The sequence below is a fragment of the Aegilops tauschii genome, chromosome 2 (assembly GCF_002575655.3).
Source record: "Aegilops tauschii subsp. strangulata cultivar AL8/78 chromosome 2, Aet v6.0, whole genome shotgun sequence".
Classification (NCBI taxonomy): domain Eukaryota; kingdom Viridiplantae; phylum Streptophyta; class Magnoliopsida; order Poales; family Poaceae; genus Aegilops; species Aegilops tauschii.
In genome coordinates this window covers 7,329,209-7,401,297 of record NC_053036.3, presented here as the reverse complement: position 1 = coordinate 7,401,297, position 72,089 = coordinate 7,329,209, and the positions used below count along the sequence as shown (strand labels likewise).

General features: G+C 45.1%; 2 protein-coding genes across 2 annotated transcripts; one reads left to right on the top strand and one right to left on the bottom strand.

Annotated features, from left to right (window-relative positions):
- The first annotated feature begins 28,853 nt into the window (after positions 1–28,853).
- LOC109745258 (uncharacterized) lies at positions 28,854–64,668 on the top strand. The gene is made up of 6 exons (XM_073507675.1): positions 28,854–29,573; positions 34,102–34,271; positions 50,261–50,390; positions 50,462–50,530; positions 64,077–64,149; positions 64,282–64,668. The coding sequence occupies exons 3-6, from the start codon at positions 50,357–50,359 to the stop codon at positions 64,472–64,474; spliced, it is 369 nt and encodes a 122-aa protein (XP_073363776.1). The 5' UTR covers positions 28,854–29,573; positions 34,102–34,271; positions 50,261–50,356; the 3' UTR covers positions 64,475–64,668.
- LOC120974827 (bidirectional sugar transporter SWEET4-like) lies at positions 31,027–50,252 on the bottom strand. The gene is made up of 4 exons (XM_040401286.2): positions 48,721–50,252; positions 44,651–45,032; positions 44,401–44,532; positions 31,027–31,488 (listed from the first exon to the last, which is right to left on the bottom strand). The coding sequence occupies exons 1-4, from the start codon at positions 48,930–48,932 to the stop codon at positions 31,330–31,332; spliced, it is 885 nt and encodes a 294-aa protein (XP_040257220.1). The 5' UTR covers positions 48,933–50,252; the 3' UTR covers positions 31,027–31,329.
- Positions 64,669–72,089: the final 7,421 nt, after the last annotated feature.

The following is a 72,089-nucleotide window of genomic DNA, read 5'->3' as shown; positions in this document are numbered from 1 at the left end:
AGGTTCCCCCCTTTCCTAGTCCTAATAGGAGGGGGAAGGAAGGGGAAGAGGAGAGAAAGGAAAGGGGGGCCGGCCCCCTTCCCAATTCAGATTGGGCTTGGGGGCGACCTCCTCTTGGCCTTCTCCTTTCTCTTCCACTAAAGCCCATGTAGGCCCATTAAGCCCCCGGGGGGGTTCCGGTAACCCCCTAGTACTCCAGAAAATGCCAAAACCTATCTGAAACCTTTCCGGTGTCCAAACATAGCCTTCCAATATATCAATCTTCATGTCTCGACCATTTCGAGACTCCTCGTCATGTCCGTGATCACATCCGGGACTCCAAACTACATTCGGTACATCAAAACACATAAACTCATAATACCGATCGTCATCGAACGTTAAGCGTGCGGACCCTACGGGTTCGAGGACTATGTAGACATGACCGAGACTCATCTTCGGTCAATAACCAATAGCGAAACCTGGATGCTCATATTGGCTCCCACATACTGTACGAAGATCTTTATGTGTCAAACCGCATAACAACATATGTTGTTCCCTTTGTCATCGGTATGTTACTTGCCCAAGATTCGATCGTCGGTATCACTATACCTAGTTCAATCTTGTTACCGGCAAGTCTCTTTACTCGTTCCGTAATGCATCATCCTGATAATCCCCAAGTGCAAGGAATCATTGTAGCAATTTCCAAAGGTGGAAGTGATAAGTATGGAGTGTCGAACCCACAAGGAGCTAAAGGTAAGATCAATATTCTCTCAAGCCCTATCTGCCACTGATACGACTCTACGTACACCGAGCGTTTGCTTCCAACTAGCAACGAGAAATAAAACTACATTGTGGGTATGAAGTGGATAACTTTGTATGATATCGGAGAGCTAAAATATAAAAGTTGGTGCTGTTATCATAAAGTTAGAATATATTACTACATATTATAAATAGCGAGTGTGGAATAATGGTGGATCGGTGTGCGGAATTGTCCTAGGCAACCGTTGACAAGACCGGTGATCACTATTGCAGTTTCATATGAGGGAGAGGCATAAGCTAACATACTTTCTCTACATGGATCATATGCACTTATGATTGGAACTCTAGCAAGCATCCGCAACTACTAAAGATCATTAAGGTAAAACCCAACCATAGCATTAAAGCATCAATTCCTCTTTATTCCCATACGCAACAACCCCTTTACTCGGGTTTGTGTTTCAGTCACTCACCAACCCACTATAAGCGAATCATGAACGTATTGCAACACCCTACAGCGGGAACCCCTCATGCTTGCGCGACACGGAGGGCACAATAGGACAGCATCAAAGTAAAACATACAATTCATACCAATCTAGATCATCAATCAACCCAAAGACAAAAGATATCTACTCAAAACATCATAGGATGGCAACACATCATTGGCTTATAATATGTGGCATAAAGAACCATGTTCAAGTAGGGATTACAGCGGGGTGCGGGAGAGTGGACCGCGTAAAAGAGATGAGGATGGTGATGATGATGGTGATGTTGATGAAGACGATCACCGCGGCGATGATTCCCCTCTCGATGGCACTCCGGTGCCACCAAGAGAGAGGAGGAGAGGTTCTCCCCCTTGTGCTTCCTCCTCCATGGCCTCTCCCCTCTGGTCCTTGGCCTTCATGGTGATGATGGCCCCTCCGGGATCCTCCTCCATGCCCTCCGGTGATGATGGCCCCCTCCGGCAGGGTGCCAGAGAGGGCCTAGATTGATTTCTCGTGGCTACAGAGGCTTGCGGCGGCGGAACTCCCGATCTAGGTTAATTTTTCGAGGTTTCTGTATTTATAGGAATTTTTGGCGTCAGTCTCACGTCAAGGAGGTGCCCGAGCTGTCCACGAGGCAGGCCCACGCGCCCAGGGGTGGGCGCGCCCCCCACCCTCGTGGGCAGCTCGGGACTCTTCTGGCCCAACTCCGATGCTCCGTGGTCTTCTTTTGGTCCATAAAAAATCATCAAAAATTGGCATGTCAATTGGACTCCGTTTGGTATTCCTTTTCTTCAAAACTCAAAAACAAGGAGAAAATAGAAACTGGCACTGGGCTCTAGGTTAATAGGTTAGTCCCAAAAATATATAAAATAGCATATAAATGCATATAAAACATCTAAGATGGATAATATAATAGCATGAATACTTCATAAATTATAGATACGTTGGAGACGTATCAGCATCCCCAAGCTTAATTCCTGCTCGTCCTCGAGTAGGTAAATGATAAAAGAAATAATTTATGAAGTGTGAATGCTAGCAGGTGCACTAGTTTGATCAATGATAGTTTCAGTCACCTTTTCTAGCATCATTATATGTCATAACAGTAGCTCATCTCATAAAACTTCTCATGATAAAGTAACAAGCTATTCACATGTTAAAGTATAGATCATAAACTTTCTTGAAAACTAACAAACCGTGTTATCAGTCATCAAACAATTACAATTCATCTTATTTTCAGGAAGAGTCAATGGCAGAGCTTTGATTTAGCAAACTCCACATACTCAACTATCATTTAGTCTTTCACAATTGCTAACACTCACGCGATATTTATGGGTTCAAAGTTTTAATCAGACACAGAGAAAGATAGGGGCTTATAGATTCGCCTCCCAACCTTTTACCTCAAGGGTAATGTCAACAATAATAGTTCATGATGCCTTACATCCAATTGGATATATATATATATATATCAGAATCTTTCCAACACAATGTGCTTGCCAAAGGATAAAGTGTAAAAAGGAAAGGTGAAAATCACCATGACTCTTGCATAAGGGTAAGAGATAAAAGTAAAAGATAGGCCCTTCGCAGAGGGAAGCAGAGGTTGCCATGCGCTTTCAGGGTTGGATGCACAAAATCTTAATGCGAAAGAACGTCACTTTATATTGCCACTTGTGATATGGACCTTTATTATGCAGTCCGTCGCTTTTATTTCTTCCACATCACAAGATCGTATAAAGCTTATTTCCTCGACACTAATCAATCATACATATTTAGAGAGCAATTTTTATTGCTTGCACCGATGACAACTTACTTGAAGGATCTTACTCAATCCATAGGTAGGTATGGTGGACTCTTATGGCAAAACCGGGTTTAAGGGTATTTGGAAGCACAAGTAGTATCTCTACTTAGTGCAAAGAATTTGGCTAGCATGAGGGGGAAAGGCAAGCTCAACGTGTTGGGCGATCCATGACAATATACTTTATTTCAGATATAAGAAAACATAACCCATTACGTTGTCTTCCTTGTCCAACATCAACCTTTTAGCATGGCATATTTTAATGAGTGCTCACAATTACAAAAGATGTCCAAGATAGTATATTTATATGTGAAATCCCTCTTCCTTCAATATTCTTTCATGAATTGTTCAAGTGACCAATTCTACGTTTGCTAACTTTCAATAAGTTTACTACCTATACTTATTATGTGTGAAGTCATTACTCCCCATGTTATAAGCATATGAAACATATATGACATTCAAATTTATATATAAAACCCCATGTTATAAGCATATGAAACATATATAACCATGTTATAAGCAGAGCTTCAAATTTATGACATTCAATTTATCCAACCGTTTACTCATAGGATATACATGAAGCACATGAATAAATGACAAACTAATCCAAAAGATATGAGTGAAGAACACTGAGTAGTCAAATAATTAACTAGCCATGGGAGGATTCTTTTTCATTCAATATTTCAGATCCAATGATTTTATTCAAACAGCAAGTAAAATTGAAAATACGCTCCAAGCAAAACACATATCATGTGACAAATAAAAATATAGCTCCGAGTAAGGTATACCGATAGTTTTGAAGATGAAAGAGGGGATGCCCTCCGGGGCATCCCCAAGCTTAGGTACTTGAGTCTTCCTTGAATATTACCTTGGGGTGGCTTGGGAATCCCCAAGCTTAGGGTCTTTCCACTCTTATTCTCCTCATATCGATATCTCACCCAAAGCTTGAAAACTTCAATCACACAAAACTTAACCAAACTTCGTGAGATAGGTTAGTATGATAAAGAGTAAACCATTTACTTTGGTACTGTTAAGGACAAGTTTCATAATTGTTCTCACACAATGCCTACTGTACCATATCATTTCTACAATTTATATTGAGAAATATAAGTCATAGAAACTAGAAAACAAGCAAACTATACAATGAAAACAGAATCTGTCAGAAACAGAACAGTCTGTAATGATCTGAACATAAACCATACTTCTGCTACTCCAAAAATTATGAAATAAATTGGTGGACGTGAGGAATTTGTCTATTAATCTTCTGCAAAAATAATCAACTAAAATGCACTCTTCTGTAAAAAATGACAGCTAATCTCGTGAGCGCAAAGTTGCTGTTTTTTACAGCAAGATCACATTGACTTTCTCCCAAGTCTTCCCAAAGGTCTTACTTGGCACTTTATTTAAAAAAAAGCTATAAAACATGATTAATACAGTAGCTTAATCATGTAAACACACAAAGACAGTAAGGGTAAATATTGGGTTGTCTCCCAACAAGCGCTTTTCTTTAATGCCTTTTAGCTAGGCATGATGATTTCAATGATGCTCACATAATAGACAAGAATCGAAACACAAAGAGAGCATCTTGAAGAATATGACTAGCACATTCAAATCTAACCCACTTCCTATGCCTAGGGATTTTGTGAGCACACAACTTATGGGAACAAGAATCAACTAGCATAGGAAGGCAAAACAAGTATAACTTCACAACTTTAAGCACATAGAGAGGAAACTTGATATTATTGCAACTCCTACAAGCATGTATTCCTCCCTCATAATAATTTTCAGTAGCATCATGGATAGCAATTTTGTTCTCATACTCAATTGTAACCTCTTCCGAAATAGTGGAATCATTACTAGCTAAAGTTGACACTCTTCCAAATCCACTTTCATAAATATCACACTAAGATTCAACACCCTCCAAAATAGTGGGATCACTAATTCCTAAAGTTGACACTCTTCCAAACCCACTTTTAAATTATAGTATTATTCATACTCCAAAAGATATAAGTGAAGTTCATGGAGCATTCTACAAGTAATATAGACTAACCAATATCCAAGCTCAAAATGTATAAGTGAAGCACATGAAGCATTCTATAAAACCATACTCAAAAGATTTAAATGAAGCACAAAGAGCAATTCTATAAGAACATACTTAAGTGAAGCACATGAAGTATTCTATAAATCAATGAATGGCGATCTCATGCTAGCATGGTTCTTAAAGGAAAAACAAAAACACAAAAGACACAAATCATGTGAACAAAGCAAAAACCGAGGTATACCGATATTTGTTGAAGAAGAAAGATGAGATGCCAACCGGGGCATCCCCAAGCTTAGATGCTTGAGTATCCTTTGAAATATTTACTTGGGGTGCCTTGGGCATCCCCAAGCTTGAACTCTTGCCTCTCTTTATTCTTCTCATATTGATAGCTCCTCGACCTTCGGACACTTCATCCACACAAAACTTTAACAAAAACTTGTGAGATCCGTTAGTGTAATAAAGCAAATCACTACCTTTAGGTACTGTAATGAACTCATTCTTTATTTATATTGGTGTTAAACCTACTGTATTCCAACTTCTCTATGGTTCATACACCCCGATACTAGCCATAGATTCACCAAAATAAGCAAACAACACGCGAAAAACAGAATCTGTCAAAAACAGGACAGTCTGTAGTAATCTGGAAGTTTAGCAAACTTCTGTAACTCCTAAAATTATGAAATAAATTTGAAAATTTGAAAATTTTGTACAGAAGTAATGTGCAAAAAGTTTCAGACCCATTTGACCTTCCAGTAAAAAATGTAAATTCATGCACTACAGCCAAAGTTTCTGTTTTTGTTCTGCACATAGTAAACAAGCACTCTAATCAACCCAAAACCAAAGCTTGGCATATTATTTTTATAATACAATGGATATATACAAGGGGATAATTATTTTACAGAGAAACTTCCATGAAAAATTCTACATTGTTTCCGTGAGCATGAACACAAGTGCTCAAGGTCGACTCTCACTTCTTCAATGCATAACTTTCCAATCACTTCTCTTTTTGAAAAACTTTTTAGGCATGAGAGGCAAGTAATTTTTTTGTATTTTCATTCTTTTAATTTTTTTTGTATGTTTCACCCACAACTAAATAGAAACAAAAAGGAAAAACAAAATCTACTTAGTGAAGAAAGCAAACAAGCACACACGAGAATATCAACCCCACGCTAATGCTCCCCGGCAACGGCGCCAGAAAAGAGCTTGATAATCCCCAAGTGCAAGGAATCATCGTAGCAATTTCCAAAGGTGGAAGTGATAAGTATGGAGTGTCGAACCCACAAGGAGCTAAAGGTAAGATCAATATTCTCTCAAGCCCTATCTGCCACTGATACGACTCTACTACACCGATCGTTTGCTTCCAACTAGCAACGAGAAATAAAACTACGTTGTGGGTATGAAGTGGATAACTTTGTATGATATCGGAGAGCTAAAATATAAAAGTAGGTGCTGTTATCATAAAGTTAGAATATATTATTAAATATTATAAATAGCGAGTGTCGAATAATGGTGGACCGGTGTGCGGAATTGTCCTAGGCAACCGTTGACAAGACCGGTGATCACTGTTGCAGTTTCATATGAGGGAGAGGCATAAGCTAACATACTTTCTCTACATGGATCATATGCACTTATGATTGGAACTCTAGCAAGCATCCGCAACTACTAAAAATCATTAAGGTAAAACCCAACCATAGCATTAAGGCATCAAGTCCTCTTTATTCCCATACGCAACAACCCCCTTACTCGGGTTTGTGTTTCAGTCACTCACCAACCCACTATAAGTGAATCATGAACGTATTGCAACACCCTACAGTGGGAACCCCTCACGCTTGCGCGACGAGGAGGGCACCATAGGACAGCATCAAAGTAAAACATACAATTCATACCAATCTAGATCATCAATCAACCCAAAGACAAAAGATATCTACTCGAAACATCATAGGATGGCAACACATCATTGGCTTATAATATGTGGCATAAAGCACCATGTTCAAGTAGGGATTACAGCGGGGTGCGGGAGAGTGGACCTCATAAAAGAGATTAGGATGGTGATGATGATGGTGATGTTGATGAAGACGATCACCGCGGCGATGATTCCCCTCTCGATGGCACTCCGGTGCCACCAAGAGAGAGGAGGAGAGGTTCTCCCCCTTGTGCTTCCTCCTCCATGGCCTCTCCCCTCTGGTCCTTGGCCTTCATGGTGATGATGGCCCCTCCGGGATCCTCCTCCATGCCCTCCGGTGATGATGGCCCCCTCTGGTAGGGTGCCAGAGAGGGCCTAGATTGATTTCTCGTGGCTACAGAGGCTTGCGGCGGCGGAACTCCCGATCTAGGTTAATTTTCCGAGGTTCTGTATTTATTGGAATTTTTGGCGTCGGTCTCACGTCAAGGAGGTGCCCGAGCTGTCCACGAGGCAGGCCCACGCGCCCAGGGGGGTGGGCGCACCCCCCACCCTCGTGGGCAGCTCAGGACTCTTCAGGCCCAACTCCGATGCTCCGTGGTCTTCTTTTGGTCCATAAAAAATCATCAAAAATTGGCACGTCAATTGGACTCCGTTTGGTATTCCTTTTCTGCAAAACTCAAAAACAAGGAGAAAACAGAAACTGGCACTAGGCTCTAGGTTAATAGGTTAGTCCCAAAAATCATATAAAATAGCATATAAATGCATATAAAACATCTAAGATGGATAATATAATAGCATGAATACTTCATAAATTATAGATACGTTGGAGACGTATCACATCCCTCAACTAACTCATTAGTCACATTGCTTGCAAGGCTTATAGTGATGTGCATTACTGAGAGGGCCCAGAGATACCTCTCCGACAATCGGAGTGACAAATCCTAATCTCGATCTATGCCAACTCAACAAACACCATTGGAGACACCTGTAGAGTATCTTTATAATCACCCAGTTATGTTGTGACGTTTGATAGCACACTAAGTGTTCCTCCGGTATTCGGGAGTTGCATAATCTCATAGTCATAGGAACATGTATAAGTCATGAAGAAAGCAATAGCAACAAACTAAACAATCATAGTGCTAAGCTAACGGATGGGTCATGTCAATCACATCATTCTCTAATGATGTGATCCCGTTAATCAAATGACAACTCATGTCTATGGCTAGGAAACTTAACCATCTTTGATTAAAGAGCTAGTCAAGTAGAGGCATACTAGTGACACTCTGTTTGTCTATCTATTCACACATGTACTAAGTTTCCGGTTGATACAATTCTAGCATGAATAATAAACATTTATCATGATATAAGGAAATATAAATAACAACTTTATTATTGCCTCTAGGGCATATTTCCTTCAGCACCACCATCCTCTGCGTCAACTCGTCGTCCACCGCTTGCGTCTCACCATCAAAGTCAATCATCGGATCTAAAGAGAGTAACCCTCACAAAGATCTTTCGGTGATACCGCAATCCGCCACGAGGCCGCCCCCATAGGCCGTACCGGTTGCTACCTCTTGAGCACTGCGATGGTTTTCCCTTGAAGAGGAAAGGGTGATGCAGCAAAGTAGCGTAAGTATTTCCCTCAGTTTTTGAGAACCAAGGTATCAATCCAGTAGGAGGCCACGCCCAAGTCCCTCGCACCTACACAAACAAATATAAACCTCACAACCAACGCAATAAACCGGTTGTCAATCCCTTCACGGTCACTTACGAAAGTGAGATCTGATAGATATGATAAGATAATATTTTTGGTATTTTTATAATAGAGATGCAAAGTAAAAATAAAAGGCAATAAAAATAGCTAAGTGTTGGAAGATTAATATGATGGAAAATAGACCCGGGGGCCATAGGTTTCACTAGTGGTTTCTCTCAAGAGCATAAGTATTATGGTGGGTGAACAAATTACTTATGAGCAATTGATAGAATTGAGCATAGTTATGAGAATATCTAGGTATGATCATGTATATAGGCATCACGTCCGCGACAAGTAGACCGACTCCTGCCTGTATCTACTACTATTACTCCACACATCGACCCCTATCCAGCATGCATCTAGAGTATTAAGTTCAAAAGAGCAGAGTAACGCTTTAAGTAAAATGACATGATGTAGAGGGATAAACTCATGCAATATGATATAAACCCCATCTTGTTATCCTCGATGGCAACAATACAATACGTGCCTTGCTGCCCCTACTGTCACTGGGAAAGGACACCGCAAGATTGAACCCAAAGCTAAGCACTTCTCCCATTGCAAGAAAGATCAATCTAGTAGGCCAAACCAAACTGATAATTCGAAGAGACTTGCAAAGATAACCAATCATACATAAAAGAATTCAGAGGAGATTCAAATATTGTTCATAGATAAACTTGATCATAAACCCACAATTCATCAATCTCAACAAACACACCGCAAAAGAAGATTACATCGAATAGATCTCCACGAGAATCATGGAGAACTTTGTATTGAGATCCAAAGAGAGAGAAGAGGCCATCTAGCTAATAACTATGGACCCGAAGGTCTGAGGTAAACTACTCACACATCATCGAAGAGGCTATGGTGTTGATGTAGAAGCCCTCCGTGATCAATGCCCCCTCCGGCAGGATGCAGGAAAAGGCCCCAAGATGGGATCTCACGGGTACAGAAGGCCGCGGCGGTGGAATTAGGTTTTCATGGATGCTTCTGTTGGTTTGGGAGTACGTAGGTATATATAGGAGGAAGAAGTACGTCGGTGGAGCAACATGGGCCCCACGAGGGTGGAGGGCGCGCACAGGGGGGTAGGCGCGCCCCCCTACCTCGTGCTCTCCTGGTTGCTTTCTTGACGTAGGGTCCAAGTCCTCTGGATCACGTTTGTTCCGAAAATCCTGTTCCCGAAGGTTTCATTCCGTTTGGACTCGGTTTGATATTCTTTTTCTGCGAAACTCTGAAATAGGCAAAAAACAGCAATTTGGGCTGGGCCTCCGGTTAATAGGTTAGTCCCAAAAATAATATAAAAGTGTATAACAAAGCCCATTGATCATCCAAAACAGAATATAATATAACATGCAGCAATAAAAAATTATAGATACGTTGGAGACGTATCAAGCATCCCCAAGCTTAATTCCTGCTCGTCCTTGAGTAGGTAAATGATAAAAACAGAATTTTTGATGCGGAATGCTACTTGGCATAATTTTTTTAATGTAACCCTCTTAATTGTGGTATGAATATTCAGATCCGAAAGATTCAAGATAAAAGTTTAATGTTGACATAAAAGCAATAATACTTCAAGGATACTAACTAAGAAATTATGTCTTCTCAAAATAACATGGCCAAAGAAAGTTCATCCCTACAAAATTGTATAGTTTAGTCATGCTCCATATTCATTACCCAAGAATGCTCTCATCATGCACAACCCCGATGACAAGCCAAGCAATTGTTTCATACTTTAGTAATCTCAAACTTTTTCAACCTTCACGCAATACATGAGCGTGAGCCATGGATATAGCACTATGGGTGAAATAGAATATAATGATGGGGGTTATGTGGAGAAGACAAAAAAGGAGAAAGTCTCACATCAACGCGGCTAATCAACGGGCTATGGAGATGCCCATCGATTGATGTTAATGCAAGGAGTAGGGATTGCCATGCAACGGATGCACTAGAGCTATAAATGCATGAAAGCTCAACAAAAGAAACTAAGTGGGTGTGCATCCTACTTGCTTGCTCACGAAGACCTAGGGCATTTGAGGAAGCCCATTGTTGGAATATACAAGCCAAGTTCTATAATGAAAAATTCCCACTAGTATATGAAAGTGACAAAACAAGAGACTCTCTATCATGAAAATCATGGTGCTACTTTGAAGCACAAGTGTGGAAAAAAAGGATGTAGCATTGTCCCTTTTTTTGGGCCTTCTTTTTTTGGCCTTTCTTCTTTTTTTGGGACAATGCTCTATGAATGATGATCATCACACTTCTATTTATTTACAACTCAATGATTACAACTCGATACTAGAACAAAGTTTGACTCTATATGAATGCCTCCGGCGGTATATCGGGATAGCAATGAATCAAGAGTGACATGTATGAAAAATTATGAACGGTGGCTTTGCCACAAATATGATGTCAACTACATGATCATGCAAAGCAATATGACAATGATGAACGTGTCATGATAAACGGAACAGTGGAAAGTTGCATGGCAATATATCTCGGAATGGCTATGGAAATGCCATAATAGGTAGGTATGGTGGCTTTTTTGAGGAAGATATAAGGAGGTTTATGTGTGAAAGAGCGTATCATATCACGGGGTTTGGATGCACTGGCGAAGTTTGCACCAACTCTCAATGTGAGAAAGGGCAATGCACGGTACCGAAGAGGCTAGCAATGATGGAAGGGTAAGAGTGCGTATAATCCATGGACTCAACATTAGTCATAAAGAACTGACATAATTATTGCAAAAATCTACAAGTCATCAAAAACCAAGCACTACACGCATGCTCCCAGGGGGATAGATTGGTAGGAAAAGACCATCGCTCGTCCCCGACCGCCACCCATAAGGAAGACAATCAAAGAACACCTCATGTTTCAAATTTGTTACATAACGTTTACCATACGTGCATGCTACGGGACTTGCAAACTTCAACACAAGTATTTCTTAATTTCACAACTACTCAACTAGCACAACTTTAATATCACTACCTCCATATCTCAAAACAATCATCAATCATCAAACTTCTCTTAGTATTCAGCACACTCATAAGAAAGTTTTTTTACTAGTCTTGAATACTTAGCATATTAGGATTAATTTTCCTACTTAAGCAAATTACCATGCTGTTTAAGACTCTCAAAATAATATAAGTGAAGCATGAGAGAATAATAGTTTCTATAAAACAAATCCACCGCCGTGCTCTAAAAGATATAAGTGAAGCACTAGAGCAAAAACTATATAGCTCAAAAGATATAAGTGAAGCGCATAGAGTATTCTAATAAATTCCGAATCATGTGTGTTTCTCTCAGAAGGTGTGTATCTCAAAGATGATTGTGGTAAACTAAAAAGCAAAGACTCAAATCATACAAGACGCTCCAAGCAAAAACATATCATGTGGTGAATAAAAATATAGCTCCAAGTAAAGTTACCGATGGAAGTAGACGAAAGAGGGGATGCCTTCCGGGGCATCCCCAAGCTTTGGCTTTTTGGTGTCCTTAGATTATCTTGGGGTGCCATGGGCATCCCCAAGCTTAGGCTCTTTCCACTCCTTGTTCCATAATCCATCAAATCTTTTACCCAAAACTTGAAAACTTCACAACACAAAGCTTAACAGGAAATCTCGTGAGCTCCGTTAGCGAAAGAAAACAAAACACCACTTCAAGGTACTGTAATGAACTTATTATTTATTTATATTGGTGTTAAACCTACTGTATTCCAACTTTTCTATGGTTTATAAACTATTTTACTAGCCATAGATTCATCAAAATAAGCAAACAACACACGAAAAACAGAATCTGTCAAAAACAGAACAGTCTGTACTAATCAGTAACTAACACCAACTTCTGGAACTCAAAAAATTCAGCCAAAATAGGACGACCTAGACAATTTGTTTATTGATCAGAAGCAATTGGAATCAATATTTTATCACATTCTGGTGATTTGTAAAAATTATTTTCGTGAACAGAAAGTTTCTGGAATTTTCAGCAAGATCAAATAACTATCATCCAAGAAGATCCTATAGGTTTAAATTGGCACAAACACTAATTAAAACATAAAAACAAATCTAACCAGAGGCTAGATCAAAGATTTATTCCTAAACAGAAGCAAAAAGCAAAAAACTAAAAATAAAGTTGGGTTGCCTCCCAACAAGCGCTATCGTTTAACACCCCTAGCTAGGCATAAAAGTAAGGATAGATCTAGGTAATGTCATCTTGGGTCTTTAATTTTTTAGCGGAGTTATGCTCGAATCCGGGAAGTTCTTTACGTTTCCCTTCATATTCGGAAATTTTGAGATCTAAAGAGTCCAACTGCTTATTGCAAAGGGTAATCAACATATTCATGCGGTGGAGATTCCCGCTAACACTCTTAAGAGGTTCAAGAGATTTTTGTAAAATCTTTGTTACTTCGCAAATTTTCTCAAAAACTTGCGTTTCTTCTTGGGTATGATGAGGCCCCTTTTGTTGAGGTAGTGTTCCCACTATACCTTCTATAATTTCATGCGCAATACTGGGATCAACTTCAATAAAATTGCCTTTGGCAACGCAATCCAAGAGTTGTCTATGAGACATATTCAATCCAACATAAAATTTGTGAAGCAAAATTCTAAAATTCACCTCTAGGGTGGAATTACGATAAAATTCCATCATTTTAAACCAAGCATCTTTTAAGTTTTCTCCTTGTCTTTGTTTGAAGTGAAGAACCTCAAACTCGGGAGACAAAGGAGTAGATAGAAGACTAGCCATTACGACAAAGCAAGCGAAAGAGGCGAACGGAAAAGAGGGCGAATAGAAACGGCAAGGGTGAAGTGGGGGAGAGGAAAACGAGAGGCAAATGGCAAATAATGGAATGTGGGAGATAAGAGTTTGTGATGGGTACTTGGTATTTGACTTTTGCGTAGACTCCCCGGCAACGGCGCCAGAAATGGCTCGTTGTCGGGAGTCAAATCTTGACTTGACTTGGTGTAGGCCTCCCCGGCAACGGAGCCAGAAATCCTTCTTGCTACCTCTTGGAGCACTGCGTTGGTTTTCTCTTGAAGAGGAAAGGGTGATGCAGCAAAGTAGCGTAAGTATTTCCCTCAGTTTTTGAGAACCAAGCTATCAATCCAGTAGGAGGCCACGCCCAAGTCCCTCGCACCTACACAAACAAATATAAACCTCGCAACCAACGCAATAAAGGGGTTGTCAATCCCTTCACGGTCACTTACGAAAGTGAGATCTGATAGATATGATAAGATAATACTTTTGGTATTTTTATAATAGAGATGCAAAGTAAAACTAAAAGGCAATAAAAATAGCTAAGTGTTGGAAGATTAATATGATGGAAAATAGACCCGGGGGCCATAGGTTTCACTAGTGGCTTCTCTCAAGAGCATAAGTATTACGGTGGGTGAACAAATTACTGTTGAGCAATTGATAGAATTGAGCATAGTTATGAGAAAATCTAGGTATGATCATATATATAGGCATCACGTCCGCGACAAGTAGACCGACTCCTGCCTGCATCTACTACTATTACTCCACACATCAACCGCTATCCAGCATGCATCTAGAGTATTAAGTTCAAAAGAACAGAGTAACGCTTTAAGTAAAATGACATGATGTAGAGGGATAAACTCATGCAATATGATATAAACCCCATCTTGTTATCCTCGATGGCAACAATACAATACGTGCCTTGCTGCCCCTACTGTCACTGGGAAAGGACACCGCAAGATTGAACCCAAAGCTAAGCACTTCTCCCATTGCAAGAAAGATCAATCTAGTAGGCCAAACCAAACTGATAATTCGAAGAGACCTGCAAAGATAACCAATCATACATAAAAGAATTCAGAGGAGATTCAAATATTGTTCATAGATAAACTTGATCCTAAACCCACAATTCATCGGTCTCAACTAACAGACCGCAAAAGAAGATCACATCGAATAGATCTCCACGAGAATCGTGGAGAACTTTGTATTGAGATCCAAAGAGAGAGAAGAAGCCATCTAGCTAATAACTATGGAGCCGAAGGTCTGAGGTAAACTACTCACACATCATCGGAGAGGCTATGGTGTTGATGTAGAAGCCCTCCGTGATCAATGCCCCCTCCGGCAGGATGCCAAAAAGGCCCCAAGATGGGATCTCACGGGTACAGAAGGTTGCGGCGGTGGAATTAGGTTTTCGTGGATGCTTCTGTTGGTGTGGGGGTACGCAGGTATATATAGGAGGAAGAAGTACGTCGGTGGAGCAACGTGGGCCCCACGAGGGTGGAGGGCGCGCCCAGGGGGGTAGGCGCGCCCCCTACCTCGTGCTCTCCTAGTTGCTTTCTTGACGTAGGGTCCAAGTCCTCTGGATCATGTTTGTTCCGAAAATCACGTTCCCGAAGGTTTCATTCCGTTTGGACTCCGTTTGATATTCTTTTTCTGCGAAACTCTAAAATAGCCAAAAAACAGCAATTTAGGCTGGTCCTCCGGTTAATAGGTTAGTCCCAAAAATAATACAAAAGTGTATAACAAAGCCCATTAATCATCCAAAACAGAATATAATATAGCATGAAGCAATCAAAAATTATAGATACGTTGGAGATGTATCACCGGTCAGCACAAGGACCAACACCAACGGAGGAGCACACACTAGTAGAAAAAGGACTTTATGTGAGGCCCATTAGTCCCGGTTTGGAAACGGACCGGTACTAACGTGACCATTAGTGCCGGTTCCAACGCCTAGGGGGGCGGGCATCATTAGTCCCGGTTCGTGTTGAACCTCTAGTACTGGTTCATGACACGAACCGGGACTAAATGGGTGGTGGCAGGCTTGTGTCAGGCTGGGGGCCCACTGGCACATTTAGTCCCGGTTCGTGTCACAAACCGGGACTAGAGGTGCACCTTTAGTCCCGGTTTGTATAACCAACCGGGACTAAAGGTGCTCCTATATAAACCCTTCGTCCAGCCGAGCTCTCTGTTGTTCCCCTTTCCTCTCCTCTCTGTTCTTCCCCTCTTCCTCGAGCTCATCCTCCATTTTTGCAAAAAAATTGTCAAGATTTGAAGCCACCCCATCCATCCAAGTGTTCACAAAGGTTAGCAACTTTATCCTTTCATCTCTCATTGCTAGATTAGCTCTTGCAATGCTCTATAAGTATTGATTTGTGGGTTTTAGTTTGGAAGAATTTATAGGGGAGTTCATTTGATTTTTATGCAATCTGAGCTCAAATTTACTTCTTTGTTTGCATGTGTAGGTGTGGTTTACGTAGTGCCTTCCCGTCCTCGTCCTAACCACCATCGATCGCCCATACCGTCCCGTTGCTGGCACCACCTTGGTGAGTCTCTTGTTCTTATCTTTTTTATAAAAAGAAAATTATGTATGTGTGATTTAGATAGTTACTGTATAATTTTCTTACCCGTACGTTGTTTGTTATATATAGTGGCATGGTTCTGATATCTGTCCCCGCCGGCCCTCGTCCGGTTTATGATTCGGATGTCATATATTCTCTTTTATAAGTACTTGTTGCATTTCATGTTTATGACAATTATGCCCATCAAGTTGACATAGATATTTTTATCTAGGAGGTATGGGAACTGGAAATTGCAACCGATCATCTTGTCCAGAAGTTAAATTTAGTTGAAAAAGAAAACGAGTATTTGAAAGAAAAATTAAAAGGATTGAAGATGAGAAGATGGAACTGGAGTTGTTTGTTGCCGATGTCGTCGATGATCACAAGATCAAGATGGATGAAATGCGCTTGAAGATTAGAAATATTAAAAAAATATGTCGTTAATCAAGAGGCTTGGTATCATTATGCTATTGGATCAATTGTTACCTTAGTTGCGGTCTTGATCGCATTTGTTGTTGCATTTAAATGCTTTAGCTAGAGAGTTTGTATGTTGTTTTATGAGAATAAGTGTGTATGAACATGTACTAATTTAGTCTTTTCGATGTTGTGTAATGAAGATCAGCCGTCAATGGATGTACAAAGACTGATGCTCTCCCCAATTCATTAATGGCGTGCATAGTTTTCTGCTTGCGGCTGAGGCAAACAAGCGTGCAGATGATTTTATGTGTTGTCCACGTGCTGATTATAAGAATGATCGAAATTAGTCTAACTCAAGAACCATTCACATCCACCTGTTTGAGTCCGGTTTCATGTCTGGCTATAACTGTTGGACCAAGCACGCAGAAAAAGGAGTCCTAATGGAAGAGAATGAAGAAGAAGAGGATGACGACAACTATCCTGGCCATGGGTACCATGAACACGATGGTACAACAACAACGGGGGAAGAAGCTGAGCCGCAATGCGGGAAGAAGCTGAAGAAGAGGCATTAGATGAGCCCGCTGATGATCTTGGTCAGGCCATTACTGATGCAAAGAGAAACTGCGCAAGTGAAAAGGAGAGGATTAAGTTGCAGCACATGTTAGAGGATCACAAGAAATTGTTGTACCCAAATTATGGAGCTGACAAGAAAAAGCTGGGCACCACACTGAAATTGCTGCAATGGAAGGCAGAGAATGGTGTATCTGACAACGGATTTAAAAAGTTGCTGATAATATTAAAGAAGATGCTTTCAAAGGACAAAGAATTGTCCGACAATACGTACGAAGCAAATAAGGTTGTCTGCCCTCTAGGATTAGAGGTGCAGAAGATACATGCATGCCCTAATGATTGCATTCCTCTACCGCGGTGAGTACGAGAATTTGAATACATGCCGGTATGCGGTGCAATGCACTATAAGATTAGCCGCAATGACCCTGGTGATGTTGCGGGCGAGCGCCCCAGGAAGAAGATTCCTGCCAAGGTGATGTGGTATGCTCCTATAATATCACGGTTGAAACGTTTGTTCGAAAACAAAGAGCATGCCAAGTTGATGCAATGGCATAAAGAAGACCGTAATAAAGACAAAAAGTTGAGAGTACCCGCTTACGAGTCGCAGTGGAGAAAAATCGAGAGAAAGTGGGACGACTTTGCAGATGACGCAAGGAACGTATGGTTGGTCTAAGCGCAGATAACATTAATCTTTTTAAGGAGCAGAGTAGCAATCATAGCACCTGGCCTGTGACTCTATGTATATATAACCTTCCTCTTTAATTGTGCATGAAGTGAAAATTCATTATGATATCAATGCTCCTTTGCAAGAGGTATCCTTAACTAGCGAGTCCACGGGATATCATATTTGTTCTTTTAGACGAACACAAACCTTATTAATTCAGCATGTTCATGAGAATATATACTATCGACATGGGGTTAGAGAGCCACAGGTGACGTCCCTCCCCAAAAGTACGAGAAATGGCAGTATATGTTTTTTTTGTGAAATCTAGAATAAATAAATGTGAACCATTTTTTAAATTTTGAAAGATGGATCGTGGATATGTCAGACAATTGTTTTTTAGTGGTGCCCGACCGTTGGTCGCAACGAGCCACTCAATGCTCATTTCTCATTGTAACCTTCGTCGGGACAGCAACCACTTTGTTTGTGGCATACTCTTCTCTGTACGACTGAGTCAAGTCAACGTCCCGTGTTTTTTTTTTTGCGTATAACGTTTCCTCCTGACATCGGCAAGGCGTACCTGCTCTAATTTGCCTGCACACGGTTCTGCTTCATCCATTGATTGGTGGCTTGTGCTCGCCTCCGAAGAGCAGACTACGCCATTGACTTCCTCCCATCTTTCTCCAGGTTAGTGTTATATACGCGATCTTTGCTTAATCACATCCTCTATGTATCTCGCAAACCATTCATGATGACGAGCAGCGAGATATAGTTGGCCGTATGTCACTGAATGATCGAAATTTCTAGCTATATGCATGTGGTTGCCGTGATTTGTCGTTCGCAAAAAATGTTAAAGGACGTGTTTAGTTGTCCGGATAGCTTTTGTCTGCACCGCATCGGGGATCCTGGGTGAGCGTCGCCTAGGTGAGCTGATGCAAGGATGAGCAAAGATGAGTGTTCGGTGAACTTGTATGAAATGGTTGTATGAGCTGCAGGTTCTTTCAATTACCGCTGAAATCAGTGAGGAACGGGGAGAACGTGTGGCAACGGGAACGAGGAGCACGCGGCCGCGCGGAGCAGCGCAGGGAAGGTGGCGGGGAGGTGGGCGACGTGGCGGCAACAAAGATGGAGAGCTTGGAGGTGGGCGGGAGGGTGGCGGAGGATGTGGAGGTGGACGGGGAGCGGCAGCGGCGCCGTGGGTTGGAGCGCGGGCGGGATGGGCGACGTGGTGAGGAGGTGGTTGGCGAGGCGGATGGCGATAGGATCCGTGCGGTCGGAGAGCGGCGCGGCAGCCAAGGACAGGCGTCGGATGGGCGCGGCCGAACGCAGATGGCAGTGGCGCTGGCTCCTGTTGAAGGGTGAACGGAGATGGCGGCGGTGCTTGACGAGATGCTATGGCGGAGATGTGGAGGCGGAAGGGAGACGACTAAAAGCAAATTAACAAGACTGCACGCGAGATACGTTATAATCCCGAGTTTCGCTCAACCTGACTGAGATGCCCCTCTTTGCGGCCAGGTCATGCTGCTTACCAAACAACCCAAGTATTGCACGGCGGGTGCGAGCAGAACCAAACACACCCTAAGTCCCTAAGGGCATGTACAACGGGGGCGCTTAGGCCCAATGCCAGGGTTTCATTCCTAGCCGTTTTGGTCTAACCCCGTCCGATTCTGGGATTCTCGCTAGCATCGATGCCAGCCTAGTCGTCGGGCGCCTCCTTCCTTTTTCTGTCCTATGTACGAGAAAAAATCTGCTTGTTAACACTTAAATAGGCGCCCATGCGTTGGCCCTTCAGACTCTTACATGGACGCAATCTTTAAAATTAATTGTTTATATTATCTAAGCGCCCATACATGAGTCTCTTCATTGTAGATGCCCTAAGAGTATCTACAGCCGGACTTGTAAATCCGGCCCCTCAAACGCCCACGGAAACGCCCGGGCGCGTCCACAGGCATTGATCAGGCACTCCTCACACATCTGGACACCTCAATTATCATATCTTAAATTCATACAAACTCATGCAACTACGTCGACGCACACGCGTCATTTGGCTACTCCATCACACTACACTAAACATGTCATCGGACTATCAAAATTTGGCATGTTTGGCTATGGTGGAGTTCATCCACGGCTGCCCCTGCCCTTCCCGGCGACCTTGCCGTCCTTCTCGCGGAAGTACCAGTCGAAGACACAGTACGGATCGGGCCGGATCTACTCATCGTCGGAGCTGTCCTTGCCGTCGCTGTCCTCCTCCTCCTTCGGTGGCAGTCCGGCCATGGCACGGACCACCCGATTCTGCTCTTGGGCAAGGGCGCGCGTCTTCCTCCGCTGCTGTTTCTTGACAATGCGGGCGCAGATGGCTTCCTCCGCGCCTCCGCCGCCGCCATTTCCGCCGTGATAGGGCCTCAGCGGCCCTTATCCTCTCCTTCCACGGTGGGCTGCCCATTCCCAGTGGGACTCATACTCTGCCCGACCGGTGATGGGGAAGGACAGGTGTTTCGGCCGAGACCATGAGGATCCAGCACCAGAGGACCCGAGCGCCCGATGAGCCGACGCTATGTCGTCGCGGCAGACGGATCTGTCCGTCGGCCGGGCGCTGTCCTCCGGGAGGGGCGGAGTGCAATGCGAACTGCCATTGCCTCCTCCAACCCACACGGGATGACACCCCAATCGACAGATCCGGACTGGTCGGTGTCCGATCCGCTGCTTGCCATGGCTGAGAAGGCCGGAAGTGAGCTCGGGTGGCAAAGGGGAGTGGAGGGGTGTGGAGTGAAGTGGCTAGGGTTTGCTCCAACGAGAGAATGGGGATGAATATAAGTGGGGTTGGGTGGGCCAGCATGGGCCGGTTCCGATGTAGCGGGCGTGCCCGGGTGCCCTCGTATCCGCTGCATATTTAGGCTGGATATGGAGGGTGCCGGTCAGCCCGGGCGTTTAAGGCGTCCATCTGGATCGAAAAAACATATGAGGTGGGTTTGAGAGGTTCGGCTGTAGATACTCTAACAACTTCCTGTGAGAAGACGATCGAATGGGCTCTTTGTCTTTTTTGAAGATACTTTCCTTGTCACGGGTGCTCGTATTGAGTCGTATACTCACCCGGTCATCCCTGTGAATGCATATAAATATATTCTATTTATATGAGCACCTCCAAGAGACTACGCCGAATAATAAAATTATCATAGGCGTCTCGTAGTCAACATGAATGTATTCTCCCACTAAACTCGTATCGCTAAAAAGTAAAATAAATTCTGAAAAATACGAGCACCGAGACTTGAACCCAGATGGGTTCAAGATACCACTACACTCTTAACCATCCAATCACAGCTCAAAGCGTGCCGGTTATAACTTTTTTTTTCTTGTCTATAGTTCTCAATTTAGTGATATAGACCACCGTTGGCTAGAAGCTTCGTGGATATGTTTGGCTGCTTTGCCTTTTTGCCGTCGGTGGATTTTCTCCTGCTCCGTTTTCCTCCTTGCATGCATCTTAATCCCTCTAGTCGTTGCTCTGTCTCCCCGACCAAACAGCGTGCTCCCACCACCAACGGTCGGGTCGAGACACCTTTTACATTGGTCCTTTGCTTTTCTCGATAAAGTGCATTTCATTGAATTGAAATACCGAGTTGATACTATCGCATCGTAGAATGCCCGACCTCGGCATAACTAGATGCATATAGCCAACATGTCCAGAAACCGAAAAAGGAATAGCAAAGGCTCAAACAGCTAGTAAGACGAAAATAAAGATAAAGCCAGCCTAAGACGTGGCGGATCCTATCCGAACATCAAACCGCCATTCATGAGGGTAGAAAACCTTCCTGGCCGTACGCTCCAGCCGAGTAGACACCGTCATAAAAAAGTCTCTATCCTCCGGCCTCTGCAGGATAGACCAAGTACGGAGCCATCACGAACATACATGAATAACCTGCATAGGAGATGAAACACATTTATTGTTAAAAACTATATCATTCCTGGTGAGCCACAATGCCCAACATAAGGCAGCAACCCCCACTAGAACGTGTGCAGAAAAATGTTTATCTATTCCCCTCAACCAATTGCCGAACATGTTCCGTGCACTACATGGGGATAAAGATTTGAAGCTATTTGAACAATGGCCCACACAGACCGAGCAAACTCGCACTAAAAAATAAGTGTTCAATAGACTCGTCATAGAAGAAGACACATTTTTTCATCCATTGCCAGTTGTGTCGTGCCAAATTATTCTTAGTTAAGATCACTCCTCTATTCAGAAACCAGAGAAATATCTTCACTTTTAGAGGGATTTTGAGCTTCCATAATTTCCTGTTATCAATCAGAACCTCGTTATGAACCAGTGTATCATACATGGACTTGACTGAAAACTTGTCATTCTGGTGTAATTTTCATCTAAAGATATTCGGTTTATCCGACAACTGAATGATCTCCAAACAGGTGAGCAAATCATTCCAAGCTGCCAGGCGAGGTCCTAGGACAATCTCGCTAAGCCATGTCCTTCTATAGTATTGGCGACCACTTCGATTCTGCACCTGCACCGTTAATCTCCTTCCGCGGCGAGCCGCACGTCCCTGTCTTTGGCCAGGTCCAGGCTCCTATACATCCACGGAAGTGCCTAGACGTCTGCACGGACAGCGTGGACTCGCCCCTCATACGTCTCTATCCGCCGCAGCTGTCCCCCTCATTTCTCACCCATAATTCATACAAATCCATGCAACACCAGTCACATGGGAGCAAATATTATACTTCCTCCATAAACTAATATAAGAGCGTTTGGAATATTAAAATAACACTAGTAGAAAAAGAGACTTCCATACGCCCCATTAGTCCCTAAAATAATCGAACCGCGACCAAAGGGGTCTTTAGTCGCGGTTCGGGAGGAGACCCGTGACCAACTATCTGGGCCCAGCGCGCTCGGTCGACAGCTGGCGGACGGGAGGGGCTTTAGTCCCGGTTGGCCAGGCCAACCGGGACTAAAGGTCCTCAGGCTGGCCCGAAGGCCTTTAGTCGCGGTTGGCCAGGCCAACCGGGACTAAAGGCCCATCCCTATATATAGGACTCAGCTCACTTCAGTTAGCCACAATTCAGAAGGGGGTGGTGGGTTTGCTTTTGGTTCCTCCTATGCACACAAGGTGTTCGATGAAATGCCTGAGAGCATGAAACAACATGATATGAAGTGTCCGAGCCACACTTGAGCTTTCTCATTTATTTTTCCTCCGCGATCGCGGTTAGCAACTTGAACCTTTCATGTGTCATTAATAAAATATGCATGTGTGTAGTTCATTGTTTAATTTGTATTATTTCTAGCTAGTTAGTTTAACAAATGCATGATGGTTAATTATATACTTTATATAATAATAATGCAGATGAATCGGCAATGGATGTACGGTCCCGACTCTCCGGCGAGTTCACTACGGGTTTGAAAGATTTCCTCATAGTGGCAAATGCGAACAAGCAGCGAGGTTTTATTATCTGTCCATGTGCTGTCTGTAAGAACCAAAGAAGAGAAGGTCATTTTTTGAATGCCTGAGCAGTATGAAGGTTCCGTCTGGCTTCTCGTCGAATATAAAGGGAATAATAAACATGGCGGACAAAAAGTTCCTAAACCTGAAGTCTCACGACTGCCACGTGATTATGACGCAATTGCTTCCGATTGCTTTGAGGGGGCTCCTACCGGAAAATGTTCGAGTAGCCATTGTGAAGCTATGTGCATTCCTCAATGCAATCTCTCAGAAGGTAATCAATCCAGAAGATCTACCACGGTTACAGAACGATGTGGTCCAATGCCTTGTCAGTTTCGAGTTGGTGTTCCCACCATCCTTCTTCGATATTATGACGCACCTCCTGCTCCACCTAGTCGAAGAGATTTCCATTCTCGGTCCTGTATTTCTACGCAATATGTTCCCCTTTGAGAGGTTCATGGGAGTATTAAAGAACTATGTTCGTAACCGTGCTAGGCCAGAAGGAAGCATCGTCAAGGGCTATGGAAATGAGGAGGTAATTGAGTTCTGTATTGACTATGTTCCTGACCTTAAGCCGATTGGTATTCCTCAATCGCGGCACGAGGGGAGACTAAGTGGAAAAGGCACGATCGGAAGGAAATCAACGATATGTATGGACGGTCATTCTATGACTGAAGCACACCACACAGTTCTGCAAAATTCCAGCTTGGTGGCTCCGTACTTCGAGCAACACAAGAATATTTTACGCTCGGACAACCCGGGGAAGCCTGAATCCTGGATTAGAAAGGCCCACATGGAGACTTTCGGCAGTTGGTTGCGAAAACATTTAATGAATGACAATGATGTTGGAGATCAGCTGTACATGTTGGCCAAGACACCATCTTCGACTATAACGACTTTCCAAGGGTACGAGATAAATGGGAATACATTTTACACCATCGCCCAAGATAAAAAGAGCACCAACCAAAACAGTGGTGTCCGCTTTGATGCAGCAACCGAGAATGGGCAAAAGGTCACATATTATGGTTACATAGAGGAGATATGGGAACTTGACTATGGACCCTCCTTTAAGGTCCCTTTGTTCCGGTGCAAATGGTTCAAGCTAACAGGAGGTGGGGTAAAGGTGGACGAGCAATACGGAATGACAATGGTGGATTTCAACAATCTTGGTTACCTTGACGAACCATTCGTCCTTGCCAAAGATGTCGCTCAGGTTTTTTATTTGAAGGACATGAGTAGCAAACCGAGGAAACGGAAAGATAAGAAAACGATCAGTACATCATGCGATGATCCAAAGCGCCACATTGTTCTTTTAGGAAAAAGAAACATCGTGGGAGTGGAGGACAAGACAGACATGTCAGAAGATTATAATATGTTTGGTGAAATTCCGCCCTTCAAAGTGAACACTGACCCAAGCATTAAGTTAAATGATGAGGATGCTCCATGGATACGGCACAATCGTAAGCAAGCAGGGACACAAGGGAAGAATTGATGTGTAATAATTTATGATCCCGTTAATCAAATGACAACTTTGATCAACTAAACAATCGTGTGCTAAGCTAACGGAATGGGTCAAGTCAATCACATCATTCTCCTAATGATATGATCCCGTTAATCAAATGATAACTCATGTCTATGGCTAGGAAACATAACCATCTTTGATCAACGAGCTAGTCAAGTAGAGGCATACTAGTGACACTATGTTTGTCTATGTATTCACACATGTATCATGTTTCCGGTTAATACAATTCTAGCATGAATAATAAACATTTATCATGATATAAGGAAATAAATAATAACTTTATTATTGCCTCTAGGGCATATTTCCTTCACGCCTAACCAGCTTCATCGGACACTAGGAGTCTGCATACTTTGCTAGAGGCCGCTACCGACTAGCCGAGCCGGATGTGATCTGACTCGCGACCAAGTGAACGAGAACCTAAGGTTTGCGCGCTTAAGGGAAGGAACATGTGAGGCCAGATCCGACTCCACGAGTCGGATATGATCGTACTCGGACTCGGATCCAGGCCGAACGGACTTTGGGCTTTAGGATCCATGGGAGCCCAAGTGTTGAGCCTGCGACGAATGCCTATATAAAGTGGAGGTGCGGCATACTCATTCGGTTGATCGCTTCGACGTTGCCACTGGGTTTTGGATGTGTTGCGAATAGCCACCTCCACTCGCCGCCGACTATGTGATCGGACCTAGCAGTCCGCCACACGGTGTTACTCCTCCGTGCACGAATACCGTTAGAAGTGGTGCACTTGCGCCGCTCCGGTGAACCTGTACGTGGGATCCGACGACCGGCCATTCGAGGGAGATCGAACGAGGAGGAGATGACTCTGGACACGCTGCCCCAACTCTACTTCCGTTGCACGGCACTGCGCATCTAGTTCTAACGATCCGTGATCCATTCCCTAGCATGTTCCTAATTGTTTTGCACGTAGAAAATTTTAATTTGCAGTCAACACACCCTACCATAGATCCCAACATGTGGGCCCATGGACTGGACCGGTCTGTCTTGTTAGAACCAGACCGGATAATCATCACTGAAGTGCACGGGAAATCTTCACGCCGGTAGGTCGACTGCACAGAAAACCTTTTTGGTGTGCAGTCCAGCCGAAATCTTTCAACCTTTTTGAAGACCGAGGTGTTTCATGTCACATCGGATGCAATCCAGCATTATAGCTCGGATGCATGAAGACACTAATCAGGAGACACTTTCATTGAACTAGTTTCAAGACCGAGGACTGAAGACGACACGCAGTTTGGATGGACTGTGGTGCTGCCAGACTTGAAGACCGGTTCAGGAGCTACCCATGGTGTCACGGCTAAGGGGCCTTTCATCACATTGACTCCCGACATGGTGAACTGGGCTGAGGACCCCTTGTTTGTTCTAGCTTGGACCACTTTCGGCAGCCCATGGCATACAAACAGAAAGATTTCAGAAGACTTGTTGTACAAGACAAGACACTGGATTATTTGAGGAATCTACCTCCCCATACATAGGGATTTTAGTGAGACTGGCATACGGGTCTCGTTTTTATAACGTCCCACTTAACTGTTCACTTTGACGGTGTTGTTGATTTTTGTGCCACGTGGACCTGACGACTGGATCTCATGTGTCATTAAATTGATGGAAATTTAAGCAATCGGTCATTTTAGTTTTCCAAAACGAGAAGTTAAAAAGATGTTAGGTATTTGCAAATAAAAAAATCAGTTTACACCATTTACTCGAGTCAAAAAAAGAAACTTTATGCTATTTATTCTATCTTTTTTTTTAAATTGAGAAATTTATTAAGGCGAGTATAGTGTATGTTGGGCCGGGCCTTGTGTTGTTCGGTTGATATGGCTAATACCGAACGAGTACTTCGGCTTCCTAACGACGATAGCGACGCTTCTATTTCTCAAAAAAAAAGAGACGATAGCGACGCTCCAGCGGTTAGCGATCTGAAAATCGTACCTAGAGTTCCTGTATATATTACTCCCTCCGTCCCATAATATAAGAGCGTTTTTGGCACTAGCGTAATGTAAAAAAAATGCTCTTATATTATAAGACGGAGGAAGTATATGCCAATAAAAAAGAAGCAGTTGTACAAACCGACTACAGTACTAGTACTCGTCTTTGTCTTCGGTTCCGTATGATTCAATTCGGGTCGGCTGCTCGGCTCGGGAAACCGAATGCCCAGGTCTCCTCATTAGCCCGGTCACGACAGCACCACGCGCATTCTTCTACTTCAATATATGGACTGGCTCAGTTGTTTGCTATATAATTTTCGTTCCTGGCATCCAGAAAGACTCATATTCTTCGTTTCCGAATGGATCCATTGTTCTGGGTTGTTGGCCTGTGCTATCACCGAAACAGCAGACGACGCCGTTGACCTCCTTCCATCTCCTCCAGGTAAGAGCATCTATACGCAATCTTTGCCTAAGTACTTGCTCTTTGAACCTCGCAAATCATCCATGGGGACGGACGGCGAAACATAGTTGGTCGTATGTCACTAAACGAACGAGATTTCGAGCTATATATGCACCCATGTGGTTGCCGTGACTTCCCTTTTGGAGGAAAGGTTAACAGCTTCTGTGAGAAGACGATCGCATAAGCCAAACTGAATCATACGTTAACAGCCTCTTTGTCTTCGTCTGTGTTTGTTTTGAGGCAGCTTACCACATGGGCCATGTGGTAGCCTCTTCGTCTTTGTTGGAAGATATTTTCTGTGTCGGGAAGGAGAGGAAGAACGTTGTTCTCGCCAACGTCCCATCTCTCTAGTTCTCAATTTTTTTGTGAGGGGTCTAGTTCTCAATTTAGTGATGTATATAGAACACCGTTGCCTAGAAGCCGGATCATGGATATGTCAGGCAATTGATTGTTTTATTTTGCCTTTTTACCGTCGATCCATTTTGTCCTGCTCCTCTTCCAATCTTTCTCGGGCCGTTGCTCCGCCATCCTGGCCAACTACCTGCTCCCGCCACCAACGATCGCTGGTGGTGTCCTCTGCTGTCATGCCCTGTCCTTCCGTCGCTCCTTTGCCACCTCGGCTACCCCTCTAAGCCCCGTCCCTCTCTAGTGTCGACCACCTCCGTCCGACACCTGCACCGTCATCCTTCTTCATCCCCGCGTCACTGCTTGTCCCTGTCTCCGGCAAGGTCCGGACTCACCCTTGCCGGAATGAGTTTTTGTGATATGAGAGTATAGGATACACCCTACGCTTTATTTGTGAAAAATATGAAATGAACAATTGAAATTGAAAAAAGAAAAATAAACCCTGTAAAGCAGTGAACGGAAATTTTTCAATAGTAAAAAGTAAAACAAAAGTAGAACGTGTACTATCCTGGGCTGACACACGTACGAGGATTGCGAGCATCGCTCGCGCGTATTCGACAGGAGATCGCACCGGAATGGGTATTCCACAGACAGGAGCAGGCCGCTCATCATTTGTCCACGTCCGCAGCCGTCCCTTCGTATTCAAACCTTTAACTTCACACACAAGCATGCAACGTGGATCAAACATGCAATTTTATAGTTCATGCATCACATAGGACATTGTTTATACTGCACATATCAAACTAGGACATAGTATAGGGGAGTTCATAATGCATGCCATCGGACTACCAAAATTTGGCATGTTCTACTAATTCATAGGACAATAGAGGAAGTTCAAATACTGTCGCCCTTGCCCTTGCCTTCGCCTTTGTCCTCGTGGTCATGGAAGTAGGGGTTGAAGACGCAATAGGGGTCAAGGCGAATCTGATTGGCGCCAGATCTACATTTGTCAAACGCGGCACCGGAGATGTTTAGATCCTCCCTTTTTTTGTTTTGGGGGGGGGGGGGGGGGGGGGGCGCCAGATCTACATTTGTTGCACGGGCGGCCGAGTCTTGCTCTACCGCGAGGGCACGGGCAACATGAGCTTGCCGCTACGCCGGGATCCAGGCACTGGCATCCTTGTCGCCGGCTGCCGCTATGACACGCCTATTCCCTTTCACGGCAGGCATGTCGTCCCTCGACCTCGGCATGCCTTTGCAGTGATGGCATCTGGCGCATCCGTGGCCTTGGGCTTGCAATACCGTGGATTTTGTAGAAACCACAGTTTTAAGTACTTTGTTGTGTTTGATATCAATAAATATACCGAAATAATAAATCCCGAACGTTCGGATTTTAAGCATGGCAACCAGAAATATTTTTCATGGCAACTTCAGTTCACGTGAGACTGGCAAGCATGGAATTTTTTTTGACAAAAAACAAACTGGGACAAAGTTGCCATGTTTTAACAACTGAAGTTGTCATGAAAAAACATTCGGGATGACATGCTTGAAATCCGAACGTTCATGATTTATCGGGGTCTTAAATATAACGCTTTTATATATTATTGTAACGCCAATATCATGTTTTTTTCCATAACTGACTAAAGGAAAATGTGGTTTTAGTAACTAGTCACCCCGTCCCATTATATAAGAGCGTTTGTAGTGTCAAACACTCTTAAATTATTGGACGGGAGGAGTAGTATTCATTGCACGGTCATTGAAATACCAAGATTACAGATTACTACCGATTTGAAAAGGTTGTGCTGCCATCCGCAAAAAAAAAAGTTGTGCTGCCAAACTATTCTTGTCCTCGTATGTTTTTCTCATTTTTATTTATGTTGGGCAATGATAGTATATATCTCAATTATTCACAAAGGGTTTCGGTGGGCACAACGGCCCATCAGCTGGCTCCACCCGTGGGCCTAGATCATTAGCTAAGATGGAGCTGTTGTAATAAAAAAAACTAAGATGGTGACCGATCCACACCAAGTCAAGTCAACTTTGGGCGCTTATGAATAAAGTTTTCGCCTGCAAACAAGGGTACCCGCTCTCTCTATCTCTCTGTCTCGCTCTTCTCCTGCGGAATGGGTCTAGCTTTCTGCGGTTGGTGACTTTGTGCTCACCACCGAAGCGCTCGACGCCCTTGACCTCCTTCAATCTTCCTCAAGGTTAGTGCTATTTACGCAAATCTTGCTTAATTACTTGCTCTTTCTGGCTTGCAAACCATTCATGAAGGAGCGGTGAAATATAGTTGATCGGCTGTCTCGAAATGATCGAGATCATAGTTGCCATGTTTCCGGTACGGTGGGAGCGAGGAACGGGAACGGGGGACGAGAGTCGGAGGCTGAAAAAAATAGGGTACAGCAGGGGTATACATCTCTAAAACGATTTTTTTAAAGCGAAAACGCGATCCAATCCATTCCAGTACGATGAATCCGGTACGGTACCATGGAACGAGGAACGTGAATCTGAATTTCTACTGCTGCATGCGCCTTTGGTCGCTGGATGCGGGGAGCAACTGGCTGGGAGGGACCGAGGGAGTACTTATATAGGGAACTGGCTGGGCTGGGAGCAACTGGCTGCATCGTCGATCCATGAAGACTAAAATAAATCATCTCCTTCCCAATGAAAAATTTATTAGCAGCCTTGGAGTAATGGAGAGCAGAACGTGGAGTTACTTAGGGGAGTGGAAAAGAACGGGGAAGAGAGTAAAACAAGGAGTTCGTGATTGATATGGCTGACCTTTTGCTTACTCGATCGATTCAAGAACCAACACTGTCGAGTCGCCGAACCTGAATCGATGATCCCAGCTGCGGAAACGCCGAATCCGCATCGAATCTTACCGAATCGACCCTCGTTCCCGAATCTGATTCTGGGTCGATGAATCCGGATCGAGGGACGGCCCACCGTTCCCCGTTTCCGGCTACTATGATCGAGATTTCCGACAGTATACACGTGGACGGGGTGATTTCACGGCTAACTGCGGCGTTGCCCACGAAAGCAAAGAAACTTTTGGCGGCAACCGCCGCTCGGATTATATAGCAACTTTGCTAATTAAGGCCAGGCGAGGGCGGAGGAAAACAGGGAAGCCGTTGGATCCTTGGTTTGGCAAAATCGACTTAAGTGAGATCGTTTTTTAGGCGCATATATTATGTCTGGTTTTACAAATTGAGTGACTAATACTTCTTTTTCGTTGGCCAAAAATAGGGAATAAGCTTCCTATAGTTTTGGGTTGACGAAGGACCCTTTCTAGAGTTAAACAACAGTTGGACAAATTTGATCCACACATGTAAAGTGTGGCAAATGATCCAAATCCCCACAACAGTTGAGGGAGAGAAGGTTTCTCTATGCCGAAACACCATGCCCTGGTTGTTGGTGCTGTCTTCAACCACTTTCTCCGGCTACTTCTCCTCCAGGTTGTGCAGAATGAAACATGCCAGAACAAACAACTTCTCCTTCAGGTTGTGCAGAATGAGACATGCCAGAACAAACTACTTCTCCAGGTTGTTTGATTCTACTTCGGCCATTTTCATCTTCCACAACCACTAATTTCGACATGCATGATGCATCGGAATGAATTGAACATTGCAAACACAACAGAGATCTGACTGACAGGAGCAGTTCAAACACTACGAAAGTGACATACATAAAACTGGAGTTGCAGGAAATCAGGAATAGTCCACAGAACTGAATTTCAAGTTTTAGTCCCAAATGAACAGATTTCAAATTTGTTTTTTTTTACTAAAAACTGTGTTTTCTGTTTTTTGTGGCAAGTCGGGTTCATACGGGAGCCTGCTATCGATCGATCAGTGATAGATCGACCATCCACCGAAATACTCTCATAGTTCGCTCAGAATTTAAAAGTTTTGAGTTGCCTCGTTGTCAATAAACACAAGTCTCAATTTGCCGCCGCAGACGGCAGACCTACACTGGAGGCAACGCGAAGAGCTTTCCCATCTCGTAGCCATAGTCCACTGCGTCATCAGTTTGGAAGGAGTAGATGCGGATCTTGCGGGATAGTATCAAGTAGGCGTACACACAGATTTGCACAGCGGTACACAGAATGCCCACGAGATTCGGTACCTGCACGCAAGGAAAAACAAGAATAAAAATATGTAGTGTGATGCTTGCGTGAATTGGAGATATTGTTGCACTGACTAGTTCAGAAAGTCTCCAGCATCTATCTTTCGTCCTTCGCTTAACATTTAGCTTCTCAAATGACACTGAGACCCCTTAAAATTTAACTACTCAAATTTTTCATGGAGTTGATCACAATAATCCATTTACGCAGCAATCCCCAGATGGAATCTCTAGCACTCCCCTTCAAATTTAACTCCTCAAATAACCCCTTACACTTCATTACTCAAAATTTGAGCAATAATAGTTTTGTGCACCTAGCCATTCCTCCAAGTTTACCTCCAAAACATAAATTTACACAAATAGTCTGTTCAAAAGCAATTTTAAATTAGATTTAGATAACTTAAGGGTTAATTACATATAACAATGCCATATTAAACATAAATGTACTGAAATTAAACCAACAAACACTTAATAAACTTGAATTATGAACTAAAACGAGCTAAAAAAAAGGCATCTGGTGAACATCAGAACCATGTGTGACGCCATAGAACTCCATACACTTATCCGGTGAAAGAAGCCATCTTCGCAAATCTACATCCGAGCTTTGATTGGAGGATTGTGGTCTAGAGCAGGAATATGACGGTGGAGAGGCGTGTTCGGGGTCTAGGAAGACGGCAACCTGGTGGCGCTATGGCCATGGTCACGAGGGAGGTGCGTGACAATCGCGACGCCTTTCCTGTCGTGACACAGAGTCTACTTTGTTACCGCTATTGTGCAAAGCAGGCCATCCAAGGCTGTCAGAACTGCTAGCTTCTCACCCAGGACTGTTAGATATACTAGGTTCTCTCACTAGAATCCACTTAGAACCGTGTCTCAAAAAAATAAATCCACTTAGAGAACTGGTAGCTCTCATCAGAATTCTCTCTAAGGAGACGTGGTTACTTACAAAGGGGGAAGTTTCATTACATATTTTGACTGCTACAGCCTACAGCTGTCGGGTGGTAGGTGTGACATATGCCAACGGGTGGCTTATCATTGTGGGAGTCAGTAAGACATCGCCGGTGCCTGGAAACGGGATAAGGCAAAGACATGCACGCCGGCGAATCTTACCCAGGTTCGGGGCTCTCCGTGGAGATAACACCCCTAGTCCTGCTCTGCGGGGTCTCCGCATGATCACTAGATCAACACAAGTAACTACAAGTGCTCCTTGAGCTGTTTGGCTAGAAGAAGAAGAAAGGCAAGGCTAGCTCTCCTCTTCTCTCTACGTGGTGTCTAAAACTATCTCAGAGATCAACCCTTTGCATGGGTGCCCTGGGGGTTTATATAGGCCTACCCCAAGGATACAATGGTAATCTGGCTGGGCGCGGGTCCCAGCCATCAGTGTTTGGGTTCGCCGGCTTCTCCGCCGACTGGTGGGTCCCGCCGGCTGCCGGCCTCTTGGTCGACAGGCCGGCCCCACCGCTTGGGGGTCTTGTCGGTGGCTGGTTACTGTTGCCTCGCCCTTGATGACGAGGGCTTTGTCGAGGTAAGCATGGCTATAGTGCCGCCGCCTGGCGGGCTCTCACTGTAGCCTCACCTCGTCTTGGCTCCCAATAGCCGGCTACGCCCCAGGCCGACTAGGGGAGGCCTGGCCGCCTTCGAGTGTCTCTCTGGCTGAAGGGGCCCGCCGCCCGCGGGCCGTACTGGCGCCTGTCGTGGGTGGCGTCACGGTCAATATGGCAACAGTGCCGCGCCGGACGGGGGATGGCTGACCCGTACGGCGCACTATGGCCATGCATGCTCCGGGATTCGGGGGTGGCAGGCTGTACTGTGGCCACGCCCCGTCTCATCACCGTTATATGGGTGCAGCCCTGGTGGGTGCAGTCTTGGCCGGCTTCCGGGAGTCGGTCTTCTTGTGGCCGGCGTCTGGGAGTCGGTCATCTTATGGCCGGCCTCTGGGAGTCGGTCTACTTATGGCCGGCTGCTGGGAATCGGCCATCTTATGGTTATCTTCGGGAAGGTTTTTTGAGGTCGGGTCGCCTTCCGGTAGTCGGCCTGTGAGATAGCCGATCAGGGGAATGCGGCCCTGTGTTTTGGATGCTTGAAGGCCCGATCGGCCTGATAATTTTTCAAAGAGCCAGGAGGAGTCGGTTAGGCTACCCGTGACCATTTACTCCGACAACAGCTTACATCTTACTTCAGTAGCTCTCACCCAGAATTCTCTCGAAGAAGTATATATATAGGCTGCCAGCTTATTACATAGGCTGTTCGGGTGGTGCTACAGTAATCAATAGCAAGGAAAAAATAGCACGCTACACAAAATAGCGCCGCCTCTGAAAATATGCTATTAACGTGATATAACGCGCTATAGGATGCTATTTTTTCAGTGATCAATACCCAGCCTGCCTGTGTCCTGTGTGCGCGCTGGAAACTACAACTCATCTTCCTCAACTACCAAGTCACCTATGACCAAAATGGTCTAAAAGGGCTGCTAGTCTGCTAGTACTATTGACACAATGATTATCCTAATATTATATTTTGCCAAACTCAAATTGGTTTCTACTTCTTCTATACATAATCTCTTTGCTAGTATATCACAAAATTAGCTCTAACAACGACGACTCGGGCGATTCGCAGGCTTCAGACTTTTGCCTCGGGAGTAAAGCCGGCAGCCAACACACCATGAACTCAGCGCGAGGTGCGCTGGGCTAACCTCGCTGACGAAGCCGGCAGTGACGCCGCGGCGGAGGAGCTCGTTGCCTTTGCGGGAGGGGTCGAGCGACACCTCGTCGGGTCTATCTACAAAGGTACGCCGTCCCCGTCCCCCCTTCTCCTCAGTCCGGCGTGGCGGCTATGTTTTTTGAGACATTGGGCCGGGCGTTGCGGTATAGCAGCCTGATGAAATCCAGGTGGCCCTTCAAAAAAAAAATCCAGATGGGTGCTACTGTCCTGCAGCATGGACGGCTCAGGGGGAAGCTTGGACTTTGTCTCCTTCAAGAAACACCCCTTCAACCTTTGCCAAAAAAGAAAAACGAAAAAAAAAACACTTCCACCCGGTGCTACGGTTTCTCCCTTCACAATGAGATGTGTGTCGCTTTGAGCACTCCGTCGATCCTTCTGTCACCGCCCTCCACTCGCCCCTTGTTGTAGTCCTTCCTCATCGTCATGCTGACGCGCGACTGGGACAACGGCCTCCTCTGGACCTAATGCCTTTTTTTAATGGAGGAGAACCCCCGGCCTCTGCATCTGGACGATGCATGCAACCACTTTATTAATTATTCACACAAGACCTTATAAAGTCATACAAAAATAAGACTAAAGTCACCGTCTAAGCAACATCTGTCGCTATTCCTATCCAGTTGATGAAGGGATGTTGATAGTCTGGGCCTAATACCAAAACAGACCTCGCAGCCAAACCTAACATCTAAGACCTGAGGTCCCAACCAGGACGCCTGCCGGGCATGGGGCACCCACAAGTCCGGCGCACTCCTCAACCTGGTCGCCTGCCGGGTATGAGGCCGCCGTAGCCACCTGCCACCAATCCATCTTTAGTGCTATACTGCTGCATGAACCTTGCCCGGTCTAACTGTAGTCGACGCCACCACGACGCCAGACAACGCCACCATCCTGCGCTCGTCCATCATCACACGCCCACCGGTGAGACCCCGCTGCTCCATGCCGCTGAGACCCGCCGTTGTCGACGTGTCAGATACCACGCCGCTCCTCCTCTTGTCCCCTCCAGCCAACACTTGCTCCAAAACGATGCCCCCAGGAGGGAGAACGACATCGAAACGTTGCCATCGTCCGATCCTGTAGATCCAGATCTAGGGTTTCCCCCGAAACTTCCAATTAGGTTGACGTGACCTGCAACGACGATGCCTTGAGAAGGGAACGACGTCCGAGACGCCGCCATCGTCCGCCATGACCGCGGTCAGGCGCGATTTTCACCGGAAGCCATGACCTCCCGATCTTGCGGTTGGCTGGAACGAAGCCCTCCGCCGAACCGGTGACGCCGCCGCCGATCCGGTCCCACCGCAGTGCGATGCCCCGATGGAGATCCCGATCGAGATCGAAGAGGACCCCGACCGAAACCCCGCCACCAGTGCCACCTCCTCCTAGCCCAGTCATCGCCGGATCCAGCCGTCCCCGCCTCCGGGAGACCAGCCGGACGAGGCGCCCCTTGTCCCCGAGCAGACGACCCGCGCCGCCGCCACGAGGACCAGAGGAAGGAGGGAGTGCCCCGCCGCCGCCCGCGCCGCACGGGCTTCGCCCAGCGGGCGCACTCCGGCGACGGCGAGGGAAAGGAGACGCTGACGAGGCGGCGGCGGCGGCTGATCTAGATCTCCCGAGACGCGCGCGCGGGGCGCGCCACGGGAGCGGGAAAGGAGCGGGGGGATGAAAGGCAAGTCCACTACCTAATGCCTCCTGGACGGCTGCATCATGACCGTCGCGTACCGGAGGCCGATGGCTCTCCCCCGACACCCACTGCCACTTACTTAAGGACTGCCGACGCTCGCTAGAGTGGTCTGCGTGCGAGCAGGAGTTCGGGCAGCAGGTAGAACGGGAACAAAGATGTGGGTCGCAGCCTCGCACGACGGTCACAACAGCTGGGATGGCCAGACTGACCGGTCTCGACCCACTCTACCTAGGCGCAACTCATCGTGTCATTCCGCCCAAGCGCATTGATTTGGGTCATGATTCCCCTAGGCCATTGGCATCCAGCAGCAACACCGAACCTAATCCCCACCCGGTGGGGGCCAAGTTCAAGAACAAAAAGAATGGACAGTGCATGAACAAGGATGTTCCCACACTACCCCAACCCCTCACGTGTTGTCGACTCCACTGATTCACGCTCCATGATTTAAAGGGAATCGGGTGATGTACTGGCTCAGAAGGAGTCTGGTACGAAAGTTTCCTGCTACAATTGTGGGTTACCCAACCACTGCTACTCGGAGGCAAATTTGACCTATACACGAAATCAAATCACATAATAAATTGTTCGTGAAGCTATTTCACGCGGCTGATCTTTTTGTGTGACGCCCGACACGAAGGCGCCACACTACACTGTGCAACGCCTCACAGATAGGCGCTACACGGCCAGCGTCGCATCCGTGTGATCCGAAAATTACTAAGTCAGTGTGCAGCGCCTGAGAGCGAGGCGCCACACTATACAGTGTAGCGCCTAGCTCCCAGGCGTTGCACTAGTGCAGCGCCTAGCTCCCAGGCGTTGCACTAGTGCAGCGCCTAGCTCCCAGACGTTGCACTAGTGCAGCACCTGAGAGCTAGGCGCCACGGGTCAGCCGCGTGAAATAGTTTCACGGACAGTTCATTCTGTGATTTGATTTCGTCTATAGGTCAAATTTGTTAAATTTGCCCTACTCGGAATGCAAGGAACTAACACGTTGCTACATCTGCATAGTTGAGTACAACACCGCGGTTGACTTTTGGCGCAGCTGAAGTCTATGACCTAGAGATGTGGGGCTGGGATTGAGGATTACAGATCTGTTTCATCGGCCTCTGTGATATCGTGTTGCCTGTTTCGGAGAATCTTGCCCTCATCAAGGTGCAATTTAGCAGCGCTAGTGTGGACATCATCTATGACGAGCTACACCCGGTGGATGATGTGTTCCCATGCAAGGTTAGAGAGTTGTCCCCCACCGAGTTTCTAGTGGCCTTCCCCTCCATGGAGAGTAGTATCCATTGAGAATTCCACCATTGATCCCGATGTCTCATCACACCTTGAGCCAATGAGGGTTCATCTCCATGGGACCATGGACCATGCTAGAAAGGGTCATATCATTAAGGCCATGTCCAAGTCCATCAACAATCTTGTGGTGGTTGATGCTCTCGCACTCACCTGGACCGGCCATATATAGAGCAAGTTCTCGTGCTAGAATCCCACAAAGTTATGTTATATGTTGGAGTTCTACTTTGGGGATGATGGTTGGATCATCACAATTGAGCTAGAGCATGAGGGGAGGCAGACCCCACCCCTTCGTCGAGACAATGGCTAAAATTGATGCCCCTACAAGGACAACGACAACGAAAACCATGACGTTCCAGACGATTATGGTGACTCTGACTCCCCCTGAGGGCTACTAAACTCTAGTCGACAGCCCCTCTGCTGCCCCTCATCTTCTCGCTTTGTTACCTTGCACCTTGGGCCCTACCTAGGTATCTTTGTCGGTGATTCTTGTGATGTCACATGTCCTGGCCTCGTCTAGTGCCCCGACCAAGCTAGCACCGATTTAGGGGCCGCACATGCTATGTCGTGACTCCCATCCCATTGCCATCAGCCTACCCCTCTAATGACCAGTATGGCTCCAATTTTACAGAGGTACATGTGTATTTGGATAAGCTCTCATATCTCACCATACTGAGTTGGTACCCCCACACCCTGCCACTTGCCCCCCCCCCCACCTCACGTCATTTAGCGGGACCAGGGAGGCCTCCACCAGTGACTTTGTCGCACCCGTTCCTCTGTTCTCCTAGTATGTTGGTACGGTTCACTTAGTCGCACCCTATGACTTTGCTATTTTTCCTCCATGAGATCACATCACTCTCATCGCCAGGTTTCGAGTTGTCGGCACTGATACTCGTGACCTCGTACTTGGACGCCTAGGAGCTATATATTTGCCCTCACTGGCGACCCTCCACCCCTGGCTGGTGTCAAGGCTTGCACAACTCCCTACCCTGCCCCCACCACCTCCACCCTCTCGCAAGAGTAAGAGACTAGTGGCGGCCAAGTTGGTCATGGTAGCGATCAAGCCTTTCCTCGCTCAACGTGTTGGCCAATGGACTGTGGCGCCCAAATTGGACCCAAGTACTTCTAGCCCCTCCTTCTTCCCCCCTCTCTATTTTTATTCGGTTCTCGTTCCTTGCTCTGACATATCTTGAACATTTGGAAAAGGTCATCGATGACTATCTGGTTGCCTTTAGGGATGAAAGGCAGTCGCTTGGAGAAAACCGCAGTGCTACAAGAAAAGGAGATCTATCCTTGAAACCCACTCAACTAGAGGAGGTGTCCCAATATGCGGCTCATATCCCCTATAGGGCTTCGGCAACCCGGCGACCCCCATAAAGGAGGTCTCATGGGTGGCTGCCTAAGTCCATGCCTAGGTTCTTAACTCACTTTAGACCTAGATAGGTCCCCAAAGGGGCTATCACCTTGTTGGTTTCCTAATGAAGGTTATATGTTGGAACATCAGGGGGATTCGTCCAGGAGGGCCTGAGCCACCAATTAATTGAATATATTCATCGGTAATTCAGGAAATGATTCATCAAGAGTTCTTGATCCTGAGTTGCAAAGTCTCAGTCACCATAACTTTGCTTGGAAATGGCAGGCTGACACTAGGCACTTAGGTAGCATTCTGGTAGGAGACAGGGAGGACAATTCTGAGATGGGCGATATGGACCCGAGAGAGTTCTTTGTTAGTAAGTTCCTCACCTACAGATAGACTAACCTTAGTTGGGAGCTTATTATTCCCTAAGTTTGACTGACCATCGCAGGTCGGCGGATTTATTAGCCGAGCTAAAAGCTAAGGTGGAGAGATACCTCCTACCAATGGTGGTGGGTGGCGTAGGAGGCAACTTTAACCTGCTCTGCTCCTTTGATGAAAAAAAAGCATCTAATATTGATGGTCCTTGTATGCATGTATTTAATGACTGCATCGTAGATCTAGTGCTTAGGAATATTACTAGTGTTGGTTCCCTGTACATTTGGATGAACAACTAGGTAGATTGTATTAGATGAGGGTCTAGTGTCAATTGAGTGGGAACTTTGCTTCCCCCCTCTATGGCCTAAAATCTATCACCTGGATAAGGTTTGACCATGCCCCCTCTTCTCCTCACCTCAACGCATATCCCCAATCCATGGTAGAACTACTTCCATTTTGAGAACATTTGGCTGCACCAGCCTGGGTTCAAGGAGGTGATTCAACTGAGGTTGGTGGCGAAGGCTGCTCCCCCTAGATATTTATATGTACTCCCTCCGTTCCTAAATATAAGTCTTTGGGGAGATTTTATTATGGACCACATACGGAGTAAAATGAGTGAACCTATACTCTAAAATGCATCTACATACATTCGTATGCAGTCCATAGTGAAATCTCTACAAAGACTTATATTTAGGAACGGAGGGAGTAGTTGATAGATTGCATCACTATCCAAAGGTATCATCCAATTTATGCAAGTATGGGGGTGCTAACCTAAGGGGGGCAATTTTTTCCTGTAAGGAAGAGCTACTTGGGAAGATCCGGGTCCTTTTGCTTCTAACACATCTAGCCGTGCCTCTGAAGTGTGACTTCATCCGTACACCCTTGAAGACTCCCTTACGGAGATCCACAAAGGTGAGGAGCTTTGTTGGTAGAAGTTGAGTCATCAAAACTGGCTCTTAAAGCATGACACCAACAGGACGAACTTCCACACAATTGTTAATTGGTGGAGGAGGAAGTGTGTCACTACATGCCTTTGGGTGGACAACGATTCTCTAGAGGAGGCTAGAGATATATCTCCTCACATCTACTTTTCTATAAGGAGTTTCTTAGCGAAACCCCAAGCAGGGGTTGCCGTACAGTTGGACTGCTGGCTAGCATGAGCTAGAGTATCGAACCTCGAGAATATGCCCTCCCATTATCTATTGAGGAAGTTATCGGTTGTACCATCGGAGATAATTCCAATTCAGCACTGGGTTTTGATGGGTTATCGCCACCTTCTTTCAAAAAATCTAGGAGAGTATCACCACGCCGTGCTCGTCCTCGCGCCCACGCTTGCGGGCGGCTATCTCCTCCAGGGTCCGGCGCTGCCGAACCATCTCGTCGCGGAGGTAGTCGTCACGCGCCCACCGTAGGGCCTCCTCGTCGGAGAAGCCGCGCCGGGCTATCTCCTCGTACTCCGCGGGGAGGCCGGGCTCCGGCTTCGGCCTGACGAGGACGAGGCGGCCAGAGGCGGGGGTGGAGTCGTCGATATGGACGCCGGAGCTGCGGGTGCGCTGGCTGACAGGCGTGTCCTGGGGCGGAGGCAGGGAGAGCCGGACGAGCGGCCGGACGAGGAGGAGGACGCCCCCGGGTCCATGCGCCTCGGCGTCCACGAGCTCCCACGTCGGGAGAGAAGGACGGGGGAGCGGGTTACTCCAGCCTGGGCGTGTTGCTGCCCTCGATGTACTTGAGGACGGCCTCCAGCGTGCGGCCGGGCACGCCCCACCATCGGCGGCGGCCCTCGGAGTTGAGCCTTCCGGAGGGCACGACGCCGTTGGTGGCCTCGAGCTGCTCGACGTGGCGGCGACGGAAGTAGGGCTCCCATAGCGGGCTGTCAGGGACGTACCGTGGACCTTCCCTCGCCGCCCGCGGCAGAGAGGCGCGGATACGCGTGATCTCCGCACGCCGCGCCGCCTCGGTGGGCGGTGGTGGCACCGGGACCCCGCCGGCGCTGATCCTCCACGCCCCGGGCACCCGCATGTCCGGCGGGACCGGGTACTCGGCCTCGTAGAGGAGCCGAGCTTCGTCCACGTGAAGGTGTCGGTGGCCGAAGCCGTTCGCCGCCGCACCATTGCCTGGGAAGCGCTCGGCCATGGTTGAACTGGAGAAGGCGAGAGGAGAGGGAAGGAACGGTGGTGGAACGGGGCGTCGTCTGTGCTTCACCGGCGCGCTGGGGACGGCTTATATAGGCGGAGGCGCCGCGCGTACGCGTGGCCGCTGTGTGTACGCGTGGCGGGCGAGGGACGTGCGGCGTCCCGTCTTCATGGCGCCGCCCATGAGGCGTCAATGGAGGAGGCTGACCGGCGCGGCAGCGCGCAGCAGCTTTGGCATTAACTCCGCCGCGGGAACCGAGACGATGAGGACGACGAAGCGGCAAGAAGAGCCGAGTTCGGTCTGGGTCCGCCGTCGAAAACTGGGCCCTTGGGGGCGCGACTGGGGCGATTTTTCGGCGCCGGCGGCCGAAAAATCGCCTGAGGGGCCTTGTTGGGGGCGCGGCTGGAGATGCTCTTAGATTCACTTTGTAGTGGGTCGGGATTTGATATTTGTCGGCGGCCGGGCAAGCAATTTCATGCCATAGCACAAGAATTCAGAATGTGTTAATTTTATTTTTGTAGGTCACTCACGTGGGTGTTGCTGGTGGTCACCTGGGGGTGCCCTATCAAATTTGCGGTCAGCCCAGTGTGCTACGGCCCCGGGTGTTAATTCCAGCCCATTCGGGATTTCGGATGCAATAACGTGCTTAGTCTTGAGTTTGTGGAATAACAGGCTGATGATTAGTTGATGACATATGGGAGCAAAAATGTGAGGTGCTTTGTTGAAGTAGCAGCAGCATCGAAGGGGATATTCCTGTTGTTTGTGATCTCACTGATTTCCTGCTTTTTTCCTACTGAATCTTGTTGTTTATTAGCAGATTCGACCTAAACCAAAGAAGAAAATAGACGTTTTTTTCTACGGATTCTGGACTGACTACTGAGTATTGACACTTGTCAAAATGTGATTGGAAGGAAAACAAACAGCCTGAAGCAAATTTTAAAATAGATATCTGAGCAGACTAAGACATAGCCTAGTGGTGGGAAGGGGCTGATGCCTTCCCACCCACCCAGGTTCAAGGCATGGTACTTGCAATTTGGGGTTGTTGCACCAATTATACTGTAGGGGGTTCCCTTACAGTCTTTCTGTCAAAAAAAATAGACGTCTGATGGATAGATACTCATAGTTACTCCCTACTAACATATTTATCTCAATATGCAACTACCTCACCTCAGCATGCAAGATGCACATGCACATGCAAAATGGCTAAAATGTTTTCATTACATTATGCAAATTGTATCCAATAAAAAATGGTAACTGCATTATTTTTAATTTTAGTTCTTATATTATTAATCTAAATATTCAAGTTCATACAATCAAATCTTGATGTAATATATGCAGGCTATTCCAACAGCAATACAAAGGGTATGATCTAGGTTTTTATTTTTAGGATAATATCACATGTGATGCTTAAACTTGCCACCAATGTTCACTTTAGTACCTAAAATTCAAAAATACGCCAAATTGTTTCTCGAAATTGGCACAAGCATGCAAATACCGTGATAATCCTATTGGTAGATGTATAACGCGTTGATTTGGCACTGTATATTGGTTAGCATGCACATGTGGTGTGGGACCCACTTCCAATGGATGCATTGCTTTATATATGTCTCTATGACCAGCGGGCCCCACATGTCAGCACAAAGGTAGTTAAAAATTATAACTCCTATAATTTGAACAAGTGTCTTGGCGCTAGCAAACCAGCTATCAGCCACTCGGCCCCTTATGATTTGTTGTTCACAAAGGATAAAGGACCTATCTATTGTAAGAAACATGATGTATGGTTTAAAGGGTTGCAGTCAGTGCAGCCCATATTACCATTATTTTATGTTTTTAGAATTTGTAAAAAGTACATAAATTATAATGGCAATAATAAAATTAAAACTCACACATTAGTGTGTTACAAATATAATTTATTCAATAAATAACTTATTTAGAAAAATGGTCACATAATTTTAAATAGTATTAACATATTATGGAATAAACCATATAAACTAAATTATGTTTCTGATTATAAAAATGTTTGTATAATTTAGAATACTACAAAAATTTATTAAATTACAATCCATAAATATTATTCTAATTATACAAACATTCGAAAAATTATGTGCACATTTTTACAATTCATAAGTTTGTTGTTTATGATTATTTTTGTATAACTAAAAGTATTCATACTTATGCAAAATTTCAAATATTTTCATAAATATTTACATCTGAGTATATTTCAGTTATATAGAAATTATGAATATGTGCACGAGTGAAAGTTATCACAAGTGAATATTACTAAACATGTGAATATTTTTAAAAATTACATGAACATTTAAAAAAAAGATATTTTATTTTTACGTATAATATTTACAGCACACGAATATTTGAGATTTTTTTTTACAGTGATTATAGTTGACAATTGTTTTTTACAAATATCTTTTTAGCAACTTTTACAACAAATTTCTAAAAAGAGCTAATAAGCGCAAAATGGGCTGCACTGACCGCGGCGCATCTAAAAGCCACAGTCGTGTGCCCAGACAGAACATTAAGTGCCCAGACAGAACATTAAGTGTCGTTATACAAATATATATACAAATACATTAAGTGGCTAGCACAGTGTCTGCGGCGTTGTAGAGGGCCCGCATTGCAAAAAAAATGTTTCAAAAAATGTGAAGTTCTTTTGTACAAATACGTTATGCAAGTTCTTCAAGTGTGTACAAGGTTCAATCAAGTAATCTGATTATTTGCATGCTACACAAAAAAGAGAACTATCTGGCCCAAAAACAACAAAGAAAAAAAATCCACTTTCAGTCTGTGTATTTATCTTTTTTGTATACATTACAAATGAACATATATGTCCATGAAATTTTTTATGTGTATACTACAAACATCATCTATTTATATTAAAGAAAACATATTTTTTTCAATATGTGGAAATAGTATTTTCTCTGAAAAACAATAAAGACCTCTATGGATCTCGGCCTCTATATGCACCTTTCGCTAGCGCAGCCGGCTTGCAAGCGCAACATCGCGAGTTCGTGTCCCATGGGTTGCATTTTTTATCGTTGATTTTTCCTTTGTGCTGACATATGGGCCCATTGGTCAGAGACATATATAAGGCAAGCCGTCTGTTGTAAGTGGGTCCCATGCCGCGTGTGCATGTTGATCAAAATATGGTGCCACGTCGGCACATTATACGTCTACAGATGAGATTATCACCATATTTGCACGCTTGTGCCAAGTTGTAGAACCAGTTGGGCTTATTTTTCAAATTCAGACACTAAAGTGAACATCGATGGCAAGTTTAAGCACCACTCATGATACCATCTAGGTTTTAGCGAGTTAAGGCATATTATTGGAAGGCTAGAGAGGCTTTACGTACCAGGACATATAAGTTGACGGTCGCGGATTTGAAACCGTAGACGGTCCAAATACATGCAGCGGCGAGGGAGAAGGATACCGTGATTATTCGGTCTATGTAGATGATCTGCTCCTTTCTCTTGATCACCATCAGCTGCACGCAGCATGCAGTACAACCTCGATAAGTTTCAATCTAGGGACAAACCAACAAACAGTATATGAATGAATCACGGCAGGCAGTGCATGCACTTCACCGGCCGCTGTACACTTGCCATGTCCCATGCAGAAGCAATATGTATGGATACTCCAAATGATGCGGCAAGGACACCGACCCAAGTACTACTCCACCTTTGTGTCATCACCATCCAAGGCACTAAGGCTGCCATTACAAGGGCGACCACGTAGGATGCCAATAAAAGGATGAAGGCTTGAATGCTCTTCTTCCCTTCCGCATAGTATATGTAGAGGATGTTGTAGCAAATCTGAAAGACCAAGCCCACTCCATTGACGATGAAGAAGTAAAGTTTACTCTCGAGAGAGTCGGAGGCGGCATACATTGCCCACATCACGTTGTTTACGAAAGCCAAAAGGCTTCCATATACCATCCGATCTCCTACAGACCCTTCCTTCCAGACAGGAATCACGAAAGTGAAACTGCGTGAACAAAGACAAACCGATGGCCAGTTAGGTAAAGACATACAACATGAGTTCATCAGGTCAAGGGTGAAACTATAAATCATTCATGAGTTCATCAGATTCGTGCATGTGAGTATTGCATATTACTCTCCCTCATACAGTATAATATTATGTGTATATACACCATACAAGTATGCTATATGTATGTATGTCTCCCCCGCCCCCCAAAGAAATGAAAATCTCCGACGGTGGGGAAGATGGTTACACACCAGGTGGATAGATCATGTGATGACTGCCACTGTGTTATAGCATCAGGAATGAAACAAATCTTTCACGTCAACGTAGCATGCTTGTTGGTCTGACCTTCAAATGGCAAGAGCAAGCCTGGTCTGTGATAATCACGAAAACCAGCCCCAATGCTGAATTTCAGTAAGCAACACCAATTAATTAAGCCTGACAGGCTTGAGCCCAGCCTGAAAAATTGGGCCGGGTGGTCGAACGGGGCTGCCCGCGCCATGCCAAGGTTGTCATGAATTTGTCCATTTGGGCCTTCGGGGTAATGCAGTGTGCACCAGCCACGCGGTGGTCGTTTTCTCAAAAAAAAAAAAAAAACACGCGGTCGTCGGAGCCTATGATGCGAGGCACTGGAACGGCTACACAGATGTACTCCCTCGGCCCCATAATATAAAAACGTTTTTAACACTATACTACTGTAAAAAAATGCTCTGAGACGGAGGAAGTAACTGGGAACAAAGCTGCAGCGCTTTCACGCAATGCCTGCTGCCGGGAAACACGTCCCCTACCCACGCAGCTAGATCTGGCTACTGTGCGGTCAGTGGGGCTGGGAAGGGCTGAGGGCCCGCATGTCATTGACTGGGGATGATGGGGACGGGCAGACGTGTAGGTGAGGCATATTTATCATTTCCCCGGCGCTAATTTTTTTAAATAATACATTTTTTTATTAATTTTCATAAATATTACGCTGGGTAATTTTTTTTTCAAAAATAATACACCGTCGGCCCGCTGCAGGCCGACTGGGCCTAGTCGGCCCATAGCAGGCCGATTGGACTCCTCTGGCCCCTGTCGGCCCACAGTGGGCTGATTGGGTGTGGAGCTAATTAGCTCGCCGTGGGCTAATTGTTTTTGCAAAAAAAGTAGGCATAAAAAATATGTTTAAAAAAATGTTAATTATGTAATTAAAAAATATTAAATGTGTATAAAAAAATGTTCCTGATGTATACAAAAAATGTACAATATATATGCAAAAAAGTTGACATAAAAATATGTTTTAAAAGTGTTAAGCATGTATTTATAAATTGTTAAATGTGTGTATAAAAAATGTTCCTTATTTATACAAAAAATATAGAATGTGTATGAAAAACAGTTGACACCAAAAAAATATGTTTGAAAAGTTGACATTTTTTCAAATACATGATTAAAAATTGTTAAATGTGTGTATAAAAAATGTTTCTTATCTATTAAAAAAATATAAAATGTGTATGAAAAAAAGTTGACACAAAAAAAATATGTTTGAAAAAAATGTTCCAGTTCCATACAAAAAGAGCAACCAATCATACTTAGGTCCGTGATGCTCCCATACCGGATCCGGAACTGGAACATTTTTTTATACACGTTTAACCTTTCATTCCAATACATGAAACATTTTTGTGTACTCGTTGAACATTTTTTTCAAATACATGATTAACATTTTTTTCAAACATAATTTTTTGGTGTCAACTTTTTTTCATACACATTCTATATTTTTTTTATAGATAAGGAATATTTTTTCAAATACATGATTAACAATTTTTTTCAAACATATTTTTTTGGTGTCAACTTTTTTTCATACACATTTTATATTTTTTGTATAAATAAGGAACATTTTTTATACACACATTTAACAATTTTTAAATACATGCTTAACACTTTTTAAAACATATTTTTATGTCAACTTTTTGCATATATATTGTACATTTTTTGTATACATCAGGAACATTTTTTTATACACGTTTAACATTTTTTAATTACATAATTAACATTTTTTTAAACATATATTTTTTATGCCTACTTTTTTTGCAAAAACAATTAGCCCACAGCGAGCCAATTAGCTCCAGTCGGCCTATAGCTGGCCGACAGGACCCAATCAGCCCACCGTGGGCCGACAGGGGCCAGTCGGCCAGCTGTAGCCCGACTGGAGTCCAATCGGCCTGCTGTGGGCCGATTAGGCCCAGTCGGCCTGCAGCGGGCCGACGGTGTATTAATTTTGAAATTGTTTTATCCAGCGTAATATTTATGAAAATTAATAAAAAAATGTATTATTAAAAAAAAATAGCCCCCCCAGCCGCCTCCGTTCTCGTCCCCCCCGTAAAGCCCTCGCTAAAACCCACCCACACCCCCCGCCCTTCTTACCTACATTTAGCCGTCCCCATGACCGGTGGGGCCGGGGTAGATGGGTGCGCGTCCGGACAAACCCCAGCGTGGTTCCAGACCCATTCGGCACTACACTGGGTTACCTGTGGCCGCACAAGTTTCTTACACTGACGGTAGGACCACGACGTATGCTGGGCCCACCTACCAGTCAAGCGTGGCGACCATGGCTTGTAGGTATAGCGCCAGAATATCAAACGTGTCACATTCCATTTTTCTGCCGGGCTTCGAAAACGGACTGACATGCGAGTCCGTTGAGGAGCGGACCCTACCGGTCAGCGGGCGAGTGGATGGGTGGGACGCGTGGGGCGGCGTTTTACGTGGGCAACAGCTCGGGCAGTGGGAGGGGAGACCATCCCAACCCCGCTTTGGGTCGGGGTTTTAGCGAGCTCGAGGGAGGCCGGCCGGAGGCGACGACGACGACAACGCCGACGCCGACACGGAGCGCGAGGGCCGGCTTTGTGCGTCCGGGCGGGAGTTGAAGACGGCGAGAATAGGCTGGGAGGTACTGTGCGGGGACGGCACGCTGGAGTGCATGGTGGAGGCGCCGCCGGCGCTCGGGGATGTCGATGTATTCCTCGATGCGGAGAGGACACGACGAATGTTGACTGTTGACTACCGCCGCGCCGGGAAGGAGGGACCTGAACCTAAGAGGTGGCAGCGCGACACAGCTGGTGGGAAGCTCGAGGCCACGAAGGCATGCATCTTGATCTGATGCGCATGGTGAACTCGAGCGGCATACTCGGCCGCTCCCGGCAGCCATCCCCGGCCTGGGCCGCGCCATGGTGTCTGATCGCGTTGGATCTCGGACGGGGGACGTGAACTCGATGGGCATGCTCGGCGTGACGGAGTGGTAGGCCGCCCCGGCAGCCATCCCCGGCCTGGGCCGCGCCATGGTGTCCGATCTCGGTGGATCTCGGACGGGGGACGTGAACTCGAGCGGCATGCTCGGCCGCAGCGGAGCGCCAGGCCGGCCTGCGGGCCCTGGATTCATCCGCGGCCTGCCGGCGCCACGCTGACCGATCGAGGGTTAACCAGGCGGTGGATCTCGGAAGGCGGCCCGTGTGGAAGCTTGTCCGGGCGGGTAGAAGCCGAAAGACGCTACCACGACGTTAGGGCTAGAACCTCCCTAGTCCCTACCAGGGATGAGCACTCAGGGGAGGACATGGCGCAGAGCGGCAAGTGCTTTGGACGCGAGCCGGGGTGGGTCTTGCCGGCGAGGATAGGGGTGGGTGTGCCGGCGGCGTGTCGACTGACGAAAGATACATCGGGAACTTACGTGGGAGATAAGATGTTGATGATGGCGATAAGGTTGCCGGCGACGCCGAGGACGGCGACGGCGGACGACCCGGCGGACTCCGTGCTACTTCCTGCGGCGACCTCGCTCATGGCCACGACCACAGCGATAATCACGAAGTCGTCGACAAGGAACAACACGAAGAGGACCATCAACGTGCTCCGCTTGATTCCGGAATCATTAAAGCGGGCCATCGCCTCGAGAAAGTGGTGGATGTATGAGGAAACTGGAATGAGGAGGACGAAGTTGGTGGTGAGAGAATCACAGTCTTATGGAGGCCGCAGGAAGCAATGGCGGAGCTGGGCCGCTGGGGGTATTCCTCGGAAATATCGAAGAATCCCTTCTCCACCGATTTTTATCGTCAACCGTTCGCTGGTTTTTTTCCTCCATGTGTCCACTCAACCGGTTCCCCTCAACCCCCTCAGCTTTCTCTCAGCAAACCCTATTTTCCTCCTGAAACGCATCTCATCGTCTCTCTCTCGGGGCGGTGGCGGCGGCGGCAATACGTGACGCAGGTGACAGCGAGCTCTTGCAGGTCTGCACCTCTTCTCAGCTATCTCTAGACGTACGCCCTGACATCTCTTCTCCCTTTCTGCGATCATTGGCAATGGTGTCACCACGGAACAAGGGGCGATGGCGGCCGGCTGTGCGAGAGTAAATTGAGAGTGGCCTCGAACGATCGGTGGCCTACTCTTGTTCCAATCTCGCGGGAACAAGACCAGTGGCGGCCGGGCCTGGAAGAGTCTCTCCTCTCCATACCACCATCTTCTCCCATGTCCTTCACCGTGGACCTTCTAGCAGCGCCCACAACTCCCTAATCCACCCTTTGCAGCAGGAAGGGTCGCAGCACTGGCCTAGCGACCCCTGATGGTGTAGCGGACAGCCCCTCCGGCTCCTAGGCGCCCGAGGTTTCCTAAAGCAGCAGATCGACTGTGCCCATGTGATCAGGTGATTCAGGTCTAATGTCGGGTGTGTTTGCTTATTCTTTTGTTCCTTGCCTACCATAGCATCAATAGGTAATGTTTATCGCAGCCAAAACTGTCGGCAGGCTTAATCTCGGACCACTTGTCATGGGATGAAGGTCAGCCCTACCCTCGGCAAGCTTAGAGGTCTGTAATGAGCTCCCATAGCACACAATGCGATATGTGAAAACTTTCAGTTTGGTGCTTCTGTTCCTTTGGTTGTAGTCTGAATTGTCATTTGTCAGAAAACCATGCCTTGCAGAGGTGTTGCTCAAACGGATCCGCTTCAGTTTTATCCAACTACAATCAATTTGCTGGCTAGGCTTGCATGATGCTCAAGTGGTGGCATTCAAGATGCATATGCAATTGTGATTGTAGTGTGATTGAATGCCTACTAATTACAGATATGCAGTTACAGGAAATGAATTGCTTTGATTAATTAGTTGCGTTATAGTGCATATTGTTTCTTAATATTTATCCTTGCCACTGGGATGCTATGTTCAATATTCGTGTGTTCTTCAGTTGTCGCTAACATAAGGCTGCCACACTATTTTTGCAAGGATATGGAAGAGCGCTCCCTGATGGTTAATGCATGGATTTTACGAAGAGAATGTCCGTGCATTATGAATACGGTTTCTTAATGCATAGTTGTTCACATGGAAAGGTTTTCGATGAAGACAAACTCTGAAGGTATATAACGCATACCCTCTTTTCTATTTCCTTTCTGAAATTCAGAAACAGTTTTCACTTGCCTACAACAGGTTCTCAAGTCAAAGCGTACATGAACGATGGTTGGCAGCTCATATTCCCCTCCAGATTTTTATGTAAAGGTATTGACAGAATCACTTGTGTTCCGTTACGAACATTATAGTGCAGCCCGGCCGAAAATAAGTACAAGAACCACTGGAATTCAAGGTGCGAATATACATAATTGAAAAAATGTAATTAATCTCATCCCTTCTATTTAAAAAGAACATATCACTGGATGTGAGTAGAGCGGCAGCTCATGTGTAGCAGGCCAGCGGCACTTCCTAGGCCAGTGATGCCGGTGTGCACTATTTGCTTCTGCAGGGGCGTGTAGGCGCACTGGTAGAAAAAAGCCCTTTAGTCCCGGTTCGCAACAGCCTTTAGTCCCGGCTGTGCAACCGGGACTAAATATGCGCGACTAAAGACCCCCCTTTAGTCGCGCCACTTACGGACCGCGACTAAAGGCTTTAGTCCCGGTTCTTGTGGCTGACCGGGACTAAAGGCCCGTCCACGTGGGCGCCCGTGGTCCGTCGGGACGGAGGACCTTTAGTCCCGGTTCTCGTGGCCAACCGGGACTAAAGGGCTCCTCCGCAGGTTTAGGGTTTTAACCCCCCTAAACCTGGTTTCTTTTTAGTTTGGAGTGTTTTATTTCTTTTATATTATATTTTGTGTTTTATTTTAATTTTGATAAAGTTTCAGTACACATATTTTACGCTACTATATACATGCATATGAAATTTCAAACAAGAAGAATTCAAGAGGAATATATAATATATATTCAATCTCGGGTGACCATATACAACTTCGAACAAGTTTCCATACACAATTAGGATGGATGACCATATACAACTTCGTACAAGTTTCAATCTCGGGTATGCATATAAATTTCTTCGTCCTCGGTATAGTGTTCTCCTTTAGGATTGATGACTTCCCTCATGAAAAATCCTGCTAATTCTTCTTGAATTGGTCGGAAGCGAGTTCTGGACTAAGCCTCCTCCGCAAGTTATCCGTCGCGTTCCGCACGCTATCCGATGCCTTCCGCTCCGTGGTGTGTCTCCGGATGTTCTCACAAACATAGTATCCACATAGATTGGTCCCCGGTGGCTGCTTATCCACATTAACTAACCTTCTGAAATCTAGCTCATGTTTGAATTCACCGACAATTTCTTCTGAGAACCGTCTCCAAACCCTACAGGGCAAAGAAAATTAAATGAATAAGGAAGTTATTAGTTACTTGATATTAGGAAATGAACGAAAGAGACCGATCGATATAGAGCTCAAATGATTGAAAATAATTACTTTTGCAGCATTTTTCTCATGTCGGCCCAACGCTTTGGATCCGAATCCATAGAGTCCATGATTAGAACTCTGGAGGTGTGAAGTTCAATATTTAGCAGAATCCAGTGGAACCTGCGGACACGTTACATGCACAGTCATGCATAACTCATCGATTAGACATACCATGCATGGAGTAAACAAAAGAGAATGGGCACAAGAGAGAAACACTCACCCAAAATGGTAAGGAAATAGAATATGACTTTTGAGTTGATGCTTTCTAAGAAACTTGTACAGGTCTTTCTCCACGTCTTCGGGGTGATGTTGTAACACATGTCCATTAACGATATGTGGGTCAATGAACCCAACATCATGGATGTTTCTTATTTTGCATTCCCAAATCTTCAATCTGCATAATAGCGTACGCAACAATATAGTTAGGACAATATATATATATATATATATATATATATATATATATATATATATATATATATATATATATATATATATAGTGCAGGCAATGAAGAACGAGATGAGGTAGAAATAAATCACTTACAGAACGTAGCAACTCAGCATAGATTTGTCGAGGTCACGCAGATTGAACAGCTGGAACAATTCACTCATATGAATTTCTACAGAGTACCGTTTGGTGTGATGCTCATCTGTAACATCCGCATAAACATATTCTTTGTCGGCCCATGTTATGAATTGCTTGTACCAACGTAGCAGATTTCGCATTTGTGGTGGTAGACTCTTTTCCCGCGCAGGCTCGACGAGAGGCCCATTCCGCACATATTGTAATGCTATCTCACATACTGGCGCATCCTCAAGGCCTAAGAAGGCACGAAGAGTCAAACCAATCTTGGACGCTTGTTTCATGGCACCCGGTACAGTCAATCCAAGTGCTGCCGCAGCTGCTATGATCTCGGGGTCCTCTTCCGGACCGGCTTTCACTATGAGCGGGGGGATCGATTGTTTCTTCTGCATCCCGAGCTGGTCAACTTGTTTCCCGCTTTTTTTTACTTTCTTCTTTCTCCTCCTTCAATATTTTTGCTTGCCTACGAAGTTCATGTCCATAGTCGTCAGGCATATTCAGCTCGGCTTGGGACGGTGTCGTCAAAAAATCCTTAGCCCACTTCTTTTGCTTCTCAGTGAATACTTGCTTGGGCTCAGGCTCTTTTTTCGCCTTCATATCCGCCTTCCATTTCTCATAATCAGCAGACGCGGCCAATTTGGTTTCAGCTTCACTAAGTTCCCCAGGCCTTGGGAGGAGAGGCTTCAGTGATGGCTCCGGTACCCTTGTGGTCTTAGGTACATAAGGGTCCGGGTTAATAGTCCAGGAGCGGGTTTCCTTGCTGTCCGCCTGCTTCCGCTTCTTCGCCGGAGGTGGATTGGGGGGCGTCGTACCCGCCGGAGGAGGATTGGGGGGCGTCGTACCCGCCGGAGGTTGTGGATCGGGGGACGGCGTCGAATGGCGTGAAGGAGGTGTAGGTGAACCACCACGACCACGACCACCGCCACCACCGCCACCACCACCACCACCATCGGAGGGGGGTGGACTTGCTAGCCTTGGCGCCTCGCCTGGAAACACTATGTACTTCTTTTTCCATAGAATGAACTGGCGCTTGACATCTCCAAGTCTTCTCTCCCCTTCGGGTGTAGGTTTGTCAATCTCCAGGTCCTCAAACCCTTGGACTATGTCTTCCACCGTGACACGAGCATAGCCATATGCAATGGGGTTGTTGTGGTGGAGTGCTCCAGGTGTACAGGGTAAAGCATTGCCGCTAGCTACCTTCGTGGAAACGTTCCCCACGGGATAATGCAGATCACATTCTTTCATCTCCTTTACATAATCCACGGGGTAGTGAGGCTCCGGTGCACGAATCTCGATCATCGGTGCACTAGCACCAGGCGGGGCATCCGTGGAAGCCACGCTGCTTCTCCGCTGCTGGCTTCCGCGATCCGCTTCATGATCTTCATGCGGCCCTGCAGCCGATTTTTCTTTCACTAGTTCATGCACGGTCTGCTTCAACTCATGGAGTTCCGATGCAAACTTCGTCATAAGATCTGCATCCCGGTCCGTCTTTCTCTTACGGCTTCTGTAACAGTACGGGTCATTGTCCTGGGAAAACCCTACTTTCCACGGAACTTTGCCTTTGCCTCGTACACGTCCTCCGTGTTCATCATTCCCGAGGGCTGTTGTCAGTGCGTCTTTCTCTCTGTTGAACTTGATCAAGCCCTCTTGAGCTTGGGTCATTGCGTCAATAAGGGCTTGGGTGGGAGCAAACTGTCTCTGCCGGTGAACACACACCCCTGTCTCCGGGTCTAGCGATCCCCCATGCCCGTACCACCAACTTTTGGCCCTTGGGTCCCATCCCTCTCTACCTAGAGGGATTCCTCGCACCCTCAGGTCCTCCTCCATCTTCTGCCACCTAGGCTCCGAAAGGCGGTATCCTCCTGGCCCCATAATATGATGGAACTTTTTCTTACTCGCATTATCCTTATTTTTTTTGATATTTCCTTGAAATGCTCCGATTGCTTTTGCCTCACAAATTCTGGCCAATCATCTTTCAGTTTCTCATGTTGTCCATTGAAATCCGGAGTCTTGCCCTTGTTGACATAGTCACGGGTTAAATTTTTCTTGAAGTTCCGGAATGCTTCGCCCATCTTCTGAAGAGCGAACTCTTTAACTAGCCTCCTCCTCTGACGTCCACCCGGAACCTCGTTACCGAATTCATCGACTTTGTTGTATTCCGGAGGTAGAATCAAATGTTCCATAAGCTTTCTCCAGCAATCCTTTTTCGTTCTCTTGTCGACAAAACTGAAACCAAGACGTGCCTTCTTTGGCTCCTTCCATTCCTGGACGGTGATCGGGACGTTGTCTCTAACAACGACTCCGCATTGGTTGATAAACTTTGAGGTGTGCTGTAGGGGCTTGCCGGTTTCACTGACAAACTCAATGGCATATGTTTCTCCTGTTTTCATCGCCTTGGATTTGCCACGCTTTGTCGTACTCGATCCGGAGGGCTAAAAAAAGAAAGAGAGTCGCGCGCGTTAATACATATGTATTCACATTTCAGTAAGTTTGTATCACGAGAGGTTCAATGTATATATATACCTCGCCGGAGGTGGTTGCTACTTGCAATTCGAGATCGTCGGTTGTTGACGGTTGACCTCCGTCGACAATGTCCGTTCCTTCACCTTCTTGATCATCGACAATCTCTGTTCCACCATCAAGGTTCAGATAAGAAGAGACTACATCCTCTTGTTGCTCATATTCTGAGCCCGGCACATAAGGAATCTCATTGTTGATGATGCCCATTAAATAACGTTCAGCCTCCGGATCCCTAAGCGGCTCGGTTCTATCGTCCGCCATATGTCACTCCTGCATGTAGTAAAAATTCTTTAAGTATAAAGGAATTAAAAAATAAGATTAAGGGGACATAGAGGAGGAGGAATTAAAAAATAAGATTCTTTAAGTAAAAATTCTTTTTTTCTTCTTCTTCCTTTCTTCTTCCTCTTTCTTCTTTCTTTCTTCTTCTTCCTTTCTTTCTTCTTCTTCCTTTCTTCTTCCTTTCTTCTTCTTCCTTTTTCCTTTCTTCTTCTTCCTTTCTTCTTCTTCCTTTCTTCTTTCTTTCTTCTTCTTCCTTTTTCTTTTTTCTTTCTTTCTTCTTCCTTTCTTCTTCTTTTTTTCTTCTTCCTTTTTCTTTCTTCTTTCTTTTGGTTTTCATTTGGTTTTCATTTTCTTCTTCTTCCTTTTTTTCTTCTTCCTTTTTCTTCTTTCTTTCTTCTTTCTTTTTTTCTTCTTCCTTTTTTTTTCTTCTTTCTTTTTTTCTTCTTCCTTTTTTTTCTTCTTTCTTTTTTTCTTCTTCCTTTGTTTTTCTTCTTCCTTTGTTTTTCTTCTTCCTTTTTTTTCTTCCTCCTTTGTTTTTCTTCTTTCTTTTTTTCTTCTTTCTTTTTTTCTTCTTTCTTTTTTTGTTTTCTTTTGTTTTTTTCTTCTGTTTTTTTTCTTCTTCCTTTGTTTTTCTTCTGTTGTTTTCTTCCTTTTTCTTTTTTTTCTTCCTTTTTCCTTTTTTCTTCCTTTTTCTTGTTTTTCTTTTGTTTTTCTTCTTCCTTTTTTTTCTTCCTCCTTTGTTTTTCTTCTTTCTTTTTTTCTTCTTTCTTTTTTTCTTCTTTCTTTTTTTCTTCTTTCTTTTTTTGTTTTCTTTTGTTTTTTTCTTCTGTTTGTTTTTTTTCTTCTTCCTTTGTTTTTCTTCTGTTGTTTTCTTCCTTTTTCTTTTTTTCTTCCTTTTTTCTTCCCTTTTCTTGTTTTTTTCTGTTTTTCTTTTCTTTTCTTCTTCCTTCTTTCTTCTTCTTCCTTTTTCCCTTTTCTTTCTGCTTCTTCTTCTTCCTTTTTCTTCTTCCTTCTTCTTCTTCTGCCGACGCGCGGAGGACGGCAGGCAGGGCCAGCGGGCGGCGGGCGGCAAGGCGTCGGGCGGCGGGCGGCAGGGCGTCGGGCGGCGGGCGGCGGGCAAGGGCGCAGGGCACGGGCGGCGGGCAAGGGCAGGGCACGGGCGGAGGCGGCGCTCACTGGGGACGGGGGCGGCGGCGCGCAGGGCTTCGGCGTCGGCGTCGGCGTCGGGGCAGGGCTTCGGCGTCGGCGTCGGCGTCGGGGCAGGGCTTCGGCGTCGATCGGCGTCGGGGCAGCGCTTCGGCGTCGAGAGAGAGGAGAATGGGAAGTGGCGAAACTGCTAAGTGCAGTATTTATAGACGCACCTTTAGTCGCGGTTGGGGAGGCGGACCGCGACTAAAGGTACCCTTTAGTCGCGGCTGGCCACACCAACCGCGACTAAAGGGTTTTGGCGCCGCTTTAGTTCCCGCGCAGAAAGACCCTTTAGTCGCGGTTGGGGACAACAACCGCGACTAAAGGGTACCCTTTAGTCGCGGTCCTCCTCCCCAACCGGGACTAAAGGGTCTGTGCTGGAACTGGCGCGGTGCGGTGGGATGTTTAGTCCCACCTCGCTAGCCGAGAGGCTTCGACAGTGGTTTATAAGCGCGGCTGCGCTCACCACTTCGAGCTCCTCTCAAATGCAGGCTTACGGGCCTATTCTGTCACTATGTGCCTGTGGGCCTACTGGGCCTTCTGCGGGCCTGAATCCTGGCCCATTAATGGGTTTCTAGTCGTATTCAGGCCATGGTGGCCCAGTAGGTGGCATATTTTTTATTTTTTGCCTTTTTTTTGTTTTCTTTTTTGCTTTATTTATTTTGTTTTGTTTTTCTTCTTTTTTTTCTTCCTTTTTTCTTCTGTTTTTTCTTCTGTTTGTTTTTTTCTTCTGTTTTTTTCTTATGTTTTTCTTCTGTTTGTTTTTTCTTCTGTTTTTCCTTTTTTCTTCTGTTTTTTTCTTCCTTTTTTCCTTTTTCCTTTTTTCTTCTTCTGTTTTTTCTTCTGTTTGTTTTTTTCTTCTGTTTTTTTCTTATGTTTTTCTTCTGTTTGTTTTTTTCTTCTGTTTTTCCTTTTTTCTTCTGTTTTTTCTTCCTTTTTCCTTCTTTCTTCTTCTTCCTTTTTCCTTTTAAAATCAGAAAAATAAAACTAATTCATTTTAAAATCTTAAAAATACAATTATATATCAAAAAATCAGAAAAATAAAACTAATTCATTTTAAAATCCCTTGAAGGTTTGATAAAAGGTTTGATACATCACTCAGTTCATCGACCAAATACAAAGTTTGGTACAATAAATTATTACACATCAATTCTTCCCTTGTGTCCCTGCTTGCTTACGATTGTGCCGTATCCATGGAGCATCCTCATCATTTAACTTAATGCTTGGGTCAGTGTTCACTTTGAAGGGCGGAATTTCACCAAACATATTATAATCTTCTGACATGTCTGTCTTGTCCTCCACTCCCACGATGTTTCTTTTCCCTAAAAGAACAATGTGGCGCTTTGGATCATCGCATGATGTACTGATCGTTTTCTTATCTTTCCGTTTCCTCGGTTTGCTACTCATGTCCTTCAAATAAAAAACCTGAGCGACATCTTTGGCAAGGACGAATGGTTCGTCAAGGTAACCAAGATTGTTGAAATCCACCATTGTCATTCCGTATTGCTCGTCCACCTTTACCCCACCTCCTGTTAGCTTGAACCATTTGCACCGAAACAAAGGGACCTTAAAGGAGGGTCCATAGTCAAGTTCCCATATCTCCTCTATGTAACCGTAATATGTGACCTTTTGCCCATTCTCGGTTGCTGCATCAAAGCGGACACCACTGTTTTGGTTGGTGCTCTTTTTATCTTGGGCGATGGTGTAAAATGTATTCCCATTTATCTCGTACCCTTGGAAAGTCGTTATAGTCGAAGATGGTTTCTTGGCCAACATGTACAGCTGATCTCCAACATCATTGCCATTCATTAAATGTTTTCGCAACCAACTGCCGAAAGTCTCCATGTGGGCCTTTCTAATCCAGGATTCAGGCTTCCCCGGGTTGTCCGAGCGTAAAATATTCTTGTGTTGCTCGAAGTACGGAGCCACCAAGCTGGAATTTTGCAGAACTGTGTGGTGTGCTTCAGTCATAGAATGACCGTCCATACATATCGTGGATTCCCTTCCGATCTTGCCTTTTCCACTTAGTCTCCCCTCGTGCCGCGATTGAGGAATACCAATCGGCTTAAGGTCAGGAACATAGTCAATACAGAACTCAATTACCTCCTCATTTCCATAGCCCTTGACGATGCTTCCTTCTGGCCTAGCACGGTTACGAACATATTTCTTTAATACTCCCAGGAACCTCTCAAAGGGGAACATATTGTGTAGAAATACAGGACCGAGAATGGAAATCTCTTCGACTAGGTGGACCAGGAGGTGCGTCATAATATCGAAGAAGGATGGTGGGAACACCAACTCGAAACTGACAAGGCATTGGACCACATCGTTCTGTAACCGTGGTAGATCTTCTGGATTGATTACCTTCTGAGAGATTGCATTGAGGAATGCACATAGCTTCACAATGGCTACTCGAACATTTTCCGGTAGGAGCCCCCTCAAAGCAATCGGAAGCAATTGCGTCATAATCACGTGGCAGTCGTGAGACTTCAGGTTTTGGAACTTTTTCTCCGCCATGTTTATTATTCCCTTTATATTCGACGAGAAGCCAGACGGGACCTTCATACTGCTCAGGCATTCAAAAAAAATGACCTTCTCTTCTTTGGTAAGAGCGTAGCTGGCACGACCTTGAAACCATTCCGGATGCCGGTCATCTGGGTCTTTCAAAAGTTGCTGGTCCTGCCGTGCTTCCTTTGTATCATTTGTCTTCCCATACACGCCCAAGAAGCTTAGCAGGTTCACGCAAATATTCTTCGTAACATGCATCACGTCGATTGCAGAGCGGACATCTAGGACTTTCCAATATTCTAGCTCCCAAAATATAGATTTCTTCTTCCACATGGGTGCGTGCCCGTCAACTCCCCGCGGAACTGATTGTCCGCCAGGACCCTTTCCAAAGATGACTTTCAAATCCTTGACCATATCAAATATCTCAGCACCAGTACGTTCCGCAGGCTTCGGCCGGTGATCTGCCTTGCCGTTGAAATGCTTGCCTTTCTTTCTTACGTTATGATTTCGGGGAAGAAATCGACGATGACCCAGGTACACGTTCTTCTTACAATTAACCAAACGTACACTTTCAGTCTCATGTAAGCAGTGCGTGCATGCATTGTATCCCTTATTTGTCTGTCCCGAAAGGTTACTGAGAGCAGGCCAATCGTTGATGGTTACAAAAAGCAACGCTCGTAGGTCAAATTCCTCTCCTTTGTGCTCATCGCAGACACGTACACCAGGTCTGGCCCACAACTGTAAAAGTTCTTCAACTAATGGCCTTAGGTACACATCGATGTCGTTGCCGGGTTGCTTAGGGCCTTGGATGAGAATTGGCATCATAATGAACTTCCGCTTCATGCACAACCAAGGAGGAAGGTTGTAGATGCATAGAGTCACGGGCCAGGTGCTATGGCTGGAGCTCTGCTCGCCAAAAGGATTAATGCCATCAGTATTTAGACCAAATCTTATGTTCCTTGCGTCAGCTGCAAAATCTTTGAACACTCTGTCGATCTTTCTCCATTGCGTTCCATCAGCGGTGTGTCTCAACTCCCCGTCGGACTTACGGTCCTCTTTGTGCCATCGCAACGACTTGGCATGCTTTTTGTTCATGAACAGACGTTTCAACCGTGGTATTATAGGAGCATACCACATCACCTTGGCGGGAACCCTCTTCCTGGGTTTCTCGCCCTCAACATCGTCACCAGGGTCATCGCCTCTGATCTTATAACGCAATGCAGTGCATACAGGGCATTCATTCAAATTCTTGTATTCACCGCGGTAGAGGATGCAGTCGTTAATGCATGCATGTATCTTCAGAACCTCTAAACCTAGAGGGCAGACAACCTTCTTTGCTTCGTACGTACTGGCGGGCAACTCGTTATTCTTCGGAAACATATTCTTCAACATTTTCAGCAAATTTTCAAATGATGAGTCACCTACACCTTCTTGTGCCTTCCATTTTAGCAAATCCAGTGTGCAGCCCAGCTTTTTCAGACTATTATCGCATCCTGGATACAACGACTTTTTGTGATCCTCTAACATGCGATCCAAATTCTCCCTCTCCTTGTCAGTTTCGCAGCGTCTCCGTGCATCAGCAATGGTCCGACCAAGATCATCAGCGGGCTCATCATGTGCCTCTTCTTCACCTTCACCTAACCCTTCCCCACCTTCAGCATCATCCTCCATGAAAGTATCACCGAAATGATCATGATAGTTGTCATCGATATCATCCCCTTCTTCATCTTCTTCCATTCTAACCCCTCTTTCTCCATGCTTGGTCCAACAATTATAGCTTGGCATGAAACCGTGCCGAAGCAGGTGCATGTGAACGTCTCTTGAGGAGGAGTAACCCTTCTGATTCTTACAGACAGCACATGGACAGATAATAACACCTTGCTGCTTGTTCGCATTTGCCACTACGAGGAAATCTTTCAAACTCGTAGTGAACTCGCCGGAGAGTCGGGGACCGTACATCCATTGCCGATTCATCTGCATTATTATTATATAAAGTATATAATTAACCATCATGCATTTGTTAAACTAACTAGCTAGAAATACAAATTAAACAATGAACTACACACATGCATATTTTATCAATGACACATGAAAGGTTCAAGTTGCTAACCGCGATCGCGGAGGAAAAATAAATGAGAAAGCTCAAGTGTGGCTCGGACACTTCATATCATGTTTGTTTCAGGCTCTCGGGCATTTCATCAAACACCTTGTGTGCATAGGAGGAACCAAAAGCAAACCCACCACCCCCTTCTGAAAATTGTGAAGTGAGCTGAGTGAAGTGAAGTGAGCTGAGTCCTATATATAGGGATGGGCCTTTAGTCCCGGTTGGCCTGGCCAACCGCAACTAAAGGCCTTCGGGGACCTTTAGTCGCGGTTGGCCAGGCCAACCGGGACTAAAGCCCCTCCCGTCCGCCAGCTGGATGGGCCTTTAGTCCCGGTTGGCCTGGCCAACCGTGACTAAAGGCCTTCGGGGACCTTTAGTCCCGGTTGGCCAGGCCAACCGGGACTAAAGCCCCTCCCGTCCGCCAGCTGTCGACCGAGCGCGCTGGGCCCAGATAGTTGGTCGCGGGTCTCGTCCCGAACCGCGACTAAAGACCCCTTTGGTCGCGGTTCGATTGTTTTGGGGACTAATGGGGGCGTATGGAAGCCTCTTTTTCTACCAGTGGCGGCAGCATACATCGTGATTCTCTGCTGCAATAACTTGCAATGCAAGGTCTTTGCTGTGAAAGATTCAGGGTATCTGGGAACGATTGCTTTTGCTTTTGCTTGAACTATTAGATAAGCACACACTGCCAAAATATTTTGGTTTGTGTAGGGATTACTCTTACAACTTACAAGATCTTCGGATGTTCTTTTGTCTTCCAAAGTTCTACTGTTTTTTTTTGCGAGTGCCAAAGGTATACTAGATTTTCCTTTTTTACTTTCACATCTTCAAATTAGTGGCTTGTGGATTGATGCGCATGGTTTGGCATCACTCTATGGTGCACTTCAGTGCACTGTTGGTATTATAACTACCACAAATACGAAAATACAAAGGTGAACATGAGTGCGCGCGCACCCATGTGAATAGTAAATTCATAAAAAATACTAGAGAAATTAAAAAAATTCTGAAATTTTGCGGTATGAATCTTAGTCGTTCATTCTACTCACGTGTGAAGTTTCATGATGTATTAACACCCATGGTATTCTTAGTGAAGAAAATACAAATGCGATCATACTATTCATTAAACAGTGTTTTTTAATATAGCTTCGATTTTGTCATTTTTGCCCAGATTACCACGGATGTGATTTCTTCGTGAAACATCATATGCGAGTATACCGGTTGACTATGTATATTTATAAAGTAAATTCAGATTTTTTTTGATTTTTCTAGCATTTTTTTGAATTTACTATTCATAAAGGATGCGCGCGCACCCATGTTCACCAAATCCGCGGCTACAAATATTGCTATATTGCCAATATAGTAAAGATGGGAATTGAAATATCGGACGTTGCTTTGTGTCATAGTTGAAAAAAGAATAAAGAAAAAATGATAGTTGATTGTGTACTCATTTGAAAATTTATGATCTCGCATCTCTTATTGCGGTTCTGTAGCACAATGCGAAAGCTATGCTAAATAAATCACAGTGATTACATATAAAATATTATATTTTTTTGCGAGGTACATATAAAATATTTATGTACCCTTTGCAACGCACGGGCAATTACCTAGTTATACGGTATAACGGCTAACTTGGTCTTGGCCCAACCCAAACGCACCACGGCAGCGACGCGGGGCGGCAGACACGAGCGAGCGAGCGTCTGGTCAGGCGCGCGAGGAGCCGACCGCTCGAGGATAATTTTCGTGTTTTGACCCTTTTTTGATAGTTGTTTCAGATCTAATCCTAGTTTGCAAAAATTTCGGGATCTGATCTTTTTCCTACCGCCAGTGTTCTTGGCGGTAGGGTATAACAACCTACCGTCAAGGTCTCTGGCGGTAGAAAACTTATCCACATCAGCAGCACGGACCCCTACCGCCAAACACGGTGGCGGTAGCCTATATAACCCTACCGTCAAAGTGTCCGGCGGTAGGTACGAATACACACTGTGTCTGATACTTAGGAAAAAATTGCGGTAGGGCATGCAACCCTACCGCCAGAGACCTTGGCGGTACACTGTTATACCCTATCGTCAAGGACACTGGCGGTAGAAAAAAGGCCAGATCTCGAAATTTTTGCAAACTAGGGTCAGATCTGGATCAACTTACGGAAAAGGGTCAAAACACGAAAATTGTCCACCGCTCAAGTGGGCATCTCCCGATTCCAGATCCAACGAATCTTCAGTTTCCCTATCCTTTTCCCCCAAACCTAGCGCTACCTGGAGGCTCTGGCGGCGGCGAGCGACTCTAGGTCCGGCGGCCGGCCTTCTCCTCCCTCGGTTACCCGCTTCCCCCCGTGCCGGCAATCTCCCGCGGCGACAGCGCCATCCATCAACTAGCAGGCTAAGGAACTTATTGCTGCCTTAGAGTTGGAAGAAGTAGAAACCGGGATGGGTTTGAATCAAGAAATGGGTATTGGAAGACCATGTGATACTCGTTAGGGCTCTTATTACAAGATTATCAACCATATTATCTCCATGTATCCCGCAGTAAGGCGTGTTCTCATCAAGATTGCAAAAGAGTATAACGGCACAGAGGCGGTAGCAGCAATGACTATGTTGACATCATTCCGGACATTTGAATTTGTTTTCATGGCACACTTGATGCAAGAAATATTTGAATACACCGATGACTTGAGTAGAGCTTTGCAAAAGAAAGATCAAGATATTGTTAATGCTATGGAGATTGTTGATCTCACAAAGCCGCACTTGCAATGCTGGTCATTGAGTCATTGATGTTATCATCTTGTTGTACATTTATTGTTCTATTGTATTGCTTTGGCATTTTTTTTAAAGAATACCCAACAGCAAATTCCTGGCTCCGCCACTGGCAGGAGGTTAAACAAACGAAACCTTTTGCTGACGTGATTGAAAGCTCACTCTTGGGGGAACTGTTGGCGAACCAACGCGTTGGTCACGCGAACGTTTCGTCGCAGACATACGGTGCCACGAATCAGTAACGACCACGCTTACTTAGAACCGTATGACGTGACAGAGCCACATGCATGCAGTGGCGGAGCCAGCCAGCTGAAGGAGCCGGGGGCAAAGTCTTTACACAACGTTGTTGCCCAGCATTTGCCCAAGTAAATTAGTAATGCTAATAATGGTTTCTTTGTATTGTTTAGTGAAGAATGGCCGGATTGATAGCGATGATCAGTGCAGTGCGAGACAAGTACACGATCAAAGGTTTAGACCGAGGTATGAGATTAATTCATATGCGAGTGCAAGTGGCTGCATATATGACGACATATTTTCAGTGCATATATATACAGTATATAATGTTTACCACCAACGATATACTAATCATCGTTCACGTGTGACGCGACCCAGCTTGAAGCAACAAAAGAAGAAGAAGAAGAAGAAGAAGAAGAAGAAGACGAAGAAGAACAAGATGATGATGATGATGATGATGATGATGATGAAGAAGAAGAAGAAGAAGAAGAAGAAGAAGAAGAAGAAGAAAGTCCATTTAGACTTTGAACAGGTAGTGGTTGGGTTGTTTGATCCTGTCTTCTACAGCTAAGGTTTACAGCGACGTATGAGCGTGCAAGTGGCTGTATATATGACAACACATTTTGAGTGCGCCTGATCATGCCGGCTGGCCAATAGGAGTGCCCCTGACTATAGCTAGAAAGGAATTATATTACTAGGTTGAAACGTCCAGCTTATATATAACATAATGCGCCTGATCATGCCGGCTGGCCAATAGGAGTGAAAAGTCAATGCTTTTTTGCATGTATGCACACACTATATATATTGCGGAGCGCGCGAGACCAACTACGTAGTAGTACTACCAACTAATCATGCGTTCACGTGCGACCCAGCTCAAAGCAACCAAAGAAACTAAGGGCAAAAGCCGCGACGTGACGTGAGCATGCTTGCAAGGATCAGTTTGGTCCGAGTCGGACCCGGCGAGCCTGAGGAGGCGGTCACACATGCATCCATGCACTCGCACTGTACATACCCTTGCAAACTTAATTACCGAGGAGTACAGTACATAATAGCACTGCACGTACATTGTGCACAATCCCGGCGGAATCCGATTAAGTTTGCAAAAGGATGCGACAAGGAACGATCGCACCAGCAGTCGCAGACTCATTAGGTTGCGTGGATGCGACAAATTCAACATGCTTGCGGGCGCTTCGCCACGCTCGGCAAACCCACCCGACGCTGCTAGCTGTGTGTCACCCGGATTTACGGACCTGGATACGATGGTTGTTGTCTACTAGTGGCCGGTGGCTAGTAATTTATTCCGATTAACACGTCATCACAGCCATCTCTTTCGAAAATAGTAGTAGTATCAGTGATTTAGTCTAACTTGAATTCTAGTCCCTCTGTTCCAAAATACTTGACTTCCTTTTGTCTAAAAATGGAGGTACCTATATAGTAATCAAATGAAAGTAATTAGCTTTGCTTCTTTGATCGAGAGAACCGTTCAAGCTGGTCCAATTCACCCCCTCATTCCCAAGTTTTTGTATTAGATTGTTCGTCACCTTCAATTGAAATTGGAGGAAATTCTCTTAGAAAAGGGATATGTCCCTTTTAATTAATAAATCGAGCCTTTAGTAGAATCTTTCATATGGACGCCATTCAACAAAATTTCATATGAATTCTGAGTTTTTTTAGAAAAAAAGGGCTCCAGCCCCAGTTTCATTTTTCCATAGAAAATGAAACCAACAGAGTATATCATTAATACAGACCGCGGGAGGAGATTGAGTATCTCTTCGGCATCAACTTTCAGGAATCTAAAAACAGCAAACATCTTGAGATACAGGAATCAAGCTAAAAGTTTTTAAGCTGAAAATGGACTAGCTACTGGCAATCCCCGCAGCGTGAGAAGGGACATGAGGACCATATTAACCCTCAAGGATCAAGCTCTCCTCCATGCGCCCATCCAGCCTCCCATCTTTTGCATAGAATATTATAGCCAGAGCTCGTTCCTCTTCAGCCTGGCTCTGGCCAGAGCAGCATCGGTGGTTTTCTTGCAGCGTCCCAGATAGCCACAATGATTATCTCCACGCGCTCTCTTGCTTTTCCTTTGCAAAGGATCTTCCATGAGTTGCAGTAGCCTGCAATCTTTCTCAAAACCACCTGCACACCCATCCAGTTTGTGTTATTAAAACACAGGTCATTTCTGCACCTCCAGATAGCCCAGAGAGTAGCTGATATAATAAGATTCTCAGCTTGCAAAATTTTATCTTTCCCCCACATTTCTGCCTCCCTACCAAAAGCAGGTAGGGGGAAGCAGTCTATAATGGAGTGGATAGTTCTCCAAATTTCCATAGCTACAGCACATTCAAAGAACAAGTGGTTGATATTCTCACATTCAGAGCAGAACAAGCAAGACAAGTCATTTAAATGTTGTCTCTTAATAAGATTCTCCCTAACCAGCAGCTTATTATGAGCTAGCAGCCACAAAAAGATGTGGATGTTGGGAGGGACATGAATTTTCCACATATCAGGTATATGAACTTGGCTAATGCCCCTAAAATTAATCATGGCATACATTGATCTAACAGAGTAAACACCATTAGACTCTAGTTTCCAGATTAAAGCATCATCCTCATCACTAAGGTTTACAGATTGCGCAATGCTCAACAGGTCATACCAAAGGAGAAGCAAGCTGTTATCCACACATCTTCTAAATGTGATTTTAAGGTTAACCCCATCCTACAGGCCAGCAATAGCCTGATTGTGTTCATTGGCAATACTATATAACTACCATAATTGAATGGCCAGGCTACACGACCCAAACCAATGATCTTCCCAAAATTTGACTCTTTTCCCATTGCCCACTTTCCATTGATACCCATGTTTAGCTGCTTTAGCAGCCCACAAAACCCCTTTCCAGAAAGGAGAAGAGTTAGTATCAGGGCAGGAGAAAAATATTGGGATTATTGGCTCTATACTTAGGGTCAATAATCTGTTTTCACATCTTATTATCACCATTATGAAATTTATAAACCCAGGAAGCTAATAGACTTAGGTTCATCTCAGCAATATTTGGGACCCCAAGCCCCCATATTGCTTTTTCTGGGTTACCAGTCCCCCAGTTGGCAAGGTGATACTTATGGTGTCCCTCATAATTATCCCAAAAACAATGAGCCATCTGTGAGTTGATCAAATTAATGGCCCACTTGGGGAATTTGATCATGCTCATCAGATATGTGGGTATGCTAGCTAGACATGATTGAACCAGCACCAGCTTCTTCTCATAACCTAGTAGTCTACCTCTCCATCCAGCAGCTCTTTTCAGAACCTTATCAATCACAGGTTGTAGGTCTTCTCTCCTGAGCTTGGTGTAATGTAGAGGGAAACCTAGGTATTTTAATGGAAAAGACCCCAGTCCACAGGATAGGGCTTGAGCTACCTTATGAGCATCATCCTCTTGAACATTTACGGGGAGCAGATCACATTTATAGAAATTTATTCTAAGCCCAGACATATGTTCAAAGCAAGATAGAAACCATTTCAGGTTTCTAGCTGAGACCAGGTTATTGCCTAGAAAAAGGAGGGTATCATCTGCATATTGCAGACTTGTCACCCCTTGTGGGAATATATTTGTCATCGAACCTGTCAGCATGTTATTTTTTGCTGCTTTATTAAGCATTCTACTAACCACATCTGCCACCAAGTTGAACAACATAGGGGAGGCAGGATCTCCTTGTCTCACCCCTTTAAAGGTCTCAAAAAAATCATTGTTACAATCATTAATCCTAACTCCTACTTAACCTTTGTATAAAATGGACTTGACTTTCATCATCCACTTGGGGCTAAAACCCCTTTGATACATAATTTTCAGAAGGAACTCTTTACTAACTCTATCATAGGCTTTCTCATAGTCTAATTTAAAGGCAAACCCCTCTTTATCATGTGTCACCTCATCATGAATAATTTCATGAGCTGTCACCACATTCTTCACAATAAATCTGCCTTTAAAAAGCAGTTTGGTTTTGTGAGATAATCTCATCACCAATATCTCCTAGTTGGTTAGCCACACATTTAGCAAAAAATTTAAAACTGCAATTGGACAAAGCAATTGGTCTAAATTTTTGTATAGTGTCAGCACCAGGTTCCTTTGGGATGAGAGTTAACAGAGAGAAATTTAACTATATAAATCTAAAGAGTCATTATTCCAGGCCTCCGCCATCAACATAAGATCATCTTTGATGGTCGACCAGAAATGTTGATAGAAGAGGAAAGGAAACCCATCAGGGCCAGGGGCCCCTTCAGCATAAGACGCAAAGACTGCTTTCCTCACATCCTCTTCAGTAATATCAGCTTCTAAAATTTTATTGTGGTCTTCAGAAACTTTTTCAGAAGGATCCCAAAAATCTTCATCTAATGAAATATCTAGGGTCTCCTCTCGGCCAAAAAGCTTCTTGTAGTAGTCTACAGCAATATCCATTATATCCCCAGTAGTCTCTACATGACCATTTGGGCCAACAAGCATATCTATTTGCTTTTTTCTCCTTCTATGGTTAGCAATAGCATGAAAATAGGCAGTATTTCTCCCTCCCTCTAAAATATTTCTCTCTCTGGATCTCTGTCTGGACTTAATTTCCTCCAATCTCCATATTTTTTGAAGATTAGAGGCAATTTTGTCCATCCTGTTTTTAGAGGGTGGGGAAAGTACTTTAGACTCAGACTCTATATCTAATAAATCATATTCAACAACAATCTGATGTTTGTTCCTATTCTGGGAAGCCTCATAGTTGGCATTCCAGCCTTTACAAACTCTTCTAAGCAACCTGATTTATATTGCCATCTATCTAAAGGATCTTTAATAGAACATGGAGCATTCCAGCATTTCTTCACCATGTCTTCAAAACCTTCAACTTCCAACCACCATTTTTCAAACCTAAACTGTTTGTTCTTTGGTGGCTGGATAGCCCCAGTGTCTACCATTAGAGGAGTGTGGTCACTACCCACTCTAGGGAGAGATTTGAGTTGTACAGCTTATCAATGAAGACCTTGTCAATATTAGCCATAACCAGCTTATCCTGGTTATTGGCCCAAGTAAACTTTCTATTAGAGTTTTTAAGCTCTATCAGACCATACTTGTTAACCCAGTCATTGAACAGGGTTACCCGATGCAAGTTAACAGCTCCAGTGCTTTTCTCTTCACTACTTCTGACCAGGTTGAAGTCACCCCCAATTATGGTGGGCCCCAACCAGGCATCTAGAATATTATGCAGCTCATTGATGAACTCTAATTTGAGGTTATCATAGGCTGACCCATAGACTGAAATAAATCTCTAATCAATTTTATTCTTCTTATCCTTAAGTATACAAGAAATAGAGAATTCTAAAATATCTACTGATACAATATCAAATTCCTCAATGTTAACCCCCACTAGTATACCACCAGCAGTGCCCACAGCAGGCAGCCAGTGCCAGGAGTACCTACCCTGAGGGTCAACATTGGCAATTTGGAAGTCATTAAAAGACTCCTTCTTAGTCTCAGAAAAGCCAATCAAGTCAGCATGGGTGTCTCTAATGAGCTTACCCACTGCCTTGAGTTTTTCAGGCTTATTCAGACCTCTAGCATTCCAAAATAGACTTACTACCATTATTAAAATCTAGTTTTCTACAACTACTCTTTCTTCCTGAGACAACCTCAGCCCATGTAAGGGCAGCTTCAGGGTGATCACTACTGTGATCACATCCTGCGGCTGATTTCTCAGATAGATCCAATCTTATTTCATCAAGATTCAAGTCTAAATTAGCAGGAAGGAAACACTCAGGGTGAGTGTCCTTGAATGCAGATAGCCTGCTTTCCTCCACTTGCTTCATAACTTGGATATTTTGAGAAATATTAATATCATTATCACCTAATTTCAAGCCAACTTTCTTTGCTTTCAAGAGTAAATCTTCATCATTAAAAGCAGAAAAGGAGTTATAGTTTTTGTTACCTTTAGGAACTTCCAAATCTTTTAGTCTTCTGAGGTCTTCAGCCTTTTGAATAGCATTCCTCCCATCTTTTTTGATCCTGGTGCTCACTCTGGATGCCACCACAGGGCCCCATTTGTGTTTTGTGGCCTTGGCTCCTCCAAGGTGGCACCATCCCCATCAGACTCTTCATCAAATTGCTCTAGAAGCTGAATAGCAATATTATCTTCAGGTTTCTTCTTCTTCACATCCTTCTTCATGCTAGAATCACCTTTCAGTCCCAGTATAGCACTTTGCACCTTTTTTTCTAGTGAATTCACTAGCTTCATTGGTGTTTTGGACTTAGTAGGAGCTTTCTGAGAGTTCTGAATTGGGCCCCCAGACTTTGGATTTTTGTTCTTGTCAGTTTCCATGTCCTTTGGGCCCTGCATTTGCATATCTTTTTTAGGACTCCCTTCCAGCAGATCTTCATCTGATTTTTCCCCACCACTAGTACTTGGATTTATATTGCCAGTGATTGGGGCTATATCAACAAGGAATGATATAAGGAATAATTCCTTGTCAATCTCTAGCCTTTCTGTTGGGATCTTAAAAATGTCCCTCACAGCAACCTGCACCTTAACTTTTTCATAGAAGCTTCTAAATATTTCATGCCAGTCAACATTCACCAAGATGCCCAAGATGTAAGTAATCTGAGAAATCACTTTCCAAGTAAGCTTATTAACAGGAATTCCAATCATGGTCACCCAAACCTCTTGCAGTTCAGCATAGGCTACCTCTTCACCATCCCATTTAGCAAAAGAGACAGTCACCCTTTCTTCTTGAGATTGATGGAGGGCAACTCAACCAAATCCTTCACCTTTTTATGGGGAGGGAACCTGACTAGGAATCTTTTCTCAGTTAACTGCCTCACTTGCCATGACCAATTGGTTTTCCATATCTCAGAGAAGTTGTTTTTCAGTTCTTCGGATGTGATAGATCCTTCTTCAATCACAACCACACAAACATTGGACATGTTCAGCCATTTTACTGCCTCCTTGTCATCTGATTCTATGTGGAAGAAGCCCAGCCCTGCATTAGCACTGCCATAGTATTGGGTAGTAGCTTGTGGCTTGTACCATTCTAGGCAATTGTCCATATGATGCCCTGTCTTGTGACAGATGAAGCATTTCTCGGGCACTGGACAGGTCCCCACAAAGTGAGCTGGCTCTCCACAGTTATAGCAAATGACATTTTTTAATTTTGGATCATAGTTGATCACAGCTTCATCATTTCTGTTCTGAGAGCTATCAGCCTTGTCACTGCCAGTTTTTCCTTGCTGTTCTTTTTGTGAATTGAAGCTCTTGCTTTTCCTCTTGTGTTGGTTCTGAGAATTCTGTTGTTGAGTGCTGGATTGTCCTTCTCCAAAACCTTGCATCTGGTTACCAGACTGTATCTGCTCTGAGGGGTGCCCATAGTGCATATGCTGCTGATGATGATGCATGATCGGCATCTGTTGCTGCTGTTGGTGCACTACAGGCAAACTAGGCAAGTACTGTTGCGGCCACTGATTGAACTGAGGGAATTGCATCCCCTGCCATGGTGGCATCCCTTGCAAATTGTCCGCCCCCCAAATTGATGCATGTTTTGGAAAGTACTTGGATGAATCTGCTGCACCACCTATGGCCCTTGTGGATTCAGGCCCCCAGACTGGATCGGGATATGACCATGGGCTTGGGGGTGTGTCTGGCCGACCGGGCGGTGCCCTTCTCCGCGGCCAGTACCACTCCCCCCACCTCGGCGAACTCCTCCCCTGCTGCCTGCCATCCCTTTGACCACTTCTGCGTATGTTGACTGATCAGTACCACCATGCCACAAATCCTTCGAGAAGCTGATCTTCTTCGCCCGAGCCTGCTTTCCACTCTCTCTCGTAGGATAGCAATCTTGTGGAATGAATTTCTTGGAGAGGAAGAGGTCTTTGCGAATCCAGACCAGCCCCCTTTTTGGAGGCGGAACCCTAGCCTTGTTTGGGGACGGCACAGACCAGAGCTGCCCAAATAACTCCACCACCTCCTCACCATCCTGAGGAAGCGACTTTTGAGAGTACATATTCCTTTTTTTGAAAACAGCCACCCCCATCAGCCTTTTGCGTCTACAGGCTAACTCTCGGGGCCCACTGGTCAGCATCTCCAGCCCGTTCCCTCAAAGCCGCATGTCGCCGGCAAGCACGAGCCCTCGCCGGAATTGCGCGGAACGGGGAGGGACGA

Bases quoted from the DNA above. Each gene is read 5' to 3' on its own strand.
- LOC120974827 (XM_040401286.2), bottom strand. From the start codon at position 48,932: ATGGCCCGCTTTAATGATTCCGGAATCAAGCGGAGCACGTTGATGGTC. The intron at 45,033-48,720 runs GTAAGTTCCCGA...TTGTTCACGCAG, and splicing joins ATCAACATCTTATCTCCCAC to TTTCACTTTCGTGATTCCTG. The intron at 31,489-44,400 runs GTACGTAAAGCC...CCTTGCGTGCAG, and splicing joins CCGTCAACTTATATGTCCTG to GTACCGAATCTCGTGGGCAT.
- LOC109745258 (XM_073507675.1), top strand. From the start codon at position 50,357: ATGGAAAGGTTTTCGATGAAGACAAACTCTGAAG. The intron at 50,391-50,461 runs GTATATAACGCA...TGCCTACAACAG, and splicing joins GATGAAGACAAACTCTGAAG to GTTCTCAAGTCAAAGCGTAC. The intron at 50,531-64,076 runs GTATTGACAGAA...TGTATTGTTTAG, and splicing joins CTCCAGATTTTTATGTAAAG to TGAAGAATGGCCGGATTGAT.